Consider the following 72,089-nt stretch of genomic DNA (forward strand, 5'->3'; position numbering starts at 1 on the left):
GGAATAAAGACAATTTTGAGAGAAAGCACCTTGTACCTAGATATAATGAGGTAGAAAAATAAAAGGATGTATTCTAAAAATTTGAAGTCTTTGTGTCTGAATTATGCCCCAAGCACCTACAACAAGGACACTATACTCAAGAGAGAGAGTTAGAGAAGGAAAAAAAATTCTATTAAATGTGTGCTAAAGCATGCCCGAGGAACATTTATTAAATTGGCCCTTTTAACTCTCAAGGTTTGACGAAAGTAGAAACAACCATCATTCTTGCCTTCTATCACTTCTGGCCCCTTAATATGGTCATTCCTTGAACTTCTTGTTCAGAGCTAGTCTGAGTAAGTTTTAGTCTATTTTCTGTAGTATGAACAAAGCTTGCTTTGTTCAGCTTTGAGTGTTCACATGATGCTAGGCTCCATATAAATATTTTACAGTCATTTCAGTCAGCTGTTAGCCTGATGTTGGATTGGCTGCATCAGGTTGACATGAAGGTTTTTAGAAACACAGAAGGACAGCTGCCACCCCAGAATTTCTGAATGAATAATTCCAGGATGGTTTTGGAATTTGTGCCAGCGTTTCTGATGTATGACCTAGCAATTGAAAAAAGTAACACTCTACAAGAAAGGTGTCCTTTCCCATATTTTTATAGGTCTTCAAGTTGAAGTTAGTTCATGTTAGGAGCCTTTCCAAAGCCACATACTCCATACTATCTAGATCAGAGGTTGACAAACTCAGCTCACCACCTGTTTTTATAAATAAAGTGTTTTGGAAAGACACTCCTGCTTATTCATGTATTTTCTATTTCTGCTTCAATACTACAGGCATGCCATGTTTTATTGTGCTTTGCCTTATTGCACTTCACAGATGTTGTGTTTTTTGACAAGTTGAAGCCATGACCCTGCACAAGTAAAGTGATTATGACTTGTTTTTTTGAGATACTCACTTTCATTATTGTGAAGGTCTGGAATTTAACTGGCAGTACCTCCAAGCTATGCCCGTATAATAACAGAATTGAGTAGCTGTGACAGAGACCCACGAAACCTAAAACATTCACTGTTTAGCTTTCATTCATCTATGTATTGGCCACAATTCCTGAATCAAAATTTGGGGGAAAAGAATATATTTTATATGCCTTCCAGCTCCTTAATTTAATTGTCTTAACTTATTTATAGTAGTCCCTCATCTGTGGGGAAGTACCTTTCAAGACCCCCAGTGGATTCCTGAAACTGTGGATAGTATTGAACCCTATATATACTATATTTTATCCTACACATACATACTATGATTAATACATAAATTAGGCACAGTAAGAAATTAACAGTTACTACGAATGATATTGAACAATTATAACAATATACTGTACCAAAAGTCTCTTTCTGATAATGGAATTGATAACTGAGTGTCTAATGCTCAGTGACTAATGGGAGGTTATTGTATACAGCATGGATATGCTGGACAAGTGGATGATTCACATACCAGACATGGCAAGGAAGAAAAGCAAAAGATTTCATCCTGCTGCTTAGAATGATGCACAATTTATGATAAAATACAGTTTATGATGCACAATTTATGAATTGCTTATTTGTGGAATTTTCCATATAATATTTTTGGACCATGGTTGCCTATAGGTAATTAAAACTGCGGAAGGTGAAACCATGGATAAGGGGGTACTTCTGTGTTTACTTCGTCTCATTCACAATACATGTGACTGATTTTCCAATTTGCAATAATTGAATTAACACTAATATTTGTAGAGATGTCCATGGTACCCATTTTGTTTTCACTATCATATCCTAAATAAGTAGTACTTTTACTCATTTACTAAATTGTAATTTTCTTATGCACATAACCCTCCAGAAAATTGGCTTTGGCTTCTTATTTTATTAAGAATATTGTTTGTTTATTAATAATTAATAAACTCCATATTTTTAATTCAAAATTTTAATGGTGATAACAACTACCAATATTTAACAAACACTTTCTATGATCCAGACATATGTATTATTTTATGTGATTATTGTAATAACTCCAAACTGTAAGCATGCTTCGTAATTTTATAATTTTAGAGAAGTTAAATTAATATTATCCCTAGGATTTCTATACGGGCAGGATGACTCCCAAGGACCTTCTCACTTTCTTAATGATTCTATTTGTTTTTTCTTTTTCTTTTTTCCTATTCTTATCTGCAGAAATACCTTCCCTTCTGTGTAGATCCCTTCACTTATGTTCTTAGTAAAACTGTCTCTGATTTGATGTAACACCTTTAATTATGCTTTAATTAACTCTTACCAACACAATCTATTCCCATGACTGGTACCAGGAACATGGTAACAGTTGGTCAAATGAATGAATCAAGTTCAATTTTTTTTTATCTGTCAATTATGCAGTTGTACAATGTATTAATTTCCTCTGGGTTCTGTAATACATGACCACAAACTTGGTGGCTTAAAACAACTGATATGCATTTCTTCACAGTTCTGGAGGTCCTAAGTCAAAAATCACTGAGCAGAAATCAAGGTATCTCAGCAGGTCACACTCCCTTTGGAGTCCCTAGAGAATTAGGCCCTTGCTTCTTTCAGTTTCTGGTGGCTGTCAGCATTCCTCAAGTTGTGGCCTTACCATTCCAATCTTAAGTATCTTTAAAACATTCCTTTTTTCTTTTTCTCTGTTAGATCTCACTCTGACTCTCTTTTATGGGCATACAGGTGATTGTGTTTATTATCATCGCTGGGATAATCCAGGACAATCAAGATTCTTAATTTAAAGATTTCTGCAAATGTATTTATTTATTTTGCCAAAGAGGTAACATTCATTGGTTCCAAATATCAAGAAGTGGATATCTTTTGTGGGGACATTTTTCAGCCTACCTCATGTAACATTTCTAATGATTCTATAATTAATGTACTTTAAGATAATGTATGAGAAATAATGACAATGTAAATTATTTCTTCCTAATTTTATGCTACGTACAACAATTCATTTTCATGCAACCATGTTCAAAGCACTAAGCTTATTTTTATGGGATGTTTTAACTGAAACATGCTTGAAGATAGAAGAAACTGGGAGTAGTAAGGCTTCACTTAATTCTAGGCCTAATTAATACATTTACACTCCTGTTAAGTATAGTCTATGGAATTCTGTTGTTTTCAGAAATAAGAAAAATCAAAAGTCATTAGAATTGGCTCAAGATTTCCCTGTGCACAATATTTTTTCTCAGTCATAGTTTCCTGCTACATCTTTCCTTCTCCTCTCCGTTCCTTGCTTTCATTCTTTATCTTCCCTGAGAATCAGAGAGCCCGATGTGTAGATACTGGGATAAGAATGACTGAACCAGGTCATTCTAGGCACTTACAGAGGAACATCATAGGTTCTAATAGGAAACTTAGCAGTTTGGCTTTTCTCTATTTTTCCCTGGTCGCATGGAATCATTAAAAGCCTCATATTAGCACTTCTATGTGCCATTCTTTTCTTAAGGCTTTCTTTGAAAACTGACCATTCCTTATGCTTGATAAACAACAATAAAAATGTTTCTTGTTTGGTTGACTATCAATTTTTCTCAATTTTACTTTATTGTCCAAATGTCTGTAGTAAAAAAAATAATAATAAAATAAAACCCAGAAAGCCTTTGTTTGCAAATGAATAAAGAAGTGGAAAAATGAGAGGGAAAGTATGCATGGTAGCTTATGGAGTGGACCCTAGAATCTGGAGACTTGAGGCCAGGAGAGTTGTCAAAGAACAGAGTGGTAATGGGGAATCCTAGAAAGTGCTGGCTTAGTAGGTCAAGAGAAGCATCACTTTAAATAAATAAATATTGAGTTAATATTCCTAAATATTAGGAGTTAACTTGGACAGAAGTCTTCTCCAATGTATACCTACTGAGAAATCTTATCCTCTAACACTATACCCTGGCTATAAGCCAGTTTAATATGTCACTTGTTTTAAAGTGAAAATTTCACTCCTTTTCCACCAAAGCTGTATTATTGACTTACCAGCAAGAGGGATGCCCAGTAAGAACCAGTACTGACTACTGTAGTTTTTGCATTTTGTGGAGAGCAGGACCTCAAGCCATGTTTAGAGCATACTCAGTAGATGAATGACTTGGAGGGATGAATGCAGGCCCTCAGCATGCGCAGCACGGCAGACAGTACGTGCCTATCTGAAGGGTAACACCACCCTCTCAGAGCATGTGCCATGGAGCAACATAAACCACGTGTGCTTATTTCAACTGACATAAACATGTGCCTATTAGAGCTGATGTATATACAACATGTGTCTATCAGGACTAAGGAAAACATGTGCTTATCCAAATTAAGAAAAACATGTTTATGAGAAATTGTGCAAAATCAACGTGACTGCAACCAAAAGAAGTGTAAAAGCAAAGGACTTCAGACCATGAGTGACGTGCCTGAGGGTGAGTCACTTTGAGACATCCTGCATGTTCTGGCTCAGTAGAGAAAGACCTGTGCTGCGCTTCTGTCCGTCTGACTCTGGCTTGCGAGATGCTGACTGTCCAGCCCAGGTTGCCTCCTGGACTTCTGAGACTTGGCTTTGTTATCCCCCAATTCTCTTGTGTGATGTTATTACTGATTGTTTCTGAGTGACTGTCATTTTTATTATGTTCATGTGGATTTAGATCAAACCTGCATCAATAAAAGCTGAATGAATAGTCATCCCCTGTGTTGACTCACTGTTATTTCTTAGTGCCAGTGTCCCCTGTAGGGTTGGTGGTTGCATAGGTGGCCCGGTGCTTTCAGTTCCTGATGCCTGGGTCAGACTACCTGAGTGGGGGCTGGGGTCTGACATATAGGAAAGGCTATGTAACAAAAGATGTTCAAGACACATTTCCACTACCTCTCAGGGTATGTGAAAACCCGAAAGAGCTCCCTGAATTTCTAGCAGAATGTTGATGAGAAACTTTTGTCCCAGTCAAGGTTTTCAATTTTGAAGTCAGGATGAGATTTATGTCATTGTAAAATTAGTTTCAGTGTCACAATGTTAGTGCTAACTTTAGCCACCTTGGGCGTCAACCACCAGAGACAGAAGAAATGACTCATCTTGTTTTTGGGGGCACTTGAGGTTCAGATTTGCAATATACTAACATGACATAGGCAAAAAAAAATGTTTTTTCCCTAATTCACAGGCACTGAAATTACCATTAGGGTCTAAAACATAATTTTAAAATAACATACTTTTCTCTAGGTGTTTTAATTTCAGCACCTTTTCACAATTCTCTTTTGAAAAGATACGTAAAACATTAGCTTGCTGTGAAGATTAAATAATATAATAAGCATATCTGGTCCCTCACATGTCATATCAATGCATGGTAGCTATTGTTTGTAATAATATAATTATTATTCCATAATTATTATATATTACTACTATATGATAATTATTGTGGTGGTAGAAACTGCAACTTGGGTTTCTGCCCTGACTGGGAATCATACCAGCAATCTTTTAGCCTATGGATGATGCTCTGACCAACTCACACTGACCAGGGCAGTCCCCTGGGGCACTTTTCAAACACAAACCAACCAATCCAGTGCGCACTTCCAACTACTTTGCTTATTGAGTTTTTCACATTCTTGGTCACAATAAACCTGTTCTAATTACCCCAGGGTCAGGTACCAGACGATTAGGAATAACCTCTATGCCTCAGAGCCTGAAACCAGCCGATTCTAAATCTGCTCACACTACCTTATCCATTCCTGCCACGGAAACTACAGTTAAGGTTCTTGGCCATATTTTCTCCCTTTCCGTCTTCCCTGTGACAAAACCCTGGTGCTTCCTTATGTACCCCCTAAGCCCCACCCCATTGCACGGCATGCCCTTTCGTCTGGGGGCTATTAGTAATAAACTGTCTTTTCAGTTGGAAACCCTGATCTGCTGACCTTCCTACAGTGCAAATTTTTTATTAGAACTCCCTGTATTTTTTAAAAACTTATTGTTGACACTATTACAGATATTCCAGCTTTTCCCCTCTTTGTCCCCTCCATCCAGCCCCACCTCCCAAACCTTTACCACTGTGTCCATGATCTCTGTATGCAAGGGCTAGAATACACACACTCACACACACACACACACACACACACACGGCTAATCTGTTGTAGTCACGAACATCCTTTCCCGCTGAGATCTGTCGTCAGTTAGTTCATGAATCCATGACTCCATTTTTTTGTTTTGTTTTTTAAAATGTTTTATTTATTTATTTTCAGAGAGAGGAAAAGGAAGGGAGGGAGAAAGAGAGGGAGAGAAACATCAATGTGTGATTGTCTCTTCTGTGTCCCCTACCAGGGACCTAGCCTACAGCTGAGGTATGTGCCCTACTGGGATTCAAACAGGCAACCCTTTGTTTTGCAGGCTGGTGTTCAATCCACTGAGCTACACCAACTAGGGTGCGTAACTCTGGTTTTATTTTGTTCACTAGTTTAACTTGTTCATTAGATTCCACATATAAATGAGATCATATGGTATTTGTCTTTCTCTGAGAGATTTATTTTGCTTACCATAATATTCTCCAGGTCCATCCATGCTGTCATAAAGGGTAAGAGTTCCTTCTTTTTTATGTCTGTGTAGAATTCTATTGTGTAAACATACCACAGCTTTTTTATCCACTCATCTACTGATGGGCACTAGGGCTGTTTCCAGACCTTGGCCATTGTAAATAATGCAGCTATGAACATAGGGGTGCGTATAGTTGCAATGAAGATGGTTGGCTGCATCACATAAGGGAGATGCTGTTGTCATTACTGCTTTACTTATGAGCAGAAGGAAGAAAGATTCCTGACAAAACAGTGGATGTCCCATTGTTTGTCTGTTTGTGCCCAGCCCACAGTCCCAACCTTCTATGCTAAATTATCTTCATAAAGTCTTGCAGTTTAATTCAAAAAAAGAATTGTCTATTTTCTCGTTGGCCCTTTGCTTGGCACTGGAAATTATAGAATAATAAAGATATAATTTATATTTTGGATTATATTCTTGTTTACTCAACAATCAAAACAATATGACAATAAAAATCACAGAAAATTAGAATACTCAAACCTAGTTTTCAAAAGTGAAAAATAGTGGAGAATTGGCTTTATAAAATAGAAATCTGTTTAACATGTTTTTAAATATTCAATATGCAGGCAATACAAATATTATCTCATTAATTCTCATAATAATCCTATTATTTTTGTACTGAGAAAACTGAGATAAAGAGACATTAAATAATTTGCCCAAGACCATAAGAAAATCGAAGTCAGGATTGGAACCCAGGCAATCTGGCCCCAGATTCCAAGCCCTTCTTAAAGGCTACAATTGGTTTCAGCATATTTGCTTTTAAAAAATGTTTATTCCTAAAAATTATTTATATACAATATACAGGTGCATTATTTTTTATCACATCATCACATATTCAATAGCAATTTTCAAAACTGCCAATAAAAATGCCAAAGGCATAGTGACATGTACAGTTGGACTATGAAAACTTCATTCACTTGTATCCCCTTAATAATTTATCTAAAATAGCTAAGGGTTTTTTTTTCTTTTTTTCCTTTCACAAAATAACAGGATTTATTATTTTATGCTCCCACTGGTTCCATTAATGATATAGTAACTATTTTAAAGTATTTTTCAGCCTTTAATGTAAGAGTATTTGTACCATCTCTATAGTTACAGCACTCATTGTAACTGCTCATATAACCTCAGGATACAATTCTTTTTTAGTTATTCTCTCATTTCAATATGGTTATTACAGGATATTTTACATTCTTGATACTAGAACATTACCTGACATATAACATTTTACTCCTGATTATAAAAATATATTGCCATGGAATGTCCAAAAATTAAAGTAATAATTTTGAATCATCATAGCCAAATAAAAATTATTTTATAAAACACAAAATAGGTTACTTTTATATATAAAGAAGTTTTCTAAAGGGGAAACTAATTCATGACACTGATTTAGAAGAAAAATGACCTGTTTTTGTAAGAGTCTTATGAGTATAGATATTTACTTATCATGTTTCTGATTCTCATAGGAAAGAAAAACTCAAGAAATCTCAAAAAAATGGAAAAAATAGGAAAAGAAGCAAACAGCAAAATAAAGTATCATGCAGGTATCATAAACTTAAATTTTTGCTAAAGTGAAGATTGTTCCAAACTCAACAGCATTTCATGGTGACTCATATTCCTGATTTTTAAAAAGTGTTCTACTTTTCCTAAAAAATCACATAGATCCAGAAGAAACCTCCACGAAAAGCTCCTTATAGAGAGACATGAAAATAGGTTAGAGCAGAAAAGCAAAAATACAAAAATGTTTTCTTGGCAAGTGACTTTTACCTGGAGTGAACAATGAAATAAGTCAGAAGCTAATGTAGCAAGGATTTCTCTAGAGCTAGCTGAGCAGAAAAAGTAAAAGTCTGGAGGCAGGATTTCAAAAGGAAGAAAGAATCCTCAGAACACCAGGGTACAAGGTCTGCCTTTCACAGAAATTAGAGGCAACAGCTTGTCTGGGAAAAAAGTCATAAAAGAAGAACTATTCAGAATATATCAAAGGAATAATTTTTTCACATATATGAATAAATTATAATATGTAGTATAATTGCCTCTTCCTAGCCTTCTAAAATGTAGACTATTTTTAAATTAAAAATAATTTTTTAATCAGTGCTATACTAAATGTGATTTGTGTCCTGTATCAGTATTGTAAATAAAATTAGTATTGAAAATTAGTATTAAAATTAGTATTGAAATTAAAAGTATTTAGCAATGTTTATAGCAAATTGACATTCCTATGACATTATTAGTATCCTTTATTTTTATGGATTGAATTGTGTGCCCCCAAATTCCTTAGCTGAAGCCCCGACCACCAGTAATTCAAAATGTGACCTTATTTTGAAATAGACCTTTGCAGGTATATAATATTTACTTAAGATGAAGTCAGACGGCCTTAATGCAATATGGCTGATAAACATACAAGAAAGGAAAATTTGGACACAAGGAAAATGGCATTTGGGGCTGCAGGCAGAGATCAAGCTGCACTTCTACATATCAATGACGTACAAAGATTGCCAGCAAACCACCTGAAGCTAGGAGAGTGATCTGGAACATGTTCTTCCTCACAGCACTCAGAATAAACTGACTCTCTGACACCTTGATCTCAGACTTCTAGCCTCCAGAACTGTGGAAAAAAAAAAAAAAGAAAAGAAAGAAAAGAAAACTGTTGTTCAAGACACTTAGTTTACGGTATTTTGTTATAGCAGCCCTAATGTGTTGAAAAAAAATTTAAATATACAATAAAAATGAAGCCTGGTCCTTCACCACAGATACTTTGATAAGGAGTCTTCTAAAGCATGTAACATTTATAAACTAAGTACAATCCATTTGAGTTTTCCAAAGCTAAATCCTAAGCTTGTTTATTTATTTTTTCATCTTATGTAAGGCATGGGCACTGCAATGCTTTCAGGAGACATGTAGATAATATAATTTAGTGAAGAGATTCATAGTACAACACAATAATGAAGAAACATTATGCTAAGAAAGTGAAATAAGTCAGACAGAGAAAGACAAATACCATATAATTCCACTTATAAGTAGTATCTAAAGAACAAAATAAACAAAATAGAAACAGACTCATAGATACAGAGAACAGACTGACAGTTGGCAGAGGAGAAGGGGATTTGGAAGTATGGGTGAAAAATGTCGAGGATTAAGAAGCACAAATTTTAGTTACAGAATAGCCATGAGTATGTAAATTATAACATAAGGAATAGAGTCAACCATATGGTAATTACTATGCATAGGGCCAGGTGGATGGACACTTGGAATATTGGGGAGACCACTTTGTAAAGTATATGATTGTCTAACCACTACGCTATACACAGAAAATTAATACAGGATAATTCTGAATATAAACTGTAATTGAATAAAAAAAAGGAAATTGTGACATAAATAAAAAAGTGATCAACTATGATCAAATAACTAATGAATATTTGAGAATATTTAATACAAATTAAAATCAACATCACCAAATTTAATATAATTTTTCTCCACATATGTATTATTAGAGTAGAAACATAGCACCTGATGCTGATATGAATTGTTTTAAAACTTCCTATTAAAAAAAATAGTTCCCCATCATAATTATGAAGTGTGAAATTAAGGCTTTTCATGGTGGTAATTTATCAATATGTTAAATTTTCACTAGCATATTTTTTGCATACTTCTGTTGGCTTATTTTTCTTTTTGCCCTTTGGAAACAATTAGAAATTCCCAGTAAGTCTTAGATAAAATATTTTCATTTCAATTTGATTTATAATACTGAAAATGTAAACATAAATAATCAAATCTGTTATAATTATTATGCAAAATGACAATTTTTATTAATTTCAAATGAAATATGTGAGATATAAAGCAGTTTCTCCATGGTCTACATGATTTCTTCACCAACATGTAAGCCACAATATTTTTTATGGAATAATCACAATACCAGGCCTCCAACCTGCCTTTTAATAGAACTCCCTGTCTTCCTAGAGGCATTCCTTCAACAAATGCCTGTGAGAATCTGCAGGTTGTACTTCAGGCATGGTCATCCTCAGGCTTGCAGGTAGTAAGGAGAAAAAAAAATTATGTATATATAATCAGCATGATAATGATTATTTTCACTGAGTTTTAGGTTTGTTGCTAATTATTATTTAGTATTTATTTTTGCATATTTTACAACCATTTAAATTTAAATATTTTAAATATAAATTTAAATAGTTCTACTATCAACAGAAATGAAATGATACTATTTACAACACCTCACTAAATATATATAATAGATGACTTATCATATTTGTATATGTGACTATTTCATAAAATGTGTTAAATTTATATATTTAGTTTTAAGCTTCTGAACTTCATTTTTTTTGTTTTATCTTTTCCTTTAATATTCTGTTAGTAGATCTGAAATTAATGATTCAATAAAAGACAATCACTTTGTAACATACTTGGGACCTGTAAGAACTTTGAATAGATCTACTCTTATCATAAGGAAAAAGCTTAACTCTGACATTAATGAGAACTAATCATGTTAAATGTTCAGCCCACTGAAGCTTAATACTGACCTGTTTTATCAAAGGAATAGCTATAAACAGACATTTAGCTATAAATAATACTACTACAATTCCACGGACTATAATCTCCCATTTAGTCTGAGAAATTAGAAATTAAGTAAATACTTACATAGGTTTTTAATGTTAACAAAAATCATTTTAAGTGACACATAACAAATTTGTTTGCTTATTTAATAAAACCACAAAAATAGCATATGGTCCATAACCACTTGTGCTTGTGAGTTTGTGTATTCTTTCATGGATAGAGTAATGAAACTTGTAACCTAGACAGGTTCGATGATAATCTACAATGCATATGGCAAAATTAAAGTGTAAATTAGTATAGTGGCTGTCACAACATATTATTTCACAATATTTCATTGCTTTATTTCATTTAATTTAACCAGTATTTATTCAGTGACTATTATATAGGTGACATGTGCTAGGGGCTGTGGACACATGTAAAAGATAAAGACACCAAAGTGGTTTCATCATAGAACTAATTTTCTAGAGAGGGAAAATAAAAAACTAATCTAGAACACAGAAAATATATGTCACTGATAATTTGTTCCAGGCAATTAGAAGCAAACAATTCATAAGCAGAAAAGGAAGGGTCATTTACCTTAGATCATCTGGTCAGTCACAGCTTCTTTGAGGAGATGACAGACAAGCTAAAATCTCAAGAATGAGAATGAGTGAGGCATATCAAAGTAGAAGGAAGAGCACCCCAGGCCAAGTCAACAGTAGGTGTTGAGAACCTGATGGAGAAAATACCTCTAGCTCTACATAAAGCAGAGATTTGTGTCTGTCTGTGGATTTGCCTTTGTCGTGGCCTTCAAACCAGGCGCAAGGTGAGTACTTAAGCAATGCATGTGCTTTGTGCAAAACAACTTCAAAATTATTTGGAAATAATTGAAAAAAATGTTCAAAGTTTATTTTTATTATCATTATAAATATTAACAGATTTGCCAATCAGAAAAGGATATATGAGGTTTTTAAAAATAATACTTCAAGCTCTGCCTTCAGTATTTCCCAGCCACACTTCATATCCTCCCTTTCAAAATCTGTCAAATATCCTAAAGGGATTACAGCCATGTGTTTGAGTCCAGCTGCTTCACCCAGCAGGATTTTGTTTCTTAAGCACCACATATTCCAGGACATTTCAGTCTATCTTTCAAAAATTTTCTCTTAACTCCCCAGATGCCCACATAGTCCCAGAACTTAAAAAATGTCCTGTGGAGAGAATTGGTCAAGGATTTGAGTCTCCTCAGTTTTCTGCTTTGTTATTCCAGTACTGCAGGTCAACTCAAATCTTCCTGGTTTCTCTTTCCCTCAGCAGGGGCTCTGTGCTTGGGCTCAGCCTGATCTGCAACCTGTGCCCAGAATCAGCAAATATCCACTCCCATACGATGAAGTGGACTTGAGGCAAAGCTCCATTTATTGACTTAATCTTATAAAGCACTGTCTTTTCCTTTGGCATTTTGAATCAATAGGGATTTGTCACAGCTCCTGATGAATGTTCCATAATCTCAGAAATGACCAGGAATTTTGCTTCCCCTAATGCAATATTCCTCTGTTTGAGGTCTATGAGATCTCTTAGGAAAGATAAGGAGAAAATATGTCCTTTATATGTTATAATAGGTCTTCCTATGATGCATCAGCCTTACGCCTAAGTAAGAGGCTTAATTAAGAGGTGTGGGGCACACGAGTATATGGAGAAAGAAGAATCTCTATTTTTCTCTAACTTGTGGGGAAATGACTGAACATTATATTTCTGAGGAAATTGGGAGACAGAAACAGATAGTCAACTTTCATGACTACTCCCATAATAGCTCTGTTATTTGCTCCTAGAAAAGTAAGAGGGTATAAACAAGCAATAATGTAGAAACTTGAGGTCACATGTCTTTCATATCATCTGTACTCTGTTTTCCAGTTGTAGGCACCAGTCCTTAATTGAAGTTAGAGGAAGGGAGTATATACATATAGTAAAAATTACCCATGACTCTTCCAGAGAAAGTGTTTCATCCTTTTTTATAGCCTAGTAATATTCCATTGTATTTATGTACCACATCTTTTTTGTCCAATCATCTATTGATGGGCATTGGGCAGGGTGTGAGAGTTGAGTTAAAAAGGTGAAGGGAGTAAAAAGTTATAAAATAGTCACAGGGATGTAAACTACAACACAGGGAATAGAGTAAAAACTATTGTAATAACTATGTATGGTGTCAAGTGGGTACTAGAATTATCAGCGAGGTCACTTTCTAAGTTATATAAGTGTCTAACCATTATCTTACACACCTGAAAGAAATATTTGCGTGTGCACATACCTATACACATGTATATATACATATATGCATATATACATAAAGGACTTAGAAAATTGTCTAACACATAACATACTAAGAGCTGTAAAGAAAGAGAAAATAGAAGGATACTTTGTAGGTAAGTGGTAGAAGATAAACAAACAAGGGTAAGAGAATACTTATCAAAACTGTGAACAGGAAAGAGACTGTTAGCAAAAATAAGACAATCTGTGTCTTCAATGACCTTTCTTAAAAGAGTGCCTATGGTTGTAGGGTAAATAAAGGCAGTCTGGCTTCCTCACCCAGGTGACTGGGTCACTAAGGGAAGCAGTTACTCACAATCTTGAGGGCACTGATAAAGTAGTGTTCTCACAGCCTTGAGTCTGGGTCCGATAAATGGTTCCCATAGTCTTGAGTGGGCTTGCGTGTGCAGTATGAAGATCCATTGCATATGGTCTGTTGGCACCCTGCCAGCTTTGTTTGTTTTAGTACTATGGCTTCTCACTTGGGGTGCAGACATAGACATGGAGGGGGAATGCAAGGGCCCACACTGGGTGCCATGCAAAGGGGACAGGTGACATGCCGTGTGATATGGAGCTTGCAGTGTGCATGGATCGCCCACCCTTGAATAAAGGCATGTCAGACATCCCAATGGCTCTGTGAATATTCTTCCGTATGCACGAACCCCATGACTCTGTCTAGCCCTGAAAGGCTGCAACACAATGGTGGAAATTGGTTCCAAGGTAAGATTTATAACTGTAAATAAATCTGTTTTAAATCTGTTTTATAATTGTAAATAAATCTGTTTTAAAATCTGTTTTAAAATTTCTTAATTTCTTAATTTATACTATGGGAACCATTTATCGGACCCAGACTCAAGGCTGTGAGAACACTACTTTATCAGTGCCCTCAAGATTGTGAGTAACTGCTTCCCTTAGTGACCCAGTCACCTGGGTGAGGAAGCCAGACTGCCTTTATTTACCCTACAACCATAGGCACTCTTTTAAGAAAGGTCATTGAAGACACAGATTGTCTTATTTTTGCTAACAGTCTCTTTCCCGTTCACAGTTTTGATAAGTATTCTCTCACCCTTGTTTGTTTATCTTCTACCACTTACCTACAATAAGAGAAATTCTTCTTGCAAGCAGCATTGACCCTGAGATTCTTCTATACATGCATATGTATTAGAAACAAATTGAGTTAAATTAGTGTTTAAAGATTAAAGAGTTTACATAAATGAGAACCCTGGTAAATTGGTAAGCAATTTATATATGATGATCTACATTGTAACAGGTTTGTGTGGTTGAGGCCTCATTTATATTTTTTAAAATTATGTCTTATTATTTCCAAGACAATACTAATTAGTGAACTAAATTAAAACAAACTTATGGTAATTAAACAATTACCATAAATTTAATGATATTATCATAGTGGATTACAATATGGCTCCCAATTATTCATACCTCCATGTATCCACACTCTACTGTATAAATTGTTTTCAGATGTGATACAAGAGGAGTTTTCAGTGTGTCTGAGTAGGTGGCCTGGGGCCCTAACATTTCTGACATTTCTTCGAGAAAAGCTTCTCTTGAGTAGCTAAAAACCCTTTCAGTCTTGGCCTTAGAATAAATGCATGTGGGGTTCAGCTGAGTCCAACCTACAGTGCGGAGCTAAGCGCATTCAGATCCACAGTATGAATAAGAGACATTCTGCCAAGTCTACTCTCGATGAGTTGATCCACAACAGAATTGAAGATGTATGGGTGTGGGAATAAATCTTATTGCTATTATATATGACTGAGGTTTGAGTGGATGGCTAATAAGCATTACTGAGTCAAGTGCTGACAGGTGAAGACATTGCCACCTAGAAGTGGAGAGCTGCCATAGCAAAAATCTAAAATATGTGGTATGGGCTTTGGGACTAGAGAGCAGGAGTTATGAAAACTACAGCGGGGTTTGGAAGAAAAAGAGAACAGGCTGGTTTAAAAATAGAATTAAGAAGGATTATAGAAACCTAGTAATGCTGGTACAATGCTGGATTTCAAAATAAACCTTTTTTTTTTTTTAACTCTTTGGTGTCTCCAGCCAGTAATAATTCAGAAGTTAAGATACAGCTTTGGAGTGAAACTCAAAAACTTATGTGGTATTTTAAATACTTCCTGTTGATATAAACAAACAAAGCCAAAGCTTTGGCAGCCTGATTATGAAGACTTCTTAAATGAGTGCAGCAGTACCTATTATATCTTTATACCTGAGTGAATAGACACCAAATAAGGTAAAAGATATGGTCCCACAAAACATAAGAATAATTTCTCTAAAGACTTGTAGGTAAGTAAGGCTGTTGGCACCAAGAAGTGGCTGGAATTGAATATATTAAAAAAAACAAACAAACGAATGTCCGAGAGATCTAGATTTGCATTAGTGTTGCCAGTCTACTTAAGATAGGAAAAACAAAACAAAACAAACAAAACAAAACCTTTTGTCCTCCACTTACTTACCATTGGCAGGAACCAGGATCTGGTCAAAAAATTTTTCTACCCCAAGATGGGGAATATAACACAATGTTTGCCTGGCAGGATTTCAGAATTCCTAGGGGTTTGTGACTTCGGTGTGTTTTCCATTTCTCCTCTTTTCAAATGAGTATTCACTGAACTTACTCCATAATCATTTGTTGGAAATATGGGTGGAGAATAATTTACCTTTTCAGTTAGGAAGCTCTCCACGTAAAAATAACTGATACTATGTCTGATACAGTTCATGAGATCCTTAACAACAATTAGTAAGTCAGGGGTAGCACGTGAGTGAAATTTGCATGTGGATGGATCCTAAGCAACAGTGATTAATGGAGTGGACTGTGGTAGACTTAATTGTTTTTTTGCCACTCTTCATTCCTCACTGTATCAATGTCTTATGCCATCTGACTTGCTTTGGTTAATTGGATATTAATATGCATAATAGAGTAAGAGGTTGAAATATACTGGCATGGCTTTTTCTTGTTCTACTGCTTCTCCTTCAGCTATTGTTAACACACACGAAGTAGACCTTAACCGACCTTCTGGGAAGAAACCAAGTTCTACAGATCTGACACCTAAAGAAGAGCTTTACAACTGAGTCCAGCCTAAATGTACTAACCTAGAGCTATGTTCAGAATCATGATTATAGAATCAAATGCTTACTGATGTATGTCTCTGAATTTGACATGAATTTAAGGCAGCATATTTTTGATAATAGTGTACTAACACATTTATAAGCTATGGATTTTATACTGAGGGAGGCAAAAGTACCCTCAGAGAAAGAACTTTTTAAAGCTATATAGATAAAGGAGGACATTTTTGTTCATGTTAATAAAATCAAATATGAAAATCAAAATGTTTTCTCTGTAACATTTTGAAGAAAATTTTCTTCTTCTTAGGTTATTTCAGAAAATTAGCTTTGGATCATGAGCAGAAAGAATACCACAGAGAATTGATTTTTTTAAAATAAATATAATTTGCCTTTTAGTACCTTCAATATAAAATGTTTAAAGTAAAAATTTAATAATTAAAAATAAAGCTTATAACATAAATTTTAAGAAATTAATATGTCTTAGTTCTTTTATTTCCCTACCTAATAGTACAATTTGAAATGAAGAGAATTTTTTTTTTTTTTGGAATATTAGAGTACTGTGAGAAGTTTATGTTTTTAAACCTGATTTTGTATTATAAATTCCATATCTTTAAAATTATTTCAGAAAGCAAATTATCATGATAATCTTTACATATTTCTCTTAAAACTTTCTATGATTTTGAAACTTTGTTCTATAACAAAATTAACTTTGTTCTATAACAAAAATGTAAGGGTATTTACTTTTATGGTATCGGGGGTTATCTATACATAATGGGGGTATTGAATTGAAAATTATATAAGCTGTAGTCTAATTGTACTTTTATATTTCAAGGATTTATTTTTTAAAGCAAACATTACCAATATTGCTTAAGTTTTATTAAACTATAATTCTCTAAATACAACCTTGGTATAATATTTCATATTGTAATATTTGGTATATTTCTCTCAATTTTGGATATGATTTTGATGTTACTTTCTGATACTTCTAACTAGTTTAAGAAAATTAAAATTGTACAACATAGACTTGAAAAGGTGTATTGATAGTGCCTCAAAGTGCCATCAGACAGGCCTTGTAAGAAATGTTAAAAAGGTTCTTCAGTCAGGAGGAAAAAAAAAGTCATATTGATTAGTGTACTGAATTAAGTAGCGGCACTCAAAGAACTGCCTGAAGTCTAGTTGAACAGAAGTTTTACAATTAAGGATATAATGAAAAAGCCACATTGAGACAAGTAGGAGGGGCAGAGACTCAGAACAGTCTGGTCCCATATTAAAATGTAGTGGATAAAAATGGGAAGTGATATCTTGCCTGCAGAGGGCCCCCCTGAGAAGTGAGGGGTCCCAGTCCTGAAACGGACCCCCTGACCCAGGATTCCATGCCTGGGAAGAGAAGTCCTCATAATTTTTGAACCAATGAGGATTGTGGCTGCATGATACCAAGGCGCCCATGGTGTCCCAAGTATTCCTCTTAAAAGGCCTGCACGCAGACTTAACTCATACTCACTCACTCCTACGTCTAGCACTGGGATAGCAATTTGAAAGGCACTAGGTACATACCTGGAAAAACTGAATCATCTGGCATTTGGGCAAGAGCTAGAGGGGCAGCTTTCTTCCAGAGGGAAAGATGTTGGTGAGGGCCATTGCTCCTGTTCTAGACTATCCCACCATGGAGCCGTCAGGCAGACACCATATGTAAGTCTCCATCAACCTGATTGCATTGTGTGTCCAGCCCTGGTGATTCACTGAGACTCATACCCCACCCAACCTGTAGTCTGACTCAAGCCGTTTCCAGTGGCTTTTCCATAATAACAGATTTTTTTTTACTCATGTTTAAGACTTTCCTAAAATATGCCAAAGAGCATGTGGCCTCTGTGTGCCTCATAACTCTAGTCAAATGGCCCCAGGCCTGGGATTAGCAGTCACTTAACTTGGTTCACATCTTAGCCTCTCCTCCACCTCCAAGCCCAGCACCAGTAGCAACCATCTGCAGATTGCCGTGTAGCTCTTGCTATGTGGCCCTGGGCAGGGCACAGGTGGCAGTTAACCCATGAGTGAAACATTTAAGGGGAGGACTCAGTGAGCACCAGAACCCCACTGAAGTAAGGCATGCTTTGTGGGGTTCACCCCTTGCACAGTTGATCCTCCATAGTGGTTCAAGTCAGATCTTGCAGCAAATTAGCCTGGGAGTAAATCCATCCCATTGATGTGCCTACAGCAATAAAGACTTGACCACAATAGGAGGATGTACATAAACCACATACGGGGTGGGCCCCAGAAGTAACCAGCTTGGGTGAATTGAGAGGCTGTGTACCCTACAGAATGCATGCTACATAAGACTACTCTACCAAGTCCAGGTGATGTATTAGCTTTACTTAATGTATAGAAACAAACAGAGAGTCTGCCAAAATGAGGAGACAAAAATAACATATTTCAAGTGAATGAATAGAACAAAACTCTAGAAAAAGTATTAAACAAAACAGAGATAATCTACCAGATCCAGAGTTCAAAACATTAGTTATAAAGATGCTCAATGATCTCAGCAAAAACTTTAACAAAGAGGTAATAAACATAAAAATGGAAATAGAAAACAAAACAAAACAAAACCAGTCAGAGAGAAAAATAGATTAACTGAAATGAAGAATACAGTACAGCGAATCAATAGTGGGGTAGATGAAGCAGAGGATCAATACCCAATTAGAAAAACAAAAAGGAAATAGAATTCAAAAAATGATACTATAAAGAATCTCTGTTGGGAAATGCCCTCTCTGGTTTCAGGGACTGCAGCCCCGCCAACAGGCAAGAGGGCCCCAAAGCTGGAAATAATCAAGGAGACCTTGGGGAAACAGGCCACTGAGTAGATAAAACCTATCCCCCTGGCAGGGACTCAGGCCTTGCCTCCCTCATATCACCATGCTTGGCCCTGTGATGGTTGGTAGTCAAGATGGGTAAGTTTCCTCAAGAGGAGGGATGACCTAAGACAGATACAGCTGGTATGGACAGTGGAACAAGGACTTGGGGGACACAGAAAAACATCAAAAAGGGCTGCACCCCTCAGCTCAGCTTGAACAGGACTGGAGTCCTTATTCTATCTGAAAGGAGTCTCCTTATCTCTTGGAGGCTCTGCCCTGCTTTCCTCGCTAAGGCTTGAAACAATACTAAAGGCAGGTACAGCCCTAAACTGGATTGGGTGGTTCCCGGAGACAATCAGGCCTAGCAGTAAGTTCCTCTAAGCGTGTGTTTTTCTTCCCTCAAAAGCTATGACAACTGGCTCATACTTGGGAAGGAGATTTACATTATTCATAGACCCTGACCTGAGGCAGATCTCTTGTGTTCCTCCAATTGTTATCCATGATCTCTATTTGTTTTCTGTAAACATAGCCTTTTGACATTGATTGATGAGCTTTGCATCCGTATGCCTATGCATGTGGTTCTCAATAAAAGCCTTTGGACATGGGGGCTCGAGACCTTCTCCACTAGAGGGAAGAGTCATGTCCCCTCTCCTGCCAAACAGAGAAGTGTTTGCAATGACTCGTGTTTATTCCTCCCATCTGTGACAACCCCGGGACAGGCTCTGCAGGATTCAGAGCCCTGCTCCCTCCTCAGCTGGCTCCAGACAGTAACCCTCAGATCCAGGAGTCCTGCGCTCTACTGTGGCACTCCCCACAACAAACCTCTGAGACAACTTCAAGTGTACAACATTTTCATCATGGGGATGCAAGAATAAGAAAAGAGGAGCAAGGAATTGAAACCTATGTGAAAAATAATGACAGAAAGCTCCCCCAACCTGGTGAAGAAAATAGACATACAAGTCCAGAAAGTGCAGAGAATCCCAAACAGGTTGAACCCAAAGAGGCCCACCCCAAGACACATCATAATTGAAATGCCAAAGGTTAAAGACAACGAGAGAATAATAAAAGTAGCTAAAGCTATATGTTCCCAAGGGACTGTCAATTGATGTCTCAACAGAAATTCTACAGGCTAGAATGCATTGGCAAAATATTCAAAGTGATGAAAAGCAGAGACCTTCAATGAAGATCACTCTACACAGCAAAGCTATCATTTAGAATTGAGGGACAGATAGTATCTCAGATAAGAAAAAGCTAAAGGAGTCCATTGCTACCAAACCAGTATTACAGGAAATGTTAAAGCGTCTTCTTTAAGATGAGGGAGTTGGGAAAATGGGTGAAAAGGGTGAATGGATTCAGGAGTACAAATTAGTAGTTACAGAATGGTCATGGGGATATAAAGTACAGTATAAGGAATATAATTAATAAAATTGTAATAATGATACATGGTGATAGATGGGTACTATATTTATTGAGGATATAACTTATTATGTTGTATCATGTCTAATCACTGGGTTGTACACTTGAAACTAACATGATATTGTATATCAACTCTAATTGAAAAATAAAAACTTAAAGTAAAAATAAAATAAAATAAAATAAAATAAAATAATTAAAACAGTTAAAAATAATATAGTGCCCCCAAATGGTATGTTCAAATCCTTATTTGAAAATAGGATTTTTTTTTTTTTTTATGTCATTAAAGATGTTGAAGGATCCAAAAGGGCGATGGACAAGGTGGATGTTACACCCACCTCATCCCAGGACCAAACTGGAATTATAACTAAAATGTATAACAATCAACCTGAATCAACTGAAGACTAGCTGAATAGAAGTCTTATGACCAAGGATTTACAGAAGAAACCATATCAAGACTGGTACATGGGGAGCGAGGAGACAGGGAAAGGAATGGCCCCCTACCCACAAGCAGCAGTTGAGATTCTGGAGTCATATCTCAGCTACAAACATTCCCCATAAGGAGCATGGGGTCTCACCCCCAAACCAGGCTCTCCCAGTCCAGAGCACCTGAGCAGGGAAGCGGTCGCCACATAACAACTTGTTGTGAAAAGCAGTGGGTATTCTGTCAACCAAGGGGAGATAGGAGACTTCTAGAAAGACACACACCCTTCTAAAGGGCTAACACACAAAATCTCATTCACAGCCACTCACCCTGGGCTCCAGCGGAGGGAGGATGGAGCAGGCTGGAGTCATTTGAGGAGAGATTGACGTTTGTGGCTCCAGGGAAAGAGCTGAAGGGAGGGCCACTAGGATCCCTGTGCTGAGTTTGGTATCTGTCCCTCTCCCATGTTGCAGATACCAAATTTCATCAAATTTCATGGGTAAAGCACTCCCCTCCACACAGCATCAGCCTGGGTGAAAGCAACAGTCCCCCTGTTTAGACTCCCTTTTGCCCACCCTGTGGAGATTGCATCCTACTAAGGAGTCTGCTGCCAGGGCTGAGTTTAGAGGTCTGACCAGACTCATGAGTTATCAATGACTGAGTGGTGTGGCTTTGGTGCAGAGGCCATTTCCCCCACTTTCCGTGAACCTCACTGGTACCTACCTCTCGTGAGAGATCCTATAGCCCCATCCTCTAAGATTTAGGTGGCCCAGCCTCTTGGCTCTTGGTGGCCTTGCCCTGCCAAGGTCTGGGCAGAATCTAAGACAGACTGAGTTGTGTGGCTCCAAGTCAAAGGCCATTCCTCCCACCTTTCCCCAAGCCTAAACAGTACCTCCCCCTCAGGGGACATTCACTAGCCATCTCTCTCCCTATTCTTGGTGGTACCACCTTGTTGAGCTCAGGCTCCTGGCAAAATCTTAGATAGCCTAAGTTGTATGGGTCTAGAATGGTGGCCATTTATCCCTCATATGCCCCACAGATGCGGAGCCCTCACTTCATACAGTCAAATATTGGTTTATTTGGGTCTGATAAATTCTGCTGGCTTCATCTGATGACTCTTTGAGACCTTACCCCACCGAAAGCAATCCATAGATGCAACACAATTCCTATCACAATACCAAAGGTGTGTTTTGCAAAACTAGAATATATAGTCCAAAAATTTAAATGGGACTGAAGGGGCCAAACTTTAACACTAGGTCAAGCCTGGGCCGAAAACAAGAAACTAGAACAAGATGAAGGGAAGAATTAGAGCCCCCCTTAGTAACAAGATAGGACAACGGCTGAGCCTTGACTCAGATAAACAGCCCGTAAAAGCAGGGTCAGAGCTGAGGATAAGGGAGGAACTAATACCAAGAAAGACATATCAGGGTGCAGCCCCCATGCAGCTGGGCCAGAGTCGACAAGAATAAGGAGGAGGCATAGGGCAAGAACAATACGGATATGGGCAGACTAAGGGGAACAAGTTGACCCACACTAGAACAAACAATACCCCAAGATGATGGAAGAATTGTGACACCCCCAGTAACAATGTAGAAAAACCAAACAGCCAATAGCTAACCGCCACCTCTTGCCCTTGTATCCTGCTTGCTTGCTCTGCTTATAAAAATCCATGTAATCTAACAGCAGCGCGCCTTTTTCCTTTCGAGGGAAAGGTGGCCCCTGCGCAGGTAAAAACTTGGCCAAATAATAAAGAGTGTGTGATCAAACTCTAATTTCTGAGCTCATACTTGCGGGGATCGTAACAGGACCACAAAGAACTATGAAATCTTGAAGAAGAAGAACAAAGCTAGAGAAATCACTCTACCTGACATTAAACTATACTTCAAGGCCATAGACTTAAAACAGCATGGAATAGGTGTAAAAACAGATATATAGATCAATGAAACAGAAGAGTCCAGAAATAAACCCACACCATTATGGGTAAATTAATATTCAACAAAGAATGATAGAACATGCAAAGATGTAAAGATAGTCTATTCAATAAATGCTGTTGGGAAAATAGGACTGATATGTGCAAAAAAATTAAATAAGACCATCCTCTTATACACAAGAATAAACTCAAAATGCATTAAAGGCTTAAATGTAAGACTTGTAACCATAAAAGTCCTAGAAAAAACATAGACAGTAAAATATCTTTTCATAGCAATATTTTTTTTTCTGATATATCTCCTCGGGTAAAGGAAACAAAAGAAAAAATAAACAAACGGGGCTACATCAAATGAAAAAGCTTTTGCACAGCAAAGAAACCATGAACAAAATGAAAAGACAACCCACTGAATGGGAAAACATATTCACAAATGATATATTTCATAAAGGTATAATATCCAAAATTTATAAAGAATTTATATAATTTGACACCAAAAAATTTAATTTAAAAAGATGGGTGAAGGACCTGAATAGACACTTCTGCAAAGAGGACCTACAGATGGCCAATAGACATATTAAGGGATGCTCAATGTCACTAAACATCAGAGTAATGCAAACTGAAACCACCATGAGATATCATCTTGTACCTGTCGGAACTGTTATCATCAATAAATTAACAAACAAGGGTTGGCAAGGATGCAAAGAATAAGAAACCCTCCTCCACTGTTGGTTAGAATGCAGATTGGTGCAAGTGGTATTGTGGAAAACAGTATGAAGTTTTCTCAAAAAAAAAAAATTGAACTGCCTTACGACTCAGCAGTTCTACTTATGCGAATATATCCAAAGATACCCAAAACACTAATTCAAAAGAATATATACACACTTACATTCACTGAAGCACATTTATAATAGACAAGAATGAGAAGCAGCCCAAGTATCCATCAATAGATTAGTGAATAAAAAAGATATGGTATATTTAAGCAATGGAATATTACTTGGCCATAAAAGAGAATCTTATAGTTTGTGACAGCATGGGTGGACCCAGAGATTATTATACTAAGTGAAATAAACCAGTAAGAAAAAAATCAAGTTCCATATAATTTATCATATACATGGAATCTAATGAACAAATTAAACTATCAAAATAGAAAGAGCCCTAGGTACAAAAAACAGAGTGTTAGATGGGAATGGGTTGTGGGACTAACTGAAAAAGATGAAGGGATCAATAAAAAAGAAAAGTAAAAGTTATAGACACAGACAATGGTATGTTGATTACCAGAGGGAAAGGGGATTGGGATGAAGTAGAAGAGGGTAAAATGGGGATAAATGGTGATGGAAGGAAAATTGATTTTAGATGAAAAGCAAACAATACAGTGCACAGATGATGTACCATGGAGTTGTTCACCAGAAACCTGTGTAATTTTGTTAACTAATGTCACTCAGTAAATTCAATAAATTTTTTAAAGGATGCTGAGAGGGGATCCCTGGATTAAGTGTGGGACCTATATGCAATTATTTGTGTTCTTACAAGAAAAATGAGGCAGAGACTAAAGTGGTGTAAGTATAAGTCAATGAAAAATAGGACTTGCTGATAGCCACCACAATCTGAGAAAAAGACAGATTGTCCCAGATAGCCTCCAGAAGTAATCAGCCCTGCGGAAACTTTAATTTTGGACTTAGAGCCTCCAAAACAGGGAGAGAATGAATGTTTGTTTTACTAAGCCACAAAGTCTGTGGTAATTTGTTATGGCTGCCCTAGGAAACTAATACAAATTCTGGTATTAGACAGTGAAGTGCTGCTGTAACAAATACATACAAATCTGGAAGTAGCTTTGGATTTGAATAAGAAGTAGAGGCTGGAAGAATGTATATGCACAGAGTAGAAAAACCTTGGATTGTCCTGAAGAAATGATTGGTAGAAATATGGGTATAAAATTCGTGAGAGTTCAGAAGGAAATGAGGAACATGTTATTGGAGACGGGAGGAATTGCAGTTCTTGTTATGAAGCACCATTGACCTAGGCTGAATTTATATTACTATTAATTGAAAATCAGAATTTGTAATAGATGAAATTAGCTGAGGAGATTTTCAGGCAAAATGTTGAAGCTTCAGCCTAGTTTCTCCCTTTGCTTACAGTACAATGTGAGAGGAAAGAGATAATTTGAAGAAGAAATTGCTAAGTAAAAATGAACAAACATTTGATGATTTGAGAAATTGTCATCTATGCAGATTTCAAAGGAAGCCGAAATTAGGAAATCCACCCTTGACAAAGCATACTATGGAGAATGGGCAAAGGATGTGGATGGAAAACATTTTACTGAAAATATTAGGTGTGTAGGGCATGGATATAATTCATCCTTTTAACAGAAGCCAGGATTGGAAATAGGTTTACCCAGGAAACATATGTAGAGGAATCTTTTCTAATGGTTTAGGCCCTTCTGAATTACGCGGGAGACCTACAAGTTTTCCAGGAATGCGAGACCAGCAGAAACACTGCCAGAAAGCAACAGAGACTAGATAAAATGAAAGGAGGTTTTTGGGTTCCCACATCTCAACTTCTGTGTGAAAGGCAATGTTAAGAAAAAAACGTACAGGACACAGAGTGGGATAAAATATTTTCTACATAATTTGATAAAGGATTTTTCTCTAAAATGTACAAAGAACCCTTAAAACACAAAAATAAGAAAACAGCAACCCATTGTGATGTCAAATATATTTAAAAAAATTAAAAAGTCATAGAACTGTTTTTAAATCTAAAACTAATAAATGCAATTAAAAATAAATTGATATACAGATGCATATTTGCCTAACGGATTTACATAGATATTCTTTTAGCAAAACTGACTCAAATTACCCATTTGTGATATTTAATTCAGAATGTCAGAAGCCATCTAACTCATTAGAAATAGAACACATATAAAATATTTTTTTAAAAACCTATATGTAACAGCTCTGATACTTGCCTTATAATTTGTATTTGTTTATTTATTTGGAAAGGAGAAGTTTATTACTGAAACTATAAATACATTCTTGTACTTGTAAATAAACTCTTACATCATGTTTTTTATTCGTTTTAATTAAATTTATCAGGGTTACATTGGTTAATAAAGTTATATAGGTTTAAATTGTACAATTTTATTATACACTTCTGTATATCCATATAAACCTGAAACAAAAAATTTTGAAGACGAAAACATAGGTACTAAATTTACGGACATTGACCTTAGAGAAGATTTTATGAATTTGACCCCAAAGGTAATGGGAGTAAGGGCCAAAATAAATGGATGGGACTATTTCAAACTAAAATTTTTCTGCACAGCAAAATGAACCACCACAAAACAAACATGCAAGCAACTAAATGGGAGAGGATATTTGTAAACAGCAGCTTTGACAAGGAATTAGTACCCAAAATGTGTAAAGAACTCATACAACTTGACACCAAATAAACAAACAATTCAATTAAAAAATGAGTAGAGGACTTGAAAAGATATTTTTCTCAGGACAACATACAGATAACCAACACATATATGAAAAGTTGACAAACAACCCATTTTAAAAGTGAGAAAAATATGAGAACAGATACCTCACCAAAGAAAATATGCAGATGGAAAATAAACATGTGAAACACCAGTCAATATAATTTTTCATTAAAATTTCAAATTAAAATATAAAAAACAGAACAACTACTACACACCTACTGTAAAGGCTAAAGTCCAGAAAAAAAATAATACCTGATAATACCAATTGCTAGCAAGGATTCAGAACAACAGGAATTGTCATTTATTGCTGGTTGAAGTGCCAAAAAATACAGATGCTTCGAAAAACAGTTTGATAGTTTCTTGCAAAGGTATATGATAGAGGATCATCCCAAAACAAGAATTTATTTATAAAAAAAGTATATGTATTCTTACATGTTTAAACTTCAGTCATTTTCAAAGCACTCTCCATTTAATGCAATACAGTTATCAAAATGTTTTTTTCCACAGCTCAAAACAGTTTTTAAACTTGTCGATTTTGATGCCTTTTAGTGCTTCTGCCATTTTTTGTTTCATCTCTTCCACATTGGCAAAAAGTTTCCTTCTGAGGACTTCTTTTCATCCAGAGAAGCAAAAATAAAAAAAGGTTGCAGGGAGTGAGTTTCTCAGGTGAATAGGGAAGGTGGGGCATGAGGGTCATTCTGTTTTTGGTCAAAAATTGCCAATACTCAGTGTGGTGTGGACAGGTGAGCTTATAAATCACCCATCATGAAATGGGCAAACATGTTGAAAGAGCCTTCAAAAAAAATCACTGAAAATCAACACCACCTCTCATAACACCACCAGCTGGTACACTGATACAGATGGGTTCCTAGAAGGCTCACCTAGCCACGGAAGCCTGTACTACAAGAGACCCACCCTCCAGAAGATAATTCTGCTTTTTGGGGGATCCTCCCTCATACACAGCCCTGCCATGCGATCTAGCAATTGCACTTTTAGGTATTTACGTAATTATTTTGGAAAATTTAATTTTAACATCAACAGCAAAAAAACTGCACTGGAAATTTATAGCAACTTTATTCATAATTGCCAAAAACACGAAGCGACCAACATGCCTTTCAATAGGTGAATGGATAAATGAACCATGACACTGCCATAAAATAGAATATTATTCAGCAATAAAAAGAAATAAGCCATCAATCCACAAAATGACATGCATAAAGAATAAATGCATATTGCAAAGTAAAAAATGCATGAGCAAGAGTAAATACTGTATGATTTTAATTATGTGACATTCTGGAAAAGGTAAAACTATAGACATGGTAAAAAGATCAGGAGTCACCAAGTTTGTTGATAGAGAAGCGGAGGACGGTGGGTAGGTGATGTACAGATGACATGTACACTTTCTTCACCACTAGATACCTCTGATATCATTCTCCCAACCTAGATGCTTTTTCTGCCATGCTTCCTGTTGCTTAGGCTAAAATATTTAGAGTTATCCTATATTTCTCACTTTTATTATATTGCACATTCACTATAGCTGCAAATTTTATTGCTTGTAGCTTCAAAATATAATCAGAATAACACTGTTGTTGAAACTATTTTGTATAATAGAATATGCAATGCTAGATACATGGCACTATGCATTTTTCAAGACCTACATGACTTTATAATAGAAATAGCATATCATATCTCAATATACCCAAAATTATACAATCAATTTTATATATGGGTGCGTGTGTGCGCGTGTGTGCATGTGTATCCAAGATGGAATGAAGAATGTTATAAATATATTACAGCAATATTAAAAATATATGAAACAACTTCACTGACCTAAGTAACTTTCAAAGGGGATTTTTATTTATTTATTTTGCAAACAACAAAATACTCAGAAAATATGTACATAAGCATACTCTGGTTGACAAACTTGTTTCACACAGTCATCTGGGGTAATAATTCTGAACTGTATATATATATATATATACTTTAGAATTAATTAAGTCCATAAATGATGATAGGAGTCGAGTTTCTCAAAGTTGGAGGTGAAGTTTACAGATAACAAGAGTGGGAGGCTACAATCATCCATGTATGATAGATTAGTATTGACAGTATTAGCATGAATTTATGTTTAGCATAAAGTCAATACATACAGTAATGTGTGTGCATGCCCACTTACACAGGTCCATATACATTCTTATATTTCCTTCCTCTTTCAGCTGAGATGATCTGGTACTAATGACGCACCTATAGCAATGACCACACCTAGCACCCAGATTTTAGTTCCTAATTGAATTTTCCAATAAAAGAAGGCAGTGATCTTTGCGAAAATAGATGATTCTAGTTTAAGGAAAGAAATATACAGGCTGAGTCTAGAGCATATCAGTGTCAAAAAGTAAGGGAGTGCACACAAAGCAAAAGAGAGAACAGAACAGAAAGGGAAAGGAAATGAAAGGAAAGAAAAGGAAAGAGAAGAAAAGAAATAAAGAGCAAGAAGGGGTTACTTCAAAAAGACCCGCAAGCCAAATGAAAGAATTGTCAATAGCCAAAGCTGAAAGAATTTGAAAAATGAAATAAATACCTAAAGTAGTATTGAATTGTGACCCAAGGTATGAAACAAATACATATGAGTCCATACTCTCAGGTATCTGTAGAGAATAAAAATTCAGAATTAATCAGATACTACAAACAAGGACATGATTGTGACAATAGTTATCATTTGTAAAGTGATGACTTCACAATTTATATATCCTACATAGAATTCTCCTTGGAACATCACTGTCTCTAGTACGAGACAACTCTGAGTTATATCACTATAGCCCCAGATGCTTTTTCTCCCATGTTTCTTGTGGCTTAGGCTAAAACACTTGGAGATGTCCTTTATTTCTCATGTTTATTATATTGCATATTCCATATATCTGCAAATACAATTTATTTTAATTTAAAAATACAATAAAAATACCACCATCACTTTAGCAATTTCACTGATATTGTAAGGCAAGAAACCACCATCTTCTGATTGGATTATTCTAAAATATCCTATCTGATATCCTAGACTATGTTCCAGGCCTCATACACTTTGCTCTTAACAAGAAGCCAGAGTGATTGATTTTTTTTCTTTTACCGTTGTAAATGAATTCAGATCATTTCCTACTCAAATAATTGAATTCTATAACTTTTTAATCAATCCTCACTATATATCAAATTTTATATAATCAACAGAAAGGCAGCACTTTTAGTAATTTTCAACAGTTGTTTAGGATAATTCTGTTGGAACTGGAATGTTTTTTATATATTTCAGACTCAATTTTAAAGAATATCATTATGCAGTTCTATCCTCTATGATTCTGAAAAATCTGGTCTTTTTTTTCTCTAGTATAGCTTTAATAAGTACAAGAAGTAAGTAATGTGACCTTTCTATATACTTTATCTTCCTTGTAGAAGATAATTTCTATGAAATAAAAATGAAGCTAATCAGAATAAGTTCACTATAGGTATCCGTTCATTTTTCATCATTATGTTACAAGAAGATGGTGATATGAAGATTAGTCTTTGATTTTAATTTAAATTGATTTTACTAGGGAATTAGATTTGGTTATGCTTCATAAGGAGATATTTTGTATAGCAAACTGAATTGCCTACCTTTACAAATTGATATGAATCAGGAAAGGAACTTCATTTCATGCAAACTTTTTAATATCTAAGCAGAAATGTAAAATTTACACTTGCAATCATCTGTAGTTCTACTGCATTAAGAATTCTTTTTATCTAAGCAAAAGGAGTAGCTTGCATTTAGGCATGTGCCGCTGTGCTTCTCTACTGTATTACATGTTAATATAATCTATTCACTATCTTTGGGTGTTTTAAATATGATCACAGTAATGGATTTGACCTATCAGCAAAAGCTCTTAAAGCTTTTATCTCATAATATAAATAGAATTAGCATTATTAACATTGTTTTCTTGAACATGTGCATATTTAGTTCTAAATGATTAAGATTTTTTCTCTATGTTAAACATATAGAGCACCTTAATTTTTTTAATTGTATGAATCTTTAAGTTGCTACTTTATTGTAAAATCTGTAGTTCTTTAGTTAATATTGGAGTTATCTATTAGAAACTATATTTCCACATTGACTACAATTAATGTGAAATTGAAATTAGACATAAAAGTATTAAATCTTGATAATCTACAAATTAAAGTTACACAGAAATATAGTGGATCTTATACTGAACAAATAATTAACATTCAACTCTCCTATAGAACCTGCTCATTGCAAAATGATAATGTTCCTGTACCCACTTGCTGTCCAACAAGTGTCAGTTAAATCACAGAAGTGAATCATGCATTGTTGGTGTCAGGCACTATTTATTGGCTAACAATTTATCTTCCTTAGTTCATTAAACCCAAATTTTGTTTAACCCACACTATGCTAAGTTAATAGAAGTCTCTTTTTTCATCCCAGGTATTAGTTATTGCTGATTTAAACAAAACATGATCATTCCATAGCCTTGTCTAGTTTACCGGTTAAGACTGAGAGCATGACCTAATGATCCATGACCATAAAAAGTCTAATGAGTAGAATTTTAAGAAATCTCATTTGCAAAATAAGAGAGAGAGAGAGAGAGAGAGAGAGAGAAAGAGAGAGAGAGAGAGAGAGAAAGTGCTTTTACTCTTGTTTTAAATGTGTTCTTTTGAAGATGTACTAGAGATTTGGCAGCTACCTTTAAGCTATGAAGAAGCAATCCTAAAAACAAAACAAAGCAAAAAAACCTAACACAATTTATTAGAATGACAATAAGAGCCTTATTATTAACCAATGAGTTACTTGCATCAAACCTGAAAATACTTAAAATGTAGATTTCTTGTTAAGTGAAACACTGAAATGTCTCTATTGTTTAAGGTTTTGTTCCAGTACTGTGCACTCATCCCTACTGAAACAGCTTCTTTTACTGTTTCAAAATTTTGACCCCCAAAAAATAAACATAATTAACAATGTCTACTATTCTCAATAATAATTTAAAAAATAGTTCACATTTATTATACAACTGTTATAATTCCCTGTCCTTTTGCATGTTATTATATCCTGTAATAATAATAATATTATAAAATATATAATGTTAAAAAAAAGAGAAGAGTGAAGTATTAGAGTGAAGTAAGTTAGATAGAGAAAGAAATACTGTACGATCACTTATATGTGGAATCTAGAAAAGCTAAACTCATAGAAACAAAGGGTAGAATGGTGATTACCAGAGACTGACAGGTAGGGAAAATGGGGAGATGTTGGTCAAAGGGCAAAAACTTTCAATTATGGGGATATTCAAGATGGCACAGGAGTGAGTGGAAGTCACACTGACCTCCTCCCAGGACCAACATGGAATTACAACTAAATTGTAATTTAAAAATCACATGGAACAAATAACTGAACAATAGTAAGAGAGGAGCTTCATAACCTCAGAGACGGAAGAATCAGCTTTAGCGCAACCTAACTGGTAAGGAGTGCGGTAGCGACTCAAGAAGGCGGGTGAGGTGCCCAAAGGCAACAGCACCAGAAGGATACTGAAACAGCCAGTTGGATCCCCCTGAGAGGAGTGGGGTCTAAACCATAAGTGGGGATTTCCAGCCCACAGCACCAGAGCCCAAAAAGCACACAGATTACAGCCAGCTGCGAAAAGTGGCAAGGTCGCTCTCTGCCAGAGATGGGCGGCTGAAGATGCAAAGAGCCGTTTAAAAGGCCAACATAAATTTTTATTTGCAGCCACTTACCCTTGTCCCCAGCAAAGGCAGGGACAGAGTGGGCTAGGGATGCTTAAGGAGAGACTGGGGAAGGATGCTTTGGGGAGAGAACTGAGAGAGTAGCTGCTTGGATCCTGGTGCTGACTCCTCCCCATATGGCAGCAGCCATCAGGCTCAGGCAGACCACTTGACTGAGCAGCAGCAGTGTGAGAGGACCTAATAACCCCCCACCCACCCCCCCCCCCCCCCCCCACCAGGAGAGACTCTGCCCTGCCCTGTGATGTCTCTAAGCCGGCCTGCAGAGTGCAGAGTGACTAGATTAACCGCTGAAGGAGACAACTACAGACAGTAGATTCCTGAAAGTCTGGAATGGACCTCTTAAGGTCAGACAAAGTCAACATCTGAAATCATCAGAGGCAGATCCAGAAAGTAAAAACAGTGGTCTCCTACCTAGAAGTTTTTACCACAAAGTAAGGAAATCAAGACAGATCTATTTAGGAAGTAGAAGCAAAAAAAAGAAGTATCACAAATAATGGGAAGACAAAAAAAAAAACAACAAAAAAAAACACCCACCAATTGAAGAGAAAGAAGGAATCCCCAGAAAGAGAACTAAATGAAATAGAGGCAAGTAAATTATCAGATACTGAGTTCCAAACAATGTTTCCAAGGAAACTCAATGAGCTCAGTGTGCTTAGAGAGAACTACAAAAAACTATAGGGAAACTACGAGGAACTTACTGCAAACTATATTGGCATGAAAAAGGACATAAAAACTATCAATAAAAAGCAAGAGGAAATGGAGAAAACAATTTCTGAATTGAAGAACACAGTAGAAGGAATCAAAAGCAGGCTAGATGAAGCAGAGGAACGAATCAGCGAGATGGATGATAAGGTAGGAAAAAAGCTCCCACAAAGTGCAAGAAAATGAAAAAAAAAAAAAAGACTAAAAAAGAATGAAAAGGCATTGAGAGAAATGCAGGACAACCTGAAACATAATACTATCCATACAATAGAGATACCAGAAGGAAAGAGGAGGAGCAAGGGATAGAGAATCTGTTTGAAAAAGTAATGATGGAAAACTTCCCTAATTGGAGGAAAGAGTCACACAAGTTCAGGAAGCACAGAGGATCCCTTTCAAGAGGAACCCAAAGTGGCCCACTCCAAGATACATTGTAATTAAAATGGCAAATAGCAAAGATAAACAAAGAATCTTAAAGGCAGCAAGGGAGAAAGAAAAAGTAGCATATATGGGAGCCCCAGTATGGCTACCCACTGACTTCTCAACAGAAACACTACAAGCCAGAAGGGAGTGGCAAGAAATATTCCAAGTCATGAAAAGCGAAGGCCTGCAACCAAGACTGCTCTACTCAGCAAGGCTCTCAATTAAAATGGAAGGTGAACTAAGGAGTTCCCCAGACAAAAAAAGCGAAAAGAATACACCTTTACCAAACCAGCACTGCAAGATCTGGTAAAGGAAGGGAGTTCTTTAAGAAGATGAAGAAAAAGTCTATGAATACCCAGTTCCTTTCACAGTCACCAATACTTGATATTACCAATATTTTTAATACTTATTATTCTGATTGTGACAATGATGTGTTAGTTTAATTGTTCCTTTATTATTTGTTGAAACTAAACCTGTTTTTGTATATTTCTTGCCTATTTCTATTATTTTTGAAAAGCTTTAAATGACTTTTTGGCATTATTTATCCATTTTTTTAATTAAATGTTTGTAGAATTTTTCCCTAAAAAAAAGACAAAGTATTAACCCTTTTTAAGATGTGTTGCAGATGCTTTCCTATTCTATTACTTGTCCTTTAACTATTTTTATAGTCTTAAATATTTAATATAGTCTTATTGTCAATATTATACTTTATAGCTTTAGGGGTTTTAATATGTTACTTCAGGGTAAGAAAAATATTATTTTGTATTTTCTCCTAAAACTCCTTAGATTTTACATGCTGATTTTCAGCTCACCTGAATATTTGTTGTATAATGTGTGAAATAGGGCTCTACATTTGTTTTATTTCAAGTAATAATGGTCCATGCACCTTATTTGTTGAATAAGCCTTATTTTCTCCATTGATTTGAAATATCAATTGAATCATGTATTACATTGTTAGACAAATATATATCTTTGTTTCTAGAATGCTCATTTTATTTCATTGATCTTTTTGATTATTTCTGTGCTGGTGTCATGTTGTTTTAATTGCTGAGACTTTATAATGGATATCAATTTTTTAATATTTTATAATGGACCTTGACATTTAAACAATAAATAAATAAAAGTAATACATATTTTTTAAAAAAAAGAGAGAAAGACAGATGGAACTCCTACCTTTTGTGACAACATGGATGGAGCTGGAGAATATTATGCTAAGTGAAATAAGCCAGGCAGTGAACAACAAATTTCATATGATCTCACCTATAAGTGAAATCTATTCAACAAAATAAACTAACGAACTAAATAAACCATAAGCATGGAAACAGGGAGCAGACTGAAAGTGACCAGAAGGGATGGGGAAGGAGGACAATGGTGGAAAGGAGGGGAAGGTACTAAACAAAGGACATGTATGAGTGACCCATGGACATGGACAACAGAGTGGGGATTGACTGTGGGAGAGGGGGGCAGGGTGTGACGCATGGAGGAAAGGAAAGGGTGGAAAATTGAGACAACTGTAATAGAATAAACATGATTTTTAAAAAATGTAAATAAAAATATGTAAGTATAAAAAGAAGCACAGAGAGGAAGAGAAAGGGCACACAGGCTGGGACTTGCAAATTCCCACCCAGGCAGTTTCACCCTAAAGCTCCAGCTCCTTGCTTTATTGATGAGGTACCATCAAAGAATACATAATTAGAAAGAGAAAGCTTAGAATCACATCATATAATATACAATTTGTATAAAAATAAAAAACAAAGACCTAATAAAACAAATATATTTTTAAATAAAAATTAATACAAAATAAAACTGGATATGTATACTTTGTTACAAATTTTCTACTGCTATTATCTCTTGCAATTTATAATACTAGAGAGTCCATTTCAGTTAAGTAGTGTCTACATGGAATATTTAAAAATGATTTAATTTGGCTGAGTTTCGTGTGTGTGTGCGCGCGCACGCACATGTGTGTGTGTTATGTAACTAGTATGTTTTACCCAGTTATTATTTGCCAAAACAAATGATAAACCACCTGTATTAATAATCCTACCTATAAAACACATTATTGAACATCAGAAAAATCTTAGAAATATTGCTTACTTACTGTAATACTTAAATAAACTAGAACATGTGATTTAACATAACTTCTGGACCCATTCTTTTGAAAAATCTGTCAGTAGTATATTATATTCAAAATTTGGAATGAGAAGAAATGTCTACCTTGGTCAAGAAACATGTAACACTAAACCCCTAAGCCAAATTTCATGACTTGAACTTCAGAAAGAGTGAGTGAAATAAAAATGAATTTCTTTCTTTATTTCTTAATGTTTCCATAGCCTAGAGTTCTATTTATCAAGGTAATCAATTACAGGAAAAATAAAGTGTGAGTCACTTTTTTTCATTCCTGAGAAAACACAAAAGCATCAAGTACAGCTCCTCTCTAGAGCTGTGAATTTATATTTTATATAATCTCCCCAGATCCCACCACTGTAATATGTAACCCTGAACTTTTGATCTGGTGATCTTACATCTTTTCATGTAATAAACAGCTTTAATTCTCTTTTTCCATCTCTCCAGGAAGAATGTGTACATTTTTCTATTATGGTTTTGGCCCCTACCTCATGTAACTCACATATTGGTTATATATATATATATAATATATATAATATTACATTATATATAATATAATACATATCACAATAAATCATGAAACAAAATATTTGAGTATGAGTACAAATAGTATGCAGTATTTTCTAATCTCTGAGCAAATCAAACACTAGTATAATTCCTACATTACCCTGTGGCATGAGAGTTGTTTTAATATTTATTTCAGATAGTTTTCTACATACATTAATATATTTTTACTCATGCTATTCCAAATTAATTACATATTCTATATTTTTACTTTTAAAAATTTTAAATATTCTTCTGCCATAATTATTTTTGATTGGAAAAATTGGAACTATATATGAAGTTTTTGCATATACATAGCATTTTCATTTATACAGATCATTGTCATTTTAAGTACATAGCTTAATAATATGATTATCAAAAAATGATTAGAGAAAAATGTCTATGCTTTTAGGATCATACAGAATTGTATTTATGGTCAACAAAAGCATTTTAGGCTGTTGCTTAGCAACCTACATGCAAGGAAAAATTTGCATCTATGCTTAAAGAATTAAATTCTTTAACAGTGTTTGGTATTAATACTCTTTAAAGTTCATCAATAATATTAACTTGGTTGGCTTTCTAATTTCATTTGTAGGTATCAGTTTACTTGTTGAATTGAACATAAAAACATAATAAAAACATACACTTAAAACCTTTAAGAAAGAAGGAAAGAGAGAGGGTGAGTGAGAGTTGAAGAGAGGAGGGAAGGTAGGAAGAGAGAGGGAAGCAAAGTGGAAGAAAGACAAAAGATTTCATCTTCAAAAGCAAACAGCCATTTTATGACCCTTTAGGAAAAAAAAACCCTAATATTTCTGTGAAGTTATTATTTCCTCTTTTTCTCTGGGGATATTTTATGCAAATACAACTATATTCTTGTGAAATATCTCTTCAGTGCACTTCATACAGGAAAACTCAAAATGAAAATACAAAAACAGATATCTACAACCACAAGTGTGTGAATATTGGCTCTTTTACTACACTTACTCATTTTGCCAAGATACCTTTGCCAAAATATACATTTCTACTTGTATCCCAAGAAGAACAGCGATGGCACTGTTAGAATCTAACAATGAATCACTTTCATTTTTTTTTATCTTTATAGTTTAAAAAAATCACAGGAAAAAATCACAAGAGCATAACTACCTACCTACAACAATATTATGAAATTATGATAGTTGTTCACTCATTAATCCTAACTGATATTTTTACATAAAAATAAGATTTGCATATTTCATTTCTTGATATCCCTGTTGCTGTTAATGGTACCACTATGATGCTAGCTGTCTACATTAGAAATTAGTTGTTATCCACACATGTATTCCTGCTGCCAGTAAATAATAGGCAGCCCTACCTTGCTTAATTCTGTTATCTATTTTTCCTTCTCACATACAAATCATTCTTTCCATACTCACTGCGCTTGTTTTAGTTCTTTCCTCCATTATCCTTAGAAGTGCTTCTAAATTGGTCTTTCCATTTAGTCTTTGCTCTCTAAAGTGCAGAAATTGTTTACAGTGTTCTTTCTGCATCAGTGATATCACTAACTTAAAACCTAGCAAAGGCTTCTTATAAGCTGCATAGCAAAATATAAACTCTTAGTTTGATATAACACATGACTCCAAGAGTAGCCTCTTCTTAGCTTTACGGCATAGCCAAATATTACATGCAATATTCAATAATGAGAAAGTCATAATTCTCTAAATTTGGTAGTTTTTTTTCTTCCCATTACTTTGGGCATATGATTTCTATGCGTATAATTTACTTCCTTTTCTTATTTGGAAAACAACGAACTCTTGACACTCAAATTTATCTCTGCTACCCCCTGAAAGCTTCTGTTTAACCCTCCTTCTCAGAGAAACTGAATCAGTATCAGTGCTCTAGTTGACACATCCTTCTGTTACTATACCTTCTTATATTTGTTTACAGGCCAGCACCTCTTATATGATAAGTAGGCATGTCTTTCTCCAACATTTTTCCCCCCTCAGGACCTATACGATGACTTTTAGGCTCTAGGGTTTTACATTTAACAAATATTCAACAGCTCAATAATGTGATGCTGAATAAATCTATTAAGTTAATAATTGAAAGAGTAACATAAAATTTAAAAGATAGCATTCATGGAGACATTTGTTCTTTGAAACACTTAGCCTTTGTTGTTCAGTGAAAAGAATTTTCACATGATTCTCTGACTCAAAGCCAGGGTTTGCCATTTACCTTCATTATTTAACAGGTATCTATTGGCTACAAATTATTTACCCTAGGCATAATTAAATGGTTTCTACCATAACATAGTTACAATAACATAGGCAATGGTTTATGATAGAGAAGAGATTCGCTGATACTTGTCATCATGAAACTGTTTATAAGATTGAAAAGAGAGCTACTTATCCCAGACTTGCAAAGTTGAAGCATGCCTCGAGGAAAAGCTATGACATAAATTATGTTTAGAGAATGAACAAGTCTAGGCTAAATGCAAATAAATATGAGAGACATTCCAAGTAGAGGAAATAGCTGGGGAAAAAGGCTTGGGGGTGGAAGAAAGAATGATATTTGGGGGGAACTGCAGGTAACTAAAACATGGTTAGGTTTTTCCTTTGCAAAGAAGCCATAGATCCAGGTTGATTTAGGCGACCAGAGTTTATTGTGAGAATACATGTAGAAGCAAAGAAGTATTTATTATATCATTCCTTAAATGTTTACTGAGAACCAATACTGTAACAGGCATTGTGCTAAATTCTAGGGATACAATGTAATCACAGCAACAATAAACCTTAAGGTTGTAGGCTTACGGTGTAGTGGTAAAGAGAGTTATGTATCTTATAGTCTCACGCATGGTTAACAAGTTTTCAACAGAAAAGGACAGAGTATGATTAGCAAATGCAATGAGGAAAACTGAAGCATAAAACTCATCTAGCAGTTAAAATACCAGGCTTCATAGATACTAGAATTTTATTCAGAATTCAACAGCAGCCCTATCAACCCATTGCTGTGCAGAATTTTGAGAATATGAATAAATTGGGAGAATGGGTAACCTAGTGTAAGACCAGCGGAAACAAGATTGAATTTGTAGGGACAACCAAGATGATACTTCAGAGTGAGATCTTAACTGAAACATTATTTTTCACCAGGATTTAGATGGCAGATAAGAACATGGGAATGGATGAAGATAGAAGCAAAAGCTAAAACGTATATTAGGATATAATATCCCATGACTGGGTTTCATTGTTTTTGTTGAAAAATCATTTGTCATTATTTGTTATTCCTTAAAGAATAATATTTCTCTTTCCTTCCCTCCTGATACTTTTAGAACTGTTTGTTTTTCTTCACAGTTAAAGGAGCTCACACCCACTAGGGAGAGCAGAGAGTGAGTGTCTCCCCCTAATTCGCATTCAATAACTTTGCATGAATAGTCTGAAATTGTAACCAAATGCAGGTCTGGCGGCCTGCCACTATGAAAGCCAATACTAGAGAGGCAGGTGCTGATGTAAACGAAAGTGGTTTATTTTCAAGTGCCGGCAACCTGAGAGATGGAGGACTCATGTCTCAAATTCCATCTCCAAAGAGAAGATGGCAGGCTCTTATCTCAAAACCCATCTCTACCTCTCAGTGGAGGCAGAGGTTTTAAAAGGAGGAAGAGGGGAACAAAACAAAGAGTTCAAGGGTAAGTGTTGAAAAGCTCTCTATGTGCAGATGAGCACAGTCCGTTCCAATAAAGCAAGTGATGGTCTGGTATGCACCATCCTGGCTTCACATCATCCTGGAATCATGTCATCCTGACTCCACGGCTGAAGGTCAGCAAATATCCCGGAGCTGGGATGTCTGAAGGTCGCTGTCTGTATCTTTTGAAGCTAGTTCCTATGATTCTTATACAAACATGTTGTTTATCTACAAGCTAATATTAGTCAGAGTCAACATTTACAGAAATAATGTCAAAAGAATGGTGGGGTGGGTTGTAATTCCCTGCTGTTATAATTTTCCACTGCTACAAAATCACTCATGGTGAGGATGTTTACATACAAAAATGAGTAAAAGCCACAAATCAATAATCTTCTATTTTCCCAAAGCCATAGCAATTGGTCTTGTATTTTAGTATTTCTGGTATTTTTTTTTTAAATTGAATAGGAAACATTTCCTGTAAAAATGTTACAGAACAGCAGTTTTCCACTTTTTTTCATCTCATGGCACACATAAACTATTGAAATTCTATGGCATGCCAAAAAATATATTTTTTGCCAATCTGACCAAAAAATAGTTATAATTTTGATTTATTCACATTGATAGCTATTGTTGTGTTGGCTGTTGTCATTTTTTTAATTTGACAATCTAAGGAAAAAGAGATCAGTGCCCCTAACTAAACAGTCAGATATTGCATGTTTTCAAAATTCTTGTGTCACACAGGTTGAAAATTAGTGTTATGGAGACTTGACTTGAAGTTATTTTCACTTAAAGAAGCTTATCCTTTTTGTTCTGCTTGGCAGGTAGAATGATGGCTGGCTGGTAACTTTAATCCCACCAGGCTTCCAGCTGAGTAGATGGTAGACAGAAATTTTAATTAGCTTCTATCTTCCTTGAGTTACCCAGCTCCTATGGCATAGCCCTCCAGAACTTTCTACTGAAAGATCTTGCCCCTAACTCTCAACATTTTGCTTTAGTGAAACTTTAAGTTTTCAAAAACCTTACCTGCTTTTCAAGGTTGGTTTAAACTTATCTTTTTAGACTTGAACCCTTGGCAACTTCACAATGCACGTGTGTTGAGGGGAGAAATGATTCTATGTAAAAAATTATTACTTGTCAAAAAAAAGTTTGTGCCCCTCCCCTCTCAATTTTTCAATTTTGTTTCTACACTCCCACAAGAATTGTGGTGGCTCCTATGTTATCTCTGTCATCCTGCAGAATTTCTTTGCCTAGCTAATATGTATTTTTTTTTTTTTTTTTTTTTACATTTTAGCCCTCTGCGTCAAAGTGACAAATATCCTTATTTGTCTATAGCTTTAACCTCTATGGAATCTGGGTGCTTTCTCTTCTTGTTGATTCAGCAAGTGACTCTGAGGACTTCAAACAGACTTTTAAATTTTACTTATTGTTGCTAATCTGGCTTTTCCAGTTGTCCTTCATAGGAGCATCATCTGCCATAAATTGCATACTCGTCTAGAAGTAGAAGTCTGCTCTTTTAAACTAGGATTGGTATGAATTAATTTTATATCTTATTCTTTTTGCATTTTTAGAATCTACCATGTAGTTAGTACACAGGGAATAATTAAACTGTAATCAATTTATTTATGCAAAAAACCCTCTTTCACAGCCAGGCAAAGTTATATAATCTTGTTTTCAATATTTCCCAGTGTTCTTTTCCTAACATATGCATCCAAAATATCAACTGCCTAAATTTTTCACACTCACTTGTTATTTTTTTATATTTATATATATATATATATATATATATATATATATATATATATATATGACTTTCTGTCACTGATTTACTTGGGAATTTATTTATATTACATTTTTTTCAGTATCGCTTAATTCTTTTTTTATTATTGTTTAATAACAATTGTCCTCATTTCCCCCATCACTTAATTCTTAATAAGTAAATTGAACTTAAAAAAAAAATAGAACTCCTTGGAGTTTTATTTTTTGGAAAATTGTTATGCTCACCATTTTTAAAATAAAGCAATATGGAATTTAAAAAAAACAGCAAAATAAAAAGTCTTATACCATGAGAGGAAGAGCTTATTACAATTAGCAAATTCCATAAATAATATCTCTCTAATCTTGCTTTTGTTTTCCTTTAAAAATTGACTATATAAAATTATTTTTATTAAATTTATTTAAGTGACATTGGTCAATAAAATCATATGGTTTTCAAGTATACATTTCTATGATACATGATCAGTACATTACATTGTGTGCCCACTACCCAAAGTCAAATCATCTCCCAACACCATATATTTGATACTCTTTATATGCTTTATTGTTCACTCACCCCCTTCCCTCTGTTAACCACCTTACTGTTGTCTGTATCTACAAGTTTCAGTTTTCTATCCCACATATGAGTGAAATCATATGGTCCATAACTTTTTCTGACTGACTTGTCTCACTTAGCATAACATTAAATAAAAATACTATAAATAACATCTTAAAATATCTAGTGGAAAAGGTAGAGAAAATGCCTGAAAATATTGTAAATTTAGCAGACATTTAAATCTAAAAGAGGAAAGTATGAAGGAAATGTTACAAGTAAAAAGACAAATTAGAAAAGAGAATTCACTTCCAAATGTTTATTACAATATTAGACACTGTAGAGAACTTGAAAGTAAATTAATTAAAAATTTCCAAATTAAAATGTAAATAGGAAAAATGGAGATAAAAGCAAGATAAAACTTGAACTTTTAACCAGGATTATACTTAATATGTACCAGATTTATACTACTTCCTTAAACAACTGAAAAACATACAAAATATATAAAACAAGGGTTTTCAAACCCTGGACAAAAGTCAGCACAATACAGTGATTTCTGAGAGAGGAAAAACAAATGATCTGAACACAGTAATGCCCCCAAGCATAATACCCTTAGACAATCCTCTGACACAAAAGAAAAATGTGGAACCAAGGTAGAATTAGTGGCTTCTCTGAGTAGAATAGATAGAGTTGGGATTCCTGGAGGGAGAGGTACCTGCGTTATGCAGGACACAACACCAGAGATGAGAAAATTGCAAGGACAGAAAGTTCAGATCTTGCAAGGTCAACTTTCCATCTATGGCTGAGTAAGAAAAGCAACATATATGATGATACTATTACACAAGACTTGGAGGAATGAAAGCATAAGAATAGTCAAAGTATTTTCCAAAGGGCTTTAAAACATTTTTTCCATAGTGAAAATCCATTAAGAAAATAACAAAACAAAACATGTCTTACTTCACAGGGCATGGGATATTGTACTCAGAAGGTACTCAACAGTAGGTCAAAGGATGCTCTGGCCCTTACCTGAAACATACAAGAACATAGATCCTTTTCTCTCACCATATACAAAATTTGATCAGAATAAATTCTAAACCTAAATGTAATGTCTTGTGTGTTTTAGAAAAGCTAAGATAATCTATGTAAAGAGACAAGCATTTGCCTTTGTTCCCAAAAGGAATATATTCTGAGAAATATTTTAAGCATTTGCTTAGAATAAACATAAGTTGTTATTATATCCCTCAACTAGAGTTTAAGACATTTACATCAAAAAGCAATTTGGTAATTAAGTGATAATAATTCACCTGAAACCTAATTCTATAGTAGCCTACCTTAATCCAAGGGCTATTTTATGTCATACAGAAGAATGAATATATTTTTGAGCATGGACCCCCCAAAAACAAAATTTATTTATAAAAATGTGTATTTATTCTTATATGTTTAAACCTCAGTCACCTATCGAGATGTTTTTTTCCACCTGCTCAGAATAATTTTTGAACTCATTGATTTTGATGCCTTTTAGTGCTTCTGCCATTTTTTGTTTCACCTCTTCCACATTGGCAAAACATCCCTTTGAGAATGTTTTTTCATCTGGGGAAACAAACAAAAAAAAGTCTTTTGAAATGAGATTGGTTAAATAGGGAGGGTGAGAAATGGAGGTCATGCCATTTTTGGTTAAAAACTGCTGAACACTCAGTAGGGTGTGGGCAGGTGAACTTGTAAATTATCCATCATGAAATGGGCAAACACATTGAAAGAGTCAAAAAAAATTCACTGAAGCTGAACCTACCCTCTCATAACAACACCAGCTGGTACACTGATAGAGATGGGTTCCTAGGACATTCACCTAGTAGGGGAAGCCTTTGCTACAAGGGGCCCTCCCTCCAGAAGATAATTCTGGTTTTTTGGACTCCCCATCATGTATTCATATATTTATATAATATGTCTACTGGCTAATCTTTAAATAAAGCAAGTTTTATCTCTGTGCCCTTTTTAGAGCTATTAAATCTTCTGTCTTAAACATAAGGGATAAAATCATTCTTTTTTCTCTTGGGAAATGTTCTTTATCCACATTATTTTGTCTATAAAATTGTTAAATTGTCCAAATTAAGGTAAAGACCTACAAGAAATGAGTCACGAAAGCTACTCAACCTGATTCTAGTTTCACTCTTGGAGACTCATATTGGTCTCTGTGACACCATTTCCAGCAACTATGATGAGGATAAAGTTTAGATTGTGATGAAGTTAATGTCTTTGTTTAGTGTTGTATTGGTACATCTGTCTTCCTCAGGGACCTAACAGAGTGCCTACCGGAAGCAGATTAGTTTAATTCACATTGTATCATCATTCTATTTCTTCCAGAAATAGGTGAACAAAATAATTTTACCTATGTTAAAGTGTAATTTAATTTCTACACCATAGTTTTTTGTTTTGTTTTTTTTTTTAGTAAAAACTAATGGAAAAAAATTGCTTTTCCCACCCACACTCCTACACTAACAGTTTCAATCATGATTATTTGTCACAGGAATGATATAACTATTTTAGTGTAGTTAATACTCAAGAGTTTTTCATTACGTGAGAGTGAACTTTTACAAAGCCTCTAGTTCATTTTTTAAATACATAAAATGAATATTAGCTCTTTCAACCAAGACACTAGAATAAAGAATTCAAACGCAAATTTTACCCAGACTGCATTTTCCTTATCACAATTTCCTAAACAATATCCATTTCAGTGATATAACTAAGTCCAGACTAAATAACTTTCTTTCAGAAAAGTCTACTTCCTAACTATGTCATCTTAATTGTGTTTTAAATGGACCCATTAGTTTTTGCAATGTTTTGAAAATACAGTTTTCTTACACCAGTTTTAATTATACTTTGAAGTCTTTTAAAATAGAGAGGAAGACATGCTCTTTACAATGAAAAAGAAGAGGTTTTTATAAAAACTAAATAAATTATATACTCTTTGTGCTATAACATTTATCTATGTGCCACTTTAACTTAGAGCAGGCAAATTTACCTTTCCCCCTACTTTTAGTTTACCCTAGCGTTCAATAACTGAAAATTAAATTGACTTGCTTTCCAATAAGATTGGTGATGCAACTAAGTAATTGTCGTAAGTTGGTTCATTATTAGTCTTCTCAGTTCTACATATATAACACTGATTGACTTGAAACTTCTATTTACATATTACAATCAGAGGTTAACTCGTGTCACATTTTAAATTTTGAGGTTATGTTAATTAGGAGACATGAAATGTTCATCTAAGCGATAAGCTTAGAAAAACCTTACATTTTAATGGATCTATATGTGGGTAAAGTGTATATATAATTTTTCTTCTTAAAAGTAGTTGAGTTGTCAAGAAATGACAAGAATAGTTATGCTATTTTTTAACACTGTCTGTGTGCGTGTGTGTATACTGTGTTTGATATATATACTACACTATATAAATATATATACTATAAATAAATGAATACTTATTTATTTCTTTTTTATTGTTCAAATATATTTGTCTCCATTTTCCCACCACCACTTTCCCCTGCCTCCTCCCCCAATTCTTTCCCACTTTGGCTTTGTCCATGGGTCCTTTATACATGTTCCTTGACTGGACCCTTCCTTTCCCTTTCCCCGCCCACCCCTCCCTCCTTCCCTCTTGATTCTGTTGGTTTCTTTTCTTCTTTCAATGTTGCTGGTTATATTTTCCTTGCTTTTCTTTTTTGTTGATTAGATTCCACTTATAGGTGAGATCATATGGTATTTGTCTTTCACTCCCTGGCTTATTTCACTTAGCATAATGCTTTCCAGTTCCAGCCATGCTGTCGCGAAGGGTAGTAGCTGTTTCTTTCATTCTGCTGCACAGTATTCCATTGTGTAAATGTACCATAGTTTTTTGATCCACTCATTTACTGATGGGCACTTAGGTTGTTTCCAGCACTTGGCTACTGTAAATTGTGCTGCTATGAACACTGGGTGCATAGGTTCTTTCGAATTGGAATTTTGGGATTCTTAGGGTATAATCCCAGCAGTGCAAATGCTGAGTTAAAGGCAGTTCCATTTTTAGCTTCTTCAGGAAATTTCAAACTGTTTTTCACAGTGGCTGGACCAGTCTGCATTCCCACCAACAGTTTATTAGGGTTCCCTTTTCTCCACAGTCTTGCCAGAACTCCTTGTTTGCTGATCTGTTTATGATGGGCATTCTGCCTGGTGTGAAGTGGTATTTCATTGTGGTTTTAATTTGCATTTCTCTGATGGCTAGTGATGCTTAGCATCCTTTCATATGTCTCTGGGCCCTGTGTAGTCTTCCTTGGAGAAGTGCCTGGTCAGGTCCTGTGCCCATCTTTTAACTGGATTGTTTGTCTTCTTGGAGTGGAATCAAAACACAGTATATTTTGAAGTTACTTTAATTAGTGAATATTTTGAATCAGCAAAACTTAACACAACAAAATAAAGTTAGCTTTCTAAATATTAATCTATATGGTTGTTTTCCCTCTAAAACAATATTCCCTCCCCAATAAAAGGTACTGTGGTTGTGATGAAAAATTAGTACTTCTAATGCAGTAGTATCCATTGAAATTCATCTCCAAGTTTCTGAACAAGTTTTGATCTTGTTGTGGCTCACAACATTTGTTTCATCATTAATTCATTTTCTCATGAACCAACCATATGTTTTGTTATTAAATACAGACCTTACAGATACAATAAGTAGTTCAACCCAAATTGGATATTTTCTGTGTTCTATTTACTATGACACATGCTGAGGACTCAGAGAAATAGGACATAGTTTTGTTATTCAGAGAACATGTCATCCAATCATGCAATCATATGCAGCTAGATCAATAAACAAATGACAGTATGATAATTACAAAAAGGAAAAACATACAGAGATTGCATGAAGAGTGAGTGATTATTGCTACTTGGGAAAGCGAGAGGAGACTTTGCAGAGAAAATGATATGTGATTTGGGACTGAAAATTGAATAAAATGTTCATCAGGTAGACAAAAGTGCCTAGTAAATAAATGGAACTTATTTTTTTTAAATAGAGTTATTATTTTTCTCTAAACAAAATGCAACCATGTTTCTTAACAGAGCACATGCTGATGTCACTAGTAGGTTAGTAAACCCTCCCTCAGGTTTATTTTATCTTTCTTCAAAGCTTCCCACATAGGCTGTGTTTTATGGTAGTTTTTAAGAAGTTCACAAACATTCTGTTTTTTCCTCTGAATACTTACTAGAATTAGACTTTCTTGCCTCTTTTTGAACATGTAACCTTTTTTAATCAATGAAGTAAGAGTGGAAGTGGAATGTATTACATTTAGGCAAGGCTTTTGAGATCTATTGTGTTATTTGATACATTCTCTTCCATCTGTCATGGTAATTATGGACACATATTGAAAAAGAGACTGTAAGAGCCTGATTCTTGGGTTCTTGAGTGCCAAGGATAAACAGATCCACAACCCACTCATTGATGGACATTTAATGTGAAGGAATGATGAAATTTCATCTTATATATCAATAAGATTTTGGGTTGTTTGTTACCACGGTATAGCCTAGCCCATCTTATCTGATAACAGTTTTAAACACTACTAAGACTTTGGTATCAAAATGAAGTGGTTAAAAGAGGAAGAAGTTGCTTCTGTATATAGAACATGCACATTCTTATATAGTGTATCTACACATTATATTCCTTCTCCTCACAACAGGATGATGCATAGGTCATCTATAGATTTCTGGGCTATTAGAGCAATTATTAGTCCCTCTGCTTTTATATACTCCCTTGGCATCAGCAATGTCTTCTGAATTGATAGTTGTAAAATTACTGATGTGGTTATTTTATTAATGTTGCCTCCTCCATATATTGTAATTCCAAGTAGATAATGCTATGTCAACATACCCCAACAAATAACAAAGACATTGGACCAGTATCTAATAAATAAGTGAAGGTTAATAAAATGAGTGAATAAATGTGTGAGTGTATGAATAAAATGGATGACAGGATTCTAGGTACACATTTAATTAATTTGCTGTCCCCTCAAGCCTTAGACAAAGAGAAAGAGACATAAACCAAGATGTTATAAGTAAGTTTTACTAACTCGAATTTAAAATAATTAACAAATGCTAAAATTATTGACTTCCAATAGTCAAAGGTGGCATTTACAATACAATACTATGCTATAATTTTAAAGATCAGAAAACTGAAATCTATGTATGCTTGTAATTTACCAGTGGTGACACAGAGAGTTAGCAACATTGCTTTCAATTCTATGATAATAATGAGGGTTTCCCTCATTATTACACACATTTGGTCTGATGATGGTTTTGTTGATGATATGAATGCTTAGGGTCAAGTCTCAATATGTGGAATTTTTAATGAGTTTCTCAGCTCTAATTATTCTTTACATATATTTTAAGTCCTTGGGAATAGTCATGCATTGTCTAAGACTAAAAATAATTATGATGTAGAGTGGGGAAATTACAAGTATTATGGTAAGTTTCATAATTATGGGACATTATTTACATTCATAACTGATATTTTTGAGTCATAATTTAAAAAGCTTACTAGGTTATATACTTATTGTCTTCAGGCTGCATTGTCAACAATTATTAGAGGGAAAAAAAGACATGAGAGTATCATTTGCTGATTCAAAATGCTACAGAGAGGTGAAAACTAATACAAAGAATCTTTGTGTCAATTTCCAAGCACATATGTTTATAAAATATTTAATATATAATTTACAAAATAGGTAATTTATAGTATATACATAAAATTTCACTTCCTCATCTTTCTTACTAATTTTTAGAAAAAAGAAAGTAAGCCCTGATTTGTGTGGCTCAGTTGGTTGGGCATTTCTGCAAAATAAAAGGTTGTGGGTTTGATTTCTGGTCAGGGCACATGTCTGGGTTGCAGGTTTGGTCCTGGTCAGTGCATGTACAAGGGACGACTGAGATATGTTTCCCTCTCACATTGCTATTTGTTTCTTTCCCTCTCTTTCTTCCTCCCATACCAGCTCTCTAAAAATAAATAAACAAAATCTTTAAGAGGAAGAGAAAAAGAAAAATGTAAGATTGTGAAGATAAAGAATGCCAAAATAGTCAAAGAAAAATATTTTTTAATATTTTTTAATATTTTTTAAAGTTTAGAAAGAAAATTGACAAAACTAAAACGATGAAAGCTATATAGCTTTCATAAAACAATGTAACTAAAATTTTAAGGATAGATTAAATGTAATATCCAGATGTATAGAGATTAATTTTGAACTACAACTCCTATGTATCCTAAGGTATCAAAGTGCTTGCCTAAATTTGCAAGTCCTCTGCTTCCTCTACATCTTTTCTGGAGTAATTGGGGGAATAAAAAACAAACAAACAAACAAATCTACTGCTTAAATCATTATACCTAATTGTATAGTTTATATTATTTTAATAGTTTAAACTTTCTTCATTGGAATAAAACTTTTTCCATTACCATGTTAGATATGAGAGTTAATCCAAAAAAAGAAACATGAAGATATTATCTTTCTCTGCACATGGTCTAGTATATTAATGATAACTATGGAATAGTATATTATATGCTCAGAAAATAATAATTACTATGTTTCTTGGTGTTTTAAAATAAATATGAGATTAGAGTAATGGGCTTGTGCCCCAACATTCTACATGCCAGAAAACTAGAGATGCACAAGGACATTTGATATATGTGACTGAAGGCATGAGGAAATTCTAATAGTTAGCAAACTACAAAATTTTAGAAGATATTTTTACTATAATGATCAATAATTAAGAAGATTGTTTTGTTCCTATGAATAGTTAAATTAATTTATTTTATATACCATTAAAAATTTTTATATTTAATGTGTAAAATACAAAGATGAAAATGATGACTTCCTAGAAGCAAAACACATAATGAATTACATGACCTAGATTTTACCATTATTAACGTCTAGGCATATTTACTTCAGTTTAATTCCTTTGTTTTTGTAAAATTATTGTTTTTATTTAAAAATACACATTATTTATACAATTTAAATTTAATAGAAAAATTATTAAACTGAAGGAAATATTTGATTTTTATCCATACTACACCTAGATGTATTACCATGTTTACTGAAATAATAAAACCTTCAGGCTTGTGTTGACTCATCTGAAAGCCATTTGATGGACAGAGGTAAAATTCCAAAACTGACCCTGCTCATCCTATCTGTTTGCTAGAAAATCTATTTTTTATGGTGTATATATTTCAGAATTTTTTTATTACTTGGTGCCCTATTCAATAATGGATTTTGCTAGTGAATACATCTGCTGACAATAAAAATTTTCTGGCAAAATGAAAAAGTCTCTAAGTTCTGTGAAACCCACTATATTGCCTTTTTAAAAGACTTTCCCATCAGACTCTTGACAGGTTTTTATTTGATCTTTTAACTTTTCAAAATTCCAAAAGGTCCCAGATTTTTATTTTGCCTTATGTTTTATTTTATTGACATAAAAAATAATGTTTTACAGATATGAGGAACACAATTGTGGTATCTTTTTCTATTCCAATTGATAATAAAAAATATTCTATTGTGTAAATGTCTCATAGTTGTTTTATCCACTCATCTATTGATGGACACTTGGGCAGCTTCCATATCTTGGAGACTGTAAATAGCACTGAGATGAAATAGGGGTGTTTATGTTCTTTCGAATTAGAGTTTTGGTTTCCCTTGGATATATTCCCAGAAGTGGGATCACTGAGTCAAAAGGAAGATCCATTTTTAATTTTTTGAGTTATCTCCATACTGGTTTGCAGAGTGGCTGTACCAGTCTGTATTCCCACCAACAGTGAAAATAAAATTATTACAAAATAAAAAGTAAAAAAAAAATCAAAAAAAAAGAGAAAAGACCAAGAGATTTTCCAGTATCCTTCTTCTTCCCTGTCATGTTGCGTTTTTACTTTGTTTCTATTCCTTTTTTCACAAAGATCTTTTGAAATAATATTTTCCACATAGTGAAACGGTTTCTCATAGCTTGACTGACACTGCTCTAAGAGGTTATCGTTCTTGGAATACAGCCTGAAGATTATTAAACGAACAAATAAAACATTTTAAGATATCCCATAAATTTCTGGCACAAGCCCAGCATCAGTTGCAGTGTTTCTGGCCAGAATGACTCTTTTTGAAGGACAGGTATGAATTGCTCCAAGCAGAAGGAAATTGGGATGTATTCAGTTTATTTTGTTTGTTTTGTCTTTTACTCATTCATTAGTAACATGAAATGAGGTCTTTTCAACACAATTTCAAAGTGAATACCTCTCAGCTGTACTAAGGCTTGACCTAGGGACCTAGATTAAACAGTTTTTTCTCTCTTTGTGAAAGCTCCCATTATAAGCTCTTTGTAAACAGAATACACAAATAAATGGAAGCATATACCGTGCACATGGATTGGAAGAATTAATATCCTTAAAATGTCCATACTACCAAAAGCAATTTATAGATTCAACGCAATCCCTATTAAGATACCAATGACGTATTTCACAGAAATAGAACAGACATTTCAAAAATTTATATGGAACCATAAACGACCTCGAATAGCCGCAGCAATTTTGAGAAAGAAACACAAAGTAGGAGGGATCACAATACCGGACATCAAACTCTACTACAAAGCCACTATACTCAAAACAATCTGGTACTGGCACAAGAACAGACCCATAGACCAGTGGAACAGAATAGAAAGCCCAGAAATAAGCCCAGGTCTCTATGGACATCTAATATTTGACAAAGGGGGCAGAAGCATAAAATGGAGCAATAACAGCCTCTTCAACAAATGGTGTTGGGAGAGCTGGATGGCTACATGCAAAAAATTGAAATTGGATCATCAGCTGACACCATACACAAAAATAAACTCAAGATGGATAAAAGACTTAAATATAAGTCGCAACACCATCAAAGTCCTAGAGGAGAACATTGGCAGGAAACTCTCAGATATCCCACGCAGCAATTTTTTCACTGATATGTCTCCTAAAGCAAGGGACATAAAGGAAAGAATAAACAAGTGGGACCTCATCAAAATAAGAAGCTTCTGCACGGCTAAAGAAAACATCAGCAAAATGAAAAGGGAGCCAACCATTTGGGAAAATATATTTGCTAATGATACATCAGATAGAGGTTTGATCTCCAAGATATACAAAGAACTCACTCGACTTGACTCCAAGAAGACAAACGATCCAATCAAAAAATGGGCAAAGGACCTGGGCAGATGCTTTTCTAAGGAGGAGATACAGAGGGCCCAGAGGCATTTGAAAGGATGCTCTGCATCACTAGCCATTAGAGAAATGCAGATCAAAACCACCATGAGGTACCACCTCACACCAGTCAGAATGGCCATCATAAACAGATCCACAAACAACAGGTGCTGGCGAGGCTGTGGAGAAAAGGGAACTCTAGTCCACTGTTGGTGGGAATGCAGACTGGTGCAGCCACTGTGGAAAGCAGTGTGGAATTTCCTCAGAAAGCTGAAAATGGAACTGCCTTTTGATCCAGCGATTCCCCTGCTGGGACTATACCCTGAGAACACCAAAACGCCAATACAAAAGAACCTATGCACCCCAATGTTCATAGCAGCACAATTTACAATAGCCAAGTGTTGGAAGCAACCTAAATGCCCATCAGTAGATGACTGGATCAAAAAATTATGGTACATATACACAATGGAATACTACGCAGCAGAAAGAAAAAAGAAGTACTAAACTTCGCAACAGCATGGATGGAACTGGAGAGCATCATGCTAAGCGAAATAAGCCAGGGGGCGAAAGACAAATACCATATGATCTCACCTATAAGCGGAACCTAACCAACAATGCAAAGAAGCAAGGAAAATATGACCAGCAACACTGAAAGGAAAAGAAATCAACAGAGACAAGAGGGAAGGGGGGGGCAGGAAAAGGGAAGGGAAGGGGAAAGTCAAGGAACTTATAGCAAGGACTCATGGACAAAACCAAAGGGGAAGAGCTGAGGGAGGGAAGGTGGGAGGGGGCAAGGGAAAAAGGGGGGGGAAGGCAGAGACAAATGTATTTAAAAAGTAAATAAATAATTAAAAAAAAAAAAAAACCAAAACCCTGACCTACTGTATGTAACGTTTTTGAAAATTCAAATTCTAGCATTCAAATCTCAAGCACATCCATTGTATATTTTAATGCAAAGAAATACAATAAACAACTTTAAGAGTTTTATATACATTTTCAAGTTGAGAACTTGGATTGTTTCTTCTTAATTATCTTCTTCAGAATTTTAAGAAAATTGTACTTTAGCCTCCAGCTAAAGAAAATTTAAGATTGAAAACTCCCAACTTCACCTATTTTGTTTAAACCTACTTTTTTAAAGTAAGAGCTCAAATATCACAACTCTAGTGTTCTGAAATCTCCAAAAAAGTGTACTAATCCTTCTTTTGGTCTCCTACCGTACTTGCCTAATATTTCATTTTTGTGATCATTGGATTCAATTATAATTATCTGGAGTCTATTATCTTAAGCATGTCTCAATCATTCTAATTACACATTTCACTCTTTTCATGAAATCCTCAAAACTGAGAAAAGATAAACCTATTAGGAAAGTGAAACAAAGAATTAGTGTTATTAATAATCAAAAAAATAAGTTACTTGACAATTACTGTGAGGATTAATGCTAGCATATATCCTATTTCCTAGCAACTCCCCGATGAGACAGGTATGATTATCAGGAGATAATAATTACCTCATCTACTTATGAGGAAGCTGAGTTAGAGAGTGTTACTAAACAGCACAGTGCCATGCACTTTGTGAATTATGAAGCTAGGCTTCAAAGCCAGGAAAGCTTAGCTCTAAAACCAGATTCTCTTTATCAAATGTCTTGCTAGGAAGAGCTGAAGTTGACATTACAAGCATGTTTAATTAATGGAAAATTGTGTTAGAGAACATTAAAGTTTTCTTAACCTTCTAGTTGATACATTAAAATATATATGTATTATTCATATATATTCATAGATCCATATATACATGTACATATATCAGTTTTACGTATACATATATCTATCAATCTAGAGAAGGAAATAATTTTTTAAAAAACGTGTTTTCTATATAGCTTAGAAAATTGACAGGAAAGACTTCATTGAAAATAACTTAAAAAGATAAATATTTAGGGAAAGAAAGCACCAAGTGTGCAACTTCTATACAAAGAAAACAAAGAAATCTTAGGCTACATAAAAATTATTTGAATAAGTAGAATACTTCTAGTTGGTTTTGGATAGAATGAGTCAATGATTCAAAAAGTCTCCCTAAATTAATTATGACTCACTTTGCTGTTTACCTAACCAAAAACCCATTTAACATTTCTCTCTTGAAAATAAAAATCCAAATAAGTGTATGAAAAACAATCAATAAGGTACATCAAATATAATCAGAGAAGTTCAAATTTAAATAACAGTGAGATACCAATACGCTTCTATTAGAATGGCTAAAAATCCAGAATACTGATGACACCAAATCCTAGCAATAATGTGGAGCAATGGAAGCTTTTATTCATTGCTGGTGGAAATGGAAAAAGGTACAGCCACTTTGAAAGATAGCTTGATGGTTTCTTAGAACTAAATACACTCTAACCACAAAATACAGCCATCTGCTCCTTAGTATTTACCCCAAGGAGTTGAAAACTTATGCAAAAATCAGTACAGATATTTAAATTAGCTTTCTTCATAATTGCCAAAACTTGGAAACAACCAAGATGTCCTTCAATAAATGAATAAATAAATAAACTGTGGACATTTAGACAATGGAATAGTATTTACTGCTAAAGAGAAATTAACTATTAAGTCATGAAAAGACATGGAGAAATCTTAACTGCATATTACCAAGTGAAAAAAGACAAACTGGAAAGACTTTATTCTATATCCTTCCAAATATATGACATTCTGGAAAAGGAAAAAACATAGAGCCAGTTTTTAAAAAAATGGTTGTTGCCAGGGTTAGGAACGAGGCAAGGATGAACAGGTGGATCGTAAAGGATTTTTAGAGCAATGAAAAATTCTTTATGCTACATGCCATTAGAAATTTGTCCAAATCTATAGAATGTATAAGACCAAGAATGAACTCTAATGTACACTATTGGACTTTGGATGGGTATGATGTGTCAATGTAAGTTCATCATTTATAGCAAATGTTCCACTGTGGTGGACAACGTTGAAAACGGAGGAGGCTATGCATGTGCAGGGGCAAGAGGAACTGGGAAATCTTAGTAACTTCCCTTAAATTTTGCTGTGAACCTCAAACTGCTCAAAACCTAAGACTCAAAACAAAAATTAAAAAAAATATATTTTCCCTGTAGGTATTGAGCTGCCTGGTATTAAATTTAGTGAAAGCTGAGACCTTCCCCTTTCTAAGAGGTGAATTTCATTTGTCCACTTAGAGAATTTTCTAAAATCAGATGAGATCTGCCAAAAATCACCTGAAAATTTTTCTTCACTCCAAATACAAAGGGGGAACATTCTCTTTTTGACCATAGACTTTGTGTGTGCTTCAAGATGATGTAACAGCCATGTGACCATCAGGAGGAAGTCTGATGTCAAAGGTCAAGACAGCAACAGAACCAAGGGAGAATTTAGCTTTAAACCAGTGCTTTAGTTAGCCCCATCAGCACCATGTCTTTGGATATTTTGGTACTTGAGCTAATAAATCCCCCATTTTTCTTATAATATTTTATGTTGGACATTCAATCAATAACAGCTAAAACAAAAAGTATTGTGATACATCAATCTACACATATATTATCTTATCAAAATAATATATGAGGTCTGTTTAGAAAGTATCCAGCCATATAATAAGAAAAATAGAGGCATTTATTGAAGGAGATATAGGAAGCATTGTACATGGGACAATGACGCCTCCGTTGCTTTCAAAACAGGTACCTTGGGACCTCACACATTTCTCCCAATTGGAAATCAGCTGCCCTGTCATATTTTCCTGACTTTCATCAATGGTCTGAAATCTCTTCCCTTTCCAAGGTGATTTTAGTTTTGGGAAAAGCCAGAAGTTGCAGGGCACCAAATCTGACCTGTAAGGGGGTTCAGTCACCTGGGTGATTTGATGTTTCACCAGAAAACTCTGAATGAGACATGATGCATGAGTGGGCATGTTGTCATGGTGAAGCTGCCAATCACTGGTTGCCCATAGCCGAAGATTTCTGAATTATTCAAATAGTTTCCACAGAGGAATGTTCAAGCTTAACACAAAATTTGATGTAGACTTGTTGTTCTACTTGTTGTCATTTTGAATGTGACCACCACACAGTACACACGCTCACTCAGTGGCACCTATCATCCCCTCTAACTAGTACAGTGAAGTCATTTTCATACATGCACATTCCAGTCCACTTTCCTTGGTTGCCAGATTACATCCATGTCACACAAACCATTCTTATTATATTAAAAATGATTGTACTTTTTCTGGACAAACCTCATACACACATTTTTTAACTAAAGATTATGTTAACATTCTTATAGTTATAAGCATGCAAAATAGGAAAATCCTCAAATTAATTTTTATTCAGTGCCATTAAATAACCACATAAGACAGAAAACTGAATGATGAAGCTAACATATTTTTTAAGTGTCAGACTAATACAAGAGTATACAAACCTTAGAACTAGGATAGGTAGTTCAGAACTTAACCAAAATACAGTGACAACTTAATACATGACAAGGATGGCATATCAAATTTTGGAGAAAATATGTATCACCTAGTCAATAATGCTGACACAACATGGTATTAGTAAAAATGAATGATATCTCATACTTTATACCAAAATAAATTTTACACAGTCTATGATTAAAAGTAAAATTAATGAATGAGTTAACATATAGAAATAAAAAGTAAACATATAAGAAAAAGTATGAATTTTATTTTATTTTGAATAAACTAATAATTATAACTGATTAAAATAACTAAAACATCAAAATAGTAAGAATTTTTTTAAATTAATAGTTAAATGGTAATGGGTACATCCCATACACAATCAGAGAGATATAATTGGTACAACTTAAAATGCAATTTCGCAACATCTATAAAAATTTTAAGTATCTATACCCATTTAATGAGCTTTGTTACTTCTAGAGATTTTTTCTTACAATTATATTTGCAAATGTGTCCAATTACAAATTGAATAAACAATGATTTTTATTCAATCTGTATTGTGTTGGTATGGTACATCTAGAATATAATCCAGAAAATGTATTGCTATATGAGAGAAACAAAATATATCTCATAGTAAGGGGATATTGTGGACTATAGCCAACCAGAAATCGTAAAACTTAGCTCAGGGAAAAAAATATTAAAAGTAAAACAGAAAAAATACTAAAGTGTTATGAATAATGCCATGATTTTGAAAGGCATATTAAGACAAACACAAAAATGAGAAAAAGCAAGCTTATCCCATCATTTCTGTATTTTTCTCTTTGCTTTATTATCTTTACCTTTTGACTTTTATGCCTAAATCTGTAGCCAGAAAAGCTGCTGCAAGTGACTACTTATGTTCTGGAAAGAAAACATAGTTTGAACTTCAATGTGCTATAGTGTGTGTGTGTGTGTGTGTGTGTGTGTGTGTGTGTGTGTGTGTGTGTGTACAGAAATCTAGACTGAGAGTTGTCTGAGAAGTTAGAAGTCTACCGCCAATGTAATAAAGGCATTAGGAGAGACAGTGAAAGCTATTTACCTTTGCCACACTGAAAAGAACATTGTGGAAGAAAACACTTAAGTTCTTTCTGGTTCTAGCATTCTACTTTCATTTGCCTTTGTTACAAAAGGCCTATAGAGGGTAATCTTTTAAAACTTAGTTATCTGGCTTCAGTCTCCACATAAGTAGTTTTGACTGAATGCTGATTACACTGTAGCAGAGCAGTCCTGCTTGAACACTTCAGAGTCAGAGGCACTTTATTTTCCAGATATCAAGAATAAACACTTTGAACTTATTAGCACTGCAATAATTCTCTGAAAATGTCAAGTTCTCGTTTCCAAATTCTCTATGATCCTGAAATGATGAGAAATTGTGTTATAGGAGTACTCTATTCTTGATGACGCAGTAAAGAATTACAGATCAGCAAGTCTATTAGCAGGCAAACAAGATTTATTAGTGGGCAAACAAGATTTAATAGTGATACATTTCCATGGAAGAGAATGGACCTTGTCTAGAAGGTGGTGTAAGGCATAGGTTCAAGGTAAGGGCAGTAAGAGCACCAGGTCCTTTGCCCTGACGACTTATATAGTTGGCAGAATAGGATGAGGGAGTTGCATATTGATTGGTGGGTAAAGGTGATACCATCTCCCTGGGGGGATGTGACTACCCAACCTTAGGTATGTGTGGGGATCTGTTGGCCTGAATTCTTATCTTGCTCCAGACTCCATTTGTTCATCTTGTTCTAAAACTGATACATAACAAGGGGAAGTTAATTAAAGTTGAGGCACTTACCCAAAATTATTTATGGGCTCTTTCTGTGAGTACTAGGGAATCCCTCTTAAGACAGATAGTAGCCAGAGGTAGGCATTAACCAAAGTTGTTTTGTAAGTTTAAGGGCTTTATAAGTTTAAGTTTATAAGAAGGGCTCCTTCTTTGGGCCATGAAGACCCCTTCTTCTTCCCCCTTTTAGAGCTTAGAATGAATACATAGTTTCCAAGACTGTCTTTCCCAAATAGTGGAAACAATACATACAGAATTTTAAGGGCTCCCCTCCTCTCATGTTAGCATGGCGTTTTTTATGCTGTTCAGAACACCTAAAAATATTATCAGACCAGGCTGAGTTAGAAGGTGAAACATGTCTCCCTCCTCCTCCCTGCTTTGGTTTTCTTTCTATCTTACCTACCAGTTACAGTATACACAAATGACCTCTCTGAGCCACGTTACCTGTTTATTCAGCATGGTGATCTTCCTTTCACAGACAGTATTGTAAATTAATTATGAAGATTAATTATGAAGATTGCAGGTCCAGGTTCAAAGTTCAGTGTCATCAATTTTTCTTCTTAATGGAGAAGACTAAACACTGGTTACTAAGCTTTTTTTCATACTACACAACACAATGAGACATGTTTTTATCCTTCTCTGAATTGCTATAGCTGATGCTTACTGCCTTCTCTTAAATATTGAGAAATGATAGAGATTCATCTTCTCTCTCTCTTCTACTCTCCATTAATCTATGTTTGAAAACACACAAAAGAAATTGAGGTTGGGGTAGGAGGAAAAGAAAAGGAGCAGATGAGGCTTTTTAAACATTTTAAGACATTTTAGAATGAGGTGAACATGTTCTGTTGAATTAAATCTACCTTACTGTAGTTCTTTTATTTTTTATTCATCATTGACTAATGAGTGCTGAGATTTAGGGAGGACCTTAGCCTTCGTAAAGAAAAAAAATTGACCCTTAAAACAAATGAAAGGTTGTAATGTTTAATAGAGGCAGAAAATGTTTCATGTTTGCTTATTATCCTCTTATAATGATTATAAAGTAAAATCTAATAAATAATTAATCTATTAAAATTTCCTAAATATTTTCAAGCTTTGTAAAAATGAAGATATGCTAGTATAATTCAAGAGCCTTAATTTTAATGGGATTATACGCAGAATATTCAAACATGCATTCTTTATGCAAAATCATTTTTTTAGATCTTATTTGAAAGCAAATTTCATATTGTAAATTAGAAATATAATTTTCATTTATATTTTGAAAGTCACTAAATAGGTCTGAGAGTTAACATTAGGAAAACTAGAGAAAAGAGCTTACATAAAACTTGCATGTACATATACTGTGGAAGATAGAAATTATGAATGTCAAAGGATAAATTTTCTTAAGTATTTTCTTTTTCATTATCTTCATTGAGTTTATTATTATCTTTATTTCATAAAATTCTAAAAGCAATTATTTTGTGCTACAATAATTTTTCTTTCATGTCTAATTACTTTATTAACACTACTATAGTTATTAAAATATCTTTATTTGCAATTTTGAAAGTAATCATCATTTTAAATAGTTTTAAAAATATGGAAAGGTACATATGGAAAAAAAAACAGTATCACAAAGCCTAAAAGAAATCACTATCCAGGGAACAATTATATTCCAGTACTCCCTAATATACATACTTGTATATTAGTATAATTATCTTTGGCAATTAAATGAAATCAGAATGTACATAAAAATTTGTATACATACTTGTATATTAGTATGCTTATCTTTTGCAATTAAATGAGATCAGGATGTACATAAAAATTTGAATTTGCTTTTTGAAATTAACATTGTATTTGATTATTTTCCTCTCACATCAATGAGCCTGGAAAACACTATTATAATTACCACATAATATACATCATGTATATGATTATACCTTAATTAAATTACATAGTCTCCCATTTTTTGATATTAAATAATTTAGATTTTTTACAAACTATGACCACAAAGGTATTTGAAAACATATATTATTAATTTATATCTGTTTTTTATTTTCTTATTACTCATCCTGAGATAAGAATCCCTGGATGTAGATTGCCAAACTAATCTTTACAAATATTAACTATTTTTATCCCTCCTGATTTATGTACTAGGGATTTCCTCTTTCACTGCAGCCTACCAGTGTTAAAAAGTATCATTTTCAAACACTTCTGCTTATTTTATACAGTGGCAGTATGATATTTTAATATGGATTACCAACTTTAACTGTTATTTTCACTCCCAAAATTTACACATGGTCATATAAATTCAGTGAGATAATGGGACATGCATGTCCTTAAGAGTCCATCGGCCTGCATGTGCCATTCTGCTAAAAGAAGGAGAAAGCTTAAGAAAAAAATGAGATAAGAAGAGAAACACATGCCTTTCTCTAACATTGATCTAAATCTTTGTGAGAAGGGTAATGCCAGTACATATTGTTGATGATGTTTCAGAGGAATTATTTGAAATTTTGAGGCATGGAAGCATTCTTTGAGGGACCAAGAAAACTAATGGCAAGCTGAAACAGAAAGATATTTTAACTTTTCTAGCACAAAAAATTTGTTGCTTCATCATTGTACCTCACTCTTTAAATGGTTAATGTTGAATATCTTCCCATCTGAGTTATGTATTTAATATTTCATGTTCTTTTATTTTCTGATCAGTTCTCTTTAATCCATCTATTCTAATATTTAAGTAATATCAGCAAATATTAAAAATATTTCTGTAAGGTTTTATGTATATTCAAATGCATATGCATGTGCAAATACAAATATCGATACAGATTTTTTAACACACTTTTTTCTAATGTTCTTCCCCTTTGTTTACTTGTACAGCATGATTATAAACTTGTACTTTCATTAGTAGCTAAATCTTCTTTAAAAGTTTTTTTTGCCAAATATTTTAACTTTTTCCTGAAAACTTTACTATATTTTGCTGAAACACTCCTGGAAGAGATCGAAAGACTATAGTTCATATAGTTAGAGTAGAACTCTCCCTAGCATTACAATTAGTAACACTGAAGAAAGTATTTATTTTAATGCTTATCTAAATTCAGTTCTCTTGTTCTTCTGGGTACAGTGCAGATTAAACTCTTTTGCAGAGGAGAGTTACCATAGAAGCCTGAGACTACTATGCTTAGAATAACCTGTTTGCAAGATTGGACCTTGGCTGCCATCAGGAAACTTGGATCTCACAGTATTCCTAATTATCAGTTAGTGGTAAGGGTGGTTTGTGCGTACCTAGACTTTTAAGTAAACAATATAATTTATGCTGAATACCAACTTTTCAGAGTCTGGAATTCTGGTACTTTACAGGTAAAGGATATTCATGCGACCAACATTCCCCCTGCCCCTTCCCAAACCTCTGGACACAGCGTCTCTGTTTAATTTCTCTGGCAGACAGCACTTCATGCATGTTGTCACAGCTCGTTAGAAGAAGCAAGTGTACCTTGTGTAACTCCACTGGGAAAGGGCTCTTGGAAGCTTGTGCCAGATTTCTCCTGGATTCTGTCCCACGCATCTTTTCTCTTTGATGATTTTGCTTTGTACCCTTTCACTGTAATAAATCTTAGGCATGAGTACAACTATATGTGACACTCTATGTATCCTTCTAAGGAATCCCCAAGGCTGGGAGCAATCTTGAAGAACCCAACTCATTCTCTCTTACATATAGGTGGGGTCATGTGACTAGCACTGACCATTACGTTGTTGGTAGAAGCAGGGCTGTGGTGTTAAATCTTTGGTGTGAGACACGCCATTATTCTTTCTCTTTGAGATGGTAAAAAAACAATGTCCCAGAGATTCCATATAGATGAGGTCGAGAATGAGGATGGCATGGAGTGAAGCACCCAGGTGACCCAAAATGAAATTAGCATTGTAAAAAATGAACTTTTGAATTTTTTTAGCCACTTAAATTTTAGAGTTTTATGCTCTTGAAGCACAGTGGGACAATCTTGACTGACACAATACAAATACTAAGTAGCTTTTTGTTACAGTAAAAATAAGGTTATGTAGCATGAAGGTTATTTATCTCACAGATTAATAACAATAATCACTTGTCATGCATGGAAAATTGCATTACCTGTCACTCATACTTAAAATTTTAATGGCCATAGTTTATTTTGTTAAACAGATTATCATCTAATGCATGGTTTTGTCATTTTTGTTACAAATAATATTACGACTTGGACCAGTTATTGCAAAAAATCTACATAGATCAAAATGTGCTATAATTTGTAAGAAAATAATCTGATAAAGTTTTCTAAGAGTTTATCATATATGTAATAGTCATCATTTGAGAAAGCTTTCAAAGTCAGAGGCAAGCAGATATTGTCAGTCGTTTAATAAAATGATAACCTGATTAAAACGGCATAAAAGGATGTTTCTTCCACCACTTAATTAACATTGAACTATGTGTTGATTACATACTAGAGGAAATGGGTTATTAACTGAGCTTAGTAGCAGAAGTGTCAGCACAAAACAAGTTGGATGTAAGCTAAATATGACAACCTATTATTTATTCACAGTAGTAAACATGCCTAAGTAATGGTACCTTTAAAAAAATTTAAATATCTCCAGTAGATGTTTATTTCAGAGGAAATATATAAATACAAGCTCTCATCCTGGAGGTTTCCAATTAGAGTATGAATATCTCTGCTTTTACAAATAGTTCACACACCAGAAGTAAAAGCTGGATATTTCAAAAACTTTTTTTTCCTAATATACTGTCTCTACTTTTTTTCACTTAAAATCTCAAGTGATTAGTATTCCAGTAATATCTCAGAAAAATTGAAGCCTGAATATTGTTAGTTTCCTGATGATATTATGAATTTAAGAGAATAGATATAATGAACTGAAATGTGCTTCATATGATTTCATGTTTTGCCAAAGGTTAAATACGTTATCACTGATTTTCATCTTCTTTAAAATGTAATAAATATCACCTTTCTATATAAATATATCTGTCATATTATATAAATACTGGTGCTTAGGATGTGTCTGAACATGTCATACGTGTGTAGTGTAAAGAGCAGCCTTTCCTAATTTCTGTCTATGATATGGGACATTTTCTGACTCATTGGGAAATTTTGTTATATGTAAAAGAATTTGGATTCCACAGTTTTATAACTAGAGTTCACTTAAAATTAATGTAAATTAATAATAACTTATTTTATTATAGCTTGGCTAGATTAAGAGAAATATATTTAATTAACTTAGTAAATAATGCTCTTTATATAAACTTTTTTAGAATAATTTTACATTTGGAGAAAAGTTAAGATCCCTTCTTGGACCTTTGGTTAAGATCAAGTGCAAAAACATTGTAAAGATAGAACAGAGGTTGCCTATATGCCCACACCGTTTCTCCTATTAGTGCCATCTTACATTAGTAGGGTACATATTTTATAATCAATGAACTAATACTGATATGAATCATCTGATTAACTATAGTCCATACTGTATTTAGATTTCCTTAGTTTTTATCTAATGTTCTTTCTGTGCACAGATCTTACACAAGATATATTTATTTAGTATTGTTTTTTAGGCTGTGACAATATTTCAGAATCTGTGTGAATAACCTAAACCATTTTGGAAACTTTTGGTCTGAATGTTACTGAATTGGGATTTCTTTGATGTTTTTTGACAAGTAAGTGGGGTCATGGTTTGTGTTTGTTCCATTCTTTTTGGAGGGGACAAGGAAACATTACAGAGGTAAAGTACCACTTTTATAAATATCTTCATATAAGGGGACGTACTCAATATAACTAATCCCGTTTGTGTTCTCAGTTGCCTGAGGTAGTGTTTGACACGTTTGTCCACTGCAAAATTACTCCTTTCTTCCTATTTGCATACAATGCCCTTTAATATAAAAAAACTATGTACAGCCCACACTTGATTGGGAGTTATGCTCCACCTCACATAGTAGCCAAATAAATTATTAAATTCTATTTTAACTGTATCAAAATGCTTTGAAAAAGTATTTGCAGTCATCATATATTCATTTGACAGTTAAAATGATTCCTCTAAGTTAATTTTAAAGAGAATAGTCTGTTGGTAACTATACACATTCCCATTGCTAGGAATATTTTTCCAGACACTGAAATCAAACCCAGAATCCACCACACCAAGTACTGTCAAACATGTGTGCATAAAAATCACTAGATTCAATGTGTTCTCATTAACATGATAGAGGATTTTAGTGCATTATACTTTGAGAAACAACACATTAAATTAATAAAATATTCAAGTATGTTTTTATTGCTTTAACAATATTTTATTCTAGCCTAATTGGCAATTTTATAAAATATTTTACCTAATTCTCATGGGTATAGAGGTACCATATAAATTAAAATATAGGTTCCTTGACTCCCTAGGTAGTAATTTCTCTAGTCTGGTATATCAACTATTTCTCTTGTCTTGTTGAGTGCCAAATTGATCATCAAATATGGAATATTCACAGGCTGTTAATCTTACACAAAACCTTACTTTTACCACTATTTTCTCACCTCAAGTAGCTAATATCTCAAGAATATTATGCATATAAAGTTGAAAGCATTTTATATAACTTTTTTCTATTTCTTTGTGTCCCATTTTACCTTTTTACCCTAAAACATCTCAAAGCTTTGCCATACCTATGCATTTGTTATATAAAAGATTCTCTGTTAATTTTTTATCTGTCTGCCTCAGGAACGCAAGATGTTCTTTGTATTTTCAAAATAAACTTCATAATTCATCAGATTTAACTTACATAAGAAATTATAGGAAAAAAATATCATGATTATCACTGGCTAACCCTTGAAAAGAATACAAATGTGAAGAACATATAGTTCCTCATTTAGAAAATAGGTATTCTCTGGTTATTTATTAATATTTATTATCTGGCAATTCCCTAACTCTCATTTACAGTAGCATCTTCTACTCCTTCTTCAAGTTCCTGATTCATTTAGACATACTTTTGCAACTTCTATTTCTCCTTCATGGTACTTACAAAAATTAAAGCAATCAACAAAATAAAAAAAGCAGCTTACAAAATAGTAGAAAATATTTGTAAATCATATATTGGATAAAAGGTTAATATGCAAAATATATAAAGAACTCCTGGAAATAAATAGCAATAAAAGTCGTTTAAGAAATGGGCAGAAGAACGGAATAATCTCTTTTTTTTTCCAAATAATACATGACCAACAGGTACAACAAAAGGTGCTCAACATCACTAATTATCAGAGAATTGCAAACCAAAACAATAATAGAAATTACCTCACACCTGTTAGAATGGCTAGAAAAAAATGATTAGAAAAATGAATGGTAGGGGAAAAAAAAGAAAAGTGTTGGCAAGGATATGGAGAAAAGAAAACTCTTGTGCATTGTTGGTAAGAATGTAAATTGGTAAAGCCGCTATGGAAAACAATATGGAGGTTCCTTTAAAAATTAGAAATGGAACTATTATTAGAATCCAGCAATCCTACTTTGGATATTTTCGTATCCAAAGATAATGAAAACAATATCTCAAAGAGATCTCTGCACTTCCATGTTCATTGATATTATTCATAATATCCAAGATATGGAAATAATATGTGTCCACCAACATATGAATTGTTGAATGGCAAAAAGATGTGAGATTATATATATATATATATATGTCTGTGTCTTATAACTTGATAGAACTTGAAAAAATGGTTGTGGGTCAGTTCTGAGCTTGTATATCAAGAAGCCTTGGAAGTACCCACTTGGAAGTTTGTGATGTCCATGTGAAAAGGCCCAGATTAGTCAGCTGGAAGATGACAGACCATGTGTAGAGAGGCAGTAGTCTTAAATGTTGTAATGCATAACCCCATCCAATGCATCAAACCAGTCCTTCAAGAAGAAAAGAACCCTCAATTCAGCAGAGCCCAAACTGCCCAATGGCAATTACTGATTCATTAAATTTTGAACAGATTGTTACACAGAAGACAATTGATAATGTAGCTAACACTAAAAATATACTGTTATCATTGAAGCTGAAAAATTTGCCAAGATGAATTCTGACTGGCACAAAATTACTATAATTGAACAGGTTATACCATATTGAGTCTTTACTATATTTTGGGTAATCTTGACACTTGAGCAAAGTCAAAATTTAAAGCAGAACCAAATGACTTTGCAAAAACAATTCTACAGGATTTGGTTGCTCTCTGATGCTGAGAGAGAAGTAAAGAAATAACTGAGGGGACAGAATCACTATTAAAATACCAATGATGTATTTCACAGACATAAAATAAACATTTAAAAAATTTACATGGAACCATAATCGATCCTGAATAGCCACAGCAATTTTGAGAAAGAAGAACAAAATTGGAGCGATCACAATACCTGACATCTAACCATATTACAAGCCCATTGTAATCAAAACAGTCTGGTACTGGCATAAGAACAGACACATAGATCAATGGAACAAACAGAGAGCCGAGAAATAAACCCATGTGTATATGGTCAGTTAATATTCGACAAAGGGTACAGAAGCATAAAATGGAGTAAAAAATAGCCTCTTCAAATGGCTTTGGGAGAGCTGGACAGCTACATGCAAAAAATAGAAATTCAACCACCAACTGACTCCATACACAAAAATAAACCCAAGATGGATAAAAGACTTAACTATAAATCACAACATCATAAAAGTCCAAAGGAGCACATAGGCAGGAAAATCTCAGATATTCCACACAGTAATATTTTCACCAATATGCCCCCTAGAGCAAGGGACATGAAGCAAAGAATAAACAAATGAAACTTCATCAAAATAAGAAGCTTCTGCACAACTAAACAAAACATCAACAAAATGAAAAGGGAGCCAACCATATGGGAAAATATGTTTGCCAATGATACCTCTCAGACAGGACTTTGATCTCCAGAATATGCAAAGAACTCACACGACTTGACTCCAGGAAGACAATGAATCCAATTAAAAAATGGGCAAAGGACCTGAACAGACACTTCTCCAAGGAGGACATACACAGGGCCCAGAGACATATGAAAGGATGCTCAGCATCACTAGCCATCAGAGAAATGCAAATTTAAACACAATGAGATACCATTTCACACCATTCAGAATATCCAACATAAACAGATCAACAACTGGTGCTGGTGAGGATGTAGAGAAAAGGGAACCCTAGTACACTGTTGGTGGAAAGGCAAGCTGGTGCAGGCACTGTGGAAAACAGTATGGGATTTCCTCAAAAAGCTAGAAATGGAACTGCCTTTAACCCAGCATTTCCACTGCTGGGATTATACCCTAAGAATTCCAAAACACCAATTCAAAAGAACCTATGCACCCCAGTGATCATAGCAACACAATTTACAATAGCCAAATGCTGGAAGTAATCTAAGTGCCCAACAGTAAATGAGTGGATCAAAAAACTATGGTACATAAAACAATGGAATATTATGCAGCAGAAAGAAAGAAAGAGCTACTACCCTTCACGACAGCGTGGCTGGAACTGGAGAGCATTATACTAAGTGAAATAAGCCAGGGGGCGAAAGACAAATACCATATGATCTCACCTATAAGTGAAACCGAATCAACCAAAAAAAAAAAAGCAAGGGAAATATAACCAGCAACATCGTAAGGAAAAGAAACCAACAGAAATGAGAGGGAAGGAGAGAGGAGGGTAGCAGGGAAATGAAGGGGAAGGGTCAAATCAAGGAACATGTATAAAGTACCCGTGGATGGAGCCAAGGTGGGGAGGGATTGAGGTAGGGATGTGGCGGGGGGGAAGAGGAAAGTTGTGGCGGGTAAATGGAGACAAACGTAATTGAACAATAAAAATTTTAAAAAATATATAAACAACTGAGGTGTTAAACTTGTAATGGGGATATTGGTGCGTTCTGGATGCATCTGATAAGTGTTCTAAGAAGAGGTAGACTCAACATAGGTGGGTTAAGTTAATTTTGTTTTGACATCTAGCAAACTTATGTGTGATGTAGAATGCTGAATTTATAACCAAATTTTTACATAAGGTTTTGAGAACTTATTCTAAGTTACTTTAAGGAAAAAAAATCCACACATGAATGCATGTATGTGGGAATATATGCACACACACACATCATATACATATGTTAGTCCATAACTAAGAAGGAAAATAATTTCTTAAAGATTGTAACAAAATACCACAAACCATTTTTTCTTGGGCCAATGAAATATTCTCATATTTATACTGAGGGATAATTTGTTCTGACTGGACATAATTAATTCTATGTATTCTGTGCTCACATGCAGATAAGAATAGCTGATATCTAACAGATAGCTACATATTAATATGATAGCTGCCAAAAATGCCATCTGGTTTTCATATGTAGCCTTTAAGTGCCTGTTAACCTACCTTAGTTTTTCCATTCTCGCCCTGTTCGGTTCCCATTTTTCTGGGATGCCTTGTCCCCCACATTTAGAATGCTAGATTATTCACATTGGCAAGGTGTCCTCCCTAATGGTAAAAATCACTTTGTGACAGAGATGACCCACATACTGCATATACTTGGGACAGGACCACCTGGGCCATAAATCAGGAATTATTAAAACCCCAATTTCTCAAAACGTCCTCAGAACTAGCTGTGTCATTTTGGATTGCCTGAAAGCTGACACCAAGAGAGGGATAAATATGCTAGATGTCTTTGATGGAAATCCCTATAAAGAATAAATTAGGAGAAAATGAGTAGCATGCAGAGCCTTCAGACCACAGCATAAATATGATACTTACTAAAGGAAAAAGGCAAAAGAAAGATTGAGTAGGAAATAATTTAGATGATAGTTTTTATAAGGCTTTTTAAAAGTTCCAAGAATGTCTCAGCCAGACCAAAGTGGAATCCTTAACCAAACTTTGCTCATTTCAGGAATCTAATCTGGCAAGAAGGACCAATACTAGATAATCTGCTGAGCTCAATCATCGGCTGGGAACAGCCCAGAGAAAAAGGAGATTTGATAGGAACTCGGTAGTAGACCCCGCAGGATCTGCAGTTGTCCCCTGGAGCTGCCAACTTCTGTATTCCACATTACATTTTTTCCTGAACTAGTGCACTAAGCAGCGCACTTACCAAAACCCTCTCTCTTCACTTCGCATAATCCAATTTTAAGATTCAGCTCCTGTAACTTCCTGAATGGTCGTTTGAAACAACTTTCACAAATTACATCATCAAGGTGAGGAATATTTCCTCTAGTCACTCATGAATGAGCTATTCCTAATATTTTATTTTGTTTTAAAGCATCTGTTTACTTATTTGTCTCCTACAACTTAATATGAACACTTTGAGGTCAGGAGTTATTTTCTGTATCTCATACTCCACAGAATTAGACTAACACACAAAGCATATTATTGAAAGAAGAAATGAAGAATACAAAAACAGTGGTGGATTGTTCTTCCTATATGTAATCACTTAGAATTTACTTACACCTGGAGATAGTTGAAAGCCTTATTGCCATTAGCGTGGCTGCAGATTATGAAAGGAGCCTGGGTCTTGGAGCCAGATGATGGATCTAGATTAGACATTTACTGATAAGATGAAATCGATTTGAACTCTATACATAACCATTACCTCAAATCAAGATACTATTATGCATTTTAACTCATTTCTTTGAACATAAATGAGATATTTTTGTTGTAGATTCTAGAGCAAAATAATACAGAAGACTTAAGCTTGTAACTACTTAAAAATGCTTGAATATATGTTGATATTCAAGATAGCAGGCCCAAAATGGAGTTGTTTATGTTAAGCCTCATGTCATCAAAGTAACACCTAATTTAGGTTGTTTTTTATTTGTTTATTTATTTCCCCCTCCCCCCCTAAAATATAATCTTAAACTAGTCAATCAGGGATGAGCAAGATCAGCACTAGTTAGGTCATCTGTCTAATAAACCCTTTCTGTTCCCTTAAGGAAAGTAACATTATAATAACTAGCCCACTCTTTTGCCTCACTTAACTTCCTTGCTCCCATTTTTTTCTGCCTGTAAATCTTTCATTTTATACAGCCTCTCGAAGTTCCTTTCTATCAGCTAGATTCTTTCTGCTTGATTCAAATTATTTTTTTATCAACTCCAGTTTTAAAATTTTAATATGCCTCTGTTTTTCTTGTAAGCATTCTCATGTCAAAGAGAGAATGGAAGGAGGCCTCAACAATCCCCCGCAGCAACGAGCAACCAGACGTCGGGTACCTGCTGAGACCCTCGAGCTCACTGTTTCCTTGCTGCCTTCTGTGGTTGTTAAGTCTCTCTTGGAGCCTAGCTCCTCAGCTTCTGCTTTAGGAGCTTCTTTATTTCAGCTTCTCTTTTTCTGGACTGGGTCTGGAAACCAGCCAGAGTTGTACTGGGTCCAACTTAAAAGCCAGGCCTCGTCCAAATTTGGATGAGGCCTGACTTGGAAAGCAGCTGGTTCCAGGGTCAGATCGGGTCCTACTTAGAGGCTGGGCTCATTCCAGTGTTGCACCGGGTCAGACTTAAGCTGGATTTAGTTTGGCGTGAGGCTTCGGATGAATAAAATTTTGTTTGAAGGCTGAACTAACAGGTTAATTTTACCAAAGATAATCTAGAACTATAGTAGCTTCAGTGGAAAACGATTAACCTGAAAAAGCTTATCCATTTATGAGGTACCTAGAGAAAAAGAGGTAACAGCAAAGCACTCACTATAAAACGTATGGGGAAAATTATTTTTCCTCTTCTACAGCTTGAGATCTACTGAGAGCTGCTGAGAGATGCTCCAGAGTCTGCAGCCTGGATCCTGGAAAAGCTGGCCCAAGTCAACAAAGGGTGAGAGTTGTTATCAAAGTCACATCGCCCAGGCTTCTTTCAGAGGTGCCCAGTGGAGAGGGGAACAAAAAAACTTCACGTTGTCCTTTCCTTTCAGATTGGCGGGCAAAAAGAATTAAATCGTCCAGTTGTGAAACCCACTGGTTTCTCTCTCAGGGGCCTCTGTTGCTTTCTTATTTGTCTCCTTTGTGTCCTAAAAACTTGACGTGGCCCCTGCCGGGCTGAGGCACACAGACTGTTGCAGGTGAGAGCAGCTCCGCGGTCAGGTTAGGGGCTTCACAATTATGGCGGGACAGAACTGTGGGCTGTGCTCCCCTGGCAGTTAGGGTGCTGCTGACTGTTGCTACCTCTCAGGGGAATTGCTTAAGTCTTTCTTTTGTTTCTGTCTAAAAGTGGCTCTGGACCTTGAGAGTGTGGCCTCTTTTGCATCCTCTCTGGGGATGCTTTTTGTGTCCACAGGGTTGTTCAGTACTGTCAGGAATAAGTACGACTTGTCCTGGTTGAGACATGACAAGATTTTTTTTAAAACTTCTTAAAAATTTTAATATGCCTCAGTATACTTTAAATAATAGGTAAATGAGAGGGAGCAATTGAGCAAGAGAAAGGGACAGAGGGTGAAAGGACCAGAGGGGAGAGTCAGAAAAGGGGAGAGAGAGAGAGAGAAAAGAGAGCGATAACTCTTCATGAAAGACAATTCTGAGATTATTTACTTAATTGTATTATATTAGAAGGGATAAGAAATATGTTGCCATTAGACAGCAGGACACTGGTTGTTCAT

This window comes from Pteronotus mesoamericanus, unplaced genomic scaffold (genome assembly GCF_021234165.1).
Source record: "Pteronotus mesoamericanus isolate MK-2021 breed Mesoamerican mustached bat unplaced genomic scaffold, CSHL_Meso_final contig_56, whole genome shotgun sequence".
Lineage (NCBI taxonomy): Eukaryota > Metazoa > Chordata > Mammalia > Chiroptera > Mormoopidae > Pteronotus > Pteronotus mesoamericanus.